Raw genomic sequence first — 72,089 nt, 5'->3', positions numbered from 1 at the left:
GACAGTTGTAGAGCGTAATTTTAGCTACACGTGCATATAAAGAACGTCAAAAACGGAGCTCGTATGTGAAAGTTATCGATTTTAGAAGTTCGGGACCCGAAAACCGAAGAAATTCACATGAATAGTATTCGGACACGTCACTCGCACGAAGCATCAGCGTCACCGAGACGTGGCCCAATCCGGAGACCGACGCGTGTTCCTTTTCGATTCGTCGAGGCCGAGGTTCAGCAGGAGCGACACACGTCTCGCCTACCAGCCTCGTATCCGAACCTCTCTGACCAAACCTCGCATGCGCGCCAGCTGGTCCGACCCTCGCATCCGAGACTCCCTTTCTCGTCACCTGCCCCTCGCTGCTGCTGCCACCAAGCCCTTCGCTGCTTTGCCGACTCCAAACCTCGGCCCTATATAAAGGGGGCTACGAGACCTTCCGACTATGGAAATTTGCCACTTTTAACCCCTCTTTCCATATTTTCTTCATTTTGACTTTCCCCGAAGCCCCGATATCAATTTTAGCACCCAAAACACGTCCCAAGACCCGCCGAGAAGTCCAGGAATTTTTTCTTTTCGGTTTTGAAGCCCTACCTTCGCAGAGCCCGCTTTTCAATTAAGCTCCCAATTTTCAACATAGAAGGACATATTTAAAGCCGAAGCGTTGTCCAAATTACTATTTTAACCCCCCGGTTAACTTAAGGTGAGTTCAATATATAGGAACAATTGTATGTTATGTGTTATATGTGCTATGTGCTTTTCAGTATTATTATTCTGAGTTATTTCTCGTGTTATTGGCTATGTTTATAGCAATTGTAATACCTTTGACCATGTGATCAGTGAAAGGACTTAGATTGACATTGGTACTGGTACGTAGCCTCTGGCCATGTAGAGCATGTCTCCGTAAGAAAATGACTTCTATTCTATGGCATTGGCAAATGGTTAGACAGGACTATAAGCCTGAAATCTAACAAGATGTTAATCAGAAATGGCATGTCATCTATGCCATTTGGGCCAAAGCTTTATTGATGTATATCAAGAATTGAAAATAATATCTTTGAATAATGTCTTTGATTTATATGAACGCTTGTCACATGATCTCACATACATCTTGTTGTTCCTCTTTGCTTTTGCCACATTGAAGTATATATATATATATATATATATATATATATATATATATATATATATATATATATATATATGGCATAACATTATATTGTATCTATTTTTGAACTCACTAAGCGTCACCGCTTACCCTATCAATGTTTAACAATAGCAGGTGATAAGTAACTAGTATATTTACATACTATTGAAAGATGTAGAATAGTTTGTAATAATAATTTTGTACTACATTTTATGTTTGTATAAATTACAATATCCTAGGTAGTTATGTAATATATTTAACACTTTGTAATAGAAGGTTTGTATCCAACAGTTTATAATTCCCTTTATCAATGTAGAATATTGCTTTTATGAATACGCAAATAGCATGTTTTGGAGTAATGATAATGTGAAATATGAAAGTTTGGGTCTTTCAAAAATACGAAAGTTGGGATCTTTCAACCATGGTATCAGAGAAGTAGTTTAAGCGAACTAAATTCCACGGATTGGTATTTAGACTTAAACTATAGGAAGTTCAATATATGAACTTCATCATTGTAAGTATAGGGATACAAACGATAGGAAATATATAAGTAAAAGTATTAGGTAATAATAAACCCTAATATTCTAAAATACTATCTTACTCCGTATTTTAGATTGATGGCTGAACAAGTAAGTAGCCATACCCCTGATGTTGGTGGAGATTCTCAACGCAAGGAAGTGAATACTCCAATATCTCCTCGTGAGGAGCGACTTTTAGGTAAACTTATCGGTGTTATTCGACAAACTCTCGAAGAACACAAAAAGAATGATGATAAAGGAAAAGAGAAAGTCACTGGAGAATCTTCAAGCGAAAAGTTGAAGCGTCCCTCGTTCAAAGATTTCAAGAGTAGTGGGGCTATGGAGTTTTCTAGTGTCCTTAATCCTATAATTGTTCTAACTTGGATTCAGAACACCGAGAAAGTATTTCGTGTTTCTCATGTGGATGATGAAGACAAGGCTATCTATGCTTCTGGAATGCTCATTGGAGAAGCTTTAGTCTGGTGGGAAGCAACATATGAAGCTCTCGATGGATGTGACCAGGAGAAGTTATCCTGGGAGTTATTCAAGACTCGTGTGCTAGAGAAGTATTGTCCTCTAGATATGAGGAGAAGATTGGAGAAGGAATTCCTCGAGCTTAAACAAGGAGGAATGACTGTGAATGAGTATGGAACTCAATTTAATCAAAGAGCAAGGTTTTCTACTAAGTATATTCCAAATGAAGACGAGAAAATTCAGTTATTCATGGAGGGACTACGACACAAAATCCATGATTTCGTTGTCAATCGGGATGTTATGTCATTCGATAAATCCGTTGAGTATGCTTAAAGGCGTGAGCATGACTTAGAAATACGTGGTGCCACTCTTACTATTCCAAAGCATCCACGTACTGAAAGAACTACTCCTGCTTCCACTATTCCACCAGCTCAATCTATTCGAACTTATCCAAGCAAGCAAGCACAATCTCAGAGTGCTTTTCATGGCTGTGGTAAGTCACAACCTTTTTCTATTCAATCGCTGTCATGTCGCGTTTGTGGAAGGAATCATCCGGGCCAATGCAAAATAGACAAGGAATCCATTGTTTGTTATGGGTGTGGAGAAATAGGTCATATCAAGCTAGCTTGCCCAAGGAAGGATGTGACTTGTTATGCATGTGGTATTACTAGCCACAAGAAGCGTTTTTGCCTTACTCTTACCAGCCAAGTGACGGGAAGTCAAGCTTCTATTCAACAACCAGCGAGAAGTCAAGTCCCTGTCCAACAACCGAAGAATACTCCAGCTAAAAAGGAGGAGGTGCCAAAAGCTAAGGGTCGTGCATTCCAGATTACCGTAGAGGAAGCACGTGAGGACCCTAATGTCGTGACGGGTACATATATTGTCAACTCTAGACCTGCTCACATCTTATTTGATTCTGGTGCCTCGGATTCTTTCGTATCTTATGAATTTGCGTATTCTTTCAAGCTGTTTGCTATGCACTCGCGCAACCATTTCACGTAGATACTGCAGGAAGTATATCATTACTTGCTGATAAAATCTATAGAGATTGTGTCATAGAAATTGAAGGCTATAATTTTCTTGCTAACCTAATCCCTATCTCCTTGCCCAATTTTGATATTAATCTCGGCATGGATTGGTTGTCAAAGAACCATGCATAACTCTTGTGTTACGAAAAGATGGTACGCATTCCTATTGAAGGGGAAGATCCTATTCATGTCTATAGTGAACAAAGGATCTTCAAAAATAATATCTTTCCTTAAAGCTCGTAAATTCATATCGAAAGGTTGTCCTATCTATCTGGCCTATACAGTTGACATCTCAAGAAAGGAGAATAAAAGTGTAAATGATATTCCCATTGTTAACGAATGTCCCGATGTTTTCCCCGATCATCTGCTTGGACTTCCTCTGGACAGACAAGTAGAATTCCGAATTGACCTTGTGCCCAGTGCTGCTCCGATTGCAAAGACTCTTTATCGTCTTGCGCCAACCGAGATGAAAGAAATGATGATCCAACTACAGGAATTACTTGACAAAGGCTTTATTCGACCGAGTACCTCTCCCTAGGGTGCTCCAGTATTTTTTGACAAGAAGAAGGATGGATCGATGCGAATCTACATTGATTATCGTGAGCTGAATAAGGTGACTATCAAGAACAAGTACCCACTACCTCGCATCAATGATTTATTCAATGAACTTCAGGGTGTTAGCTATTTCTCAAAGATTGATTTGAGATCTGGCTATCATCAGTTGAAAGTACAAGAGCAAGATGTACCGAAGACTGCTTTCCGTACTCGTTATGGGCATTTTGAATCCTTGTCATGCCATTCGGTTTGACAAATGCTCATGCTGTATTCATGGATATGATGAATCGAGTGTGCAGCCCAATACTCGATAAGTCTGTCATCGTATTCATTGACGATATTCTAATCTATTCCAAGTCTGAAGCCGATCATGCCGTTCATATTCGTGAAATCTTAGAACTTCTTCGAAAGGAGAAACTTTATGCTAAATTCTCGAAATGTGAATTTTGGCTTCGTCAAGTTCACTTTCTCGGCCATATTATTTCTAGTAACGGTGTATTTGTAGATCCCATCAAAATTGAAGCCATTCAAAATTGGGATGTGCCCCGTAATGCTTCCAAAATTCGAAGTTTCTTAGGTCTTGCGGGATATTACCGGAGATTCATTAAAGACTTTTCTCGTATAGCCGTACCTCTCACAAGTCTTACTTGGAAGGAAGTGAAGTTCGAATGGGGTGAAGCTTAAGAAAAAGCTTTCTTAACTCTAAAAGATCTTTTGACTCATGCTCCCATCTTATCACTCCCAGAAGGTGGTGATGATTTCTCCGTATATAGCGATGCTTCAAGATTGGGACTCGGTTGTGTGTTTATGTAGCGTGGTAGAGTGATAGCCTATGCTTCAAGACAACTGAAAGATTATGAAAAGAATTATCCCACCCATGATCTTGAACTCGCTGCAGTAGTATTTGCCCTAAAACTTTGGAGACATTACCTTTTTGGTACGAAATGCCAATTATTTACCGACCACAAAAGTCTCAAGTATATATTCAGTCAGCAAACTCTAAATATGAGACAACGACGAGCCATGGAGCTAATCAAAGACTATGATTGAGAAATCCTGTACCATCCTAGAAAGGCTAATGTGGTTGCAGATGCACTTAGCAGGAAAGTTTATCGTAATAGTATGTGTTATACGATTACTCACACTACGGTGAAGTTCACCATTCTTGATGAACTAGAGAAGTGGCAAGTTGAAGCCTTAAAGCCAGAAAATGTAAAGAAGGAAGGAATGGTACATTATGCCGATGTTTTACTTGATGATCCACGAGGATTAAAAGTATTTAAGAATCGGCTATGGATTCCAAAGATTGGTGGATTAAGACAGAAGATTTTAGATGAAGCTCATAAGTCTAAGCTCTCAATACATCCTGGTACAAGTAAAATGTACTATGATGTAAGAGATGATTATTGGTGTCCTGGATTAAAGAGAGACATTGGAAGATATGTACAGGAATGCTTAGTATGCTTACAAGTCAAAACAGAACACCAAAAGCCTTATGGAACTCCAGAAAGCCTTAGTGTTCCTGTATGGAAGTGGGAAGACTTGTCCATGGATTTTATTACCAAATTGCCAAGGACTGCTAGACAACATGATAGCATTTGCGTAATCGTCGACCCTCTGACTAAGAGTGCACATTTTCTCGCCATGCGTGAAACGGCTCCAATGGAGAAATACGCACAAGTATACTTGGATGAAATTGTTGCAATACATGGTGTGCCACTAAAGATCATTTCCGATCGCGATACTCACTTCACTTCTCACTTTTGGGCTAGTATGCAACGCGAATTGGGATCTCGAGTTGCTCTCAGCACCATTTATCATCCCCAAACAGATGGTCAGACGGAGAGAACAATCCAGACAGTAGAAGATATGCTTCGTGCATGTGTTTTGGAGTTCGGTGGTAACTGGGATAAATACTTACCGCTTGTCGAATTTTCGTATAATAACAGTTACCAAACTTCAATCAAAATTCCACCATATGCAGCATTATATGGTCGCAAATGTTGTACGCCATTATGTTGGTGTGATGTAGGACAGAAGATCTTGGGAGGCCCTGAAATGATTCAAGACACCACCGACAAGATTCAAATCGTACGAGAAAAAATGAAAGCGGCCCAGGATCGATAGAAGTCCTATATGGAAAAGAGAAGATGACCTATAGAATTCCAAGTGGGTGATTTCGTGATGCTGAAGGTATCCCCATGGAAAGCCCTTATGCGATTTGGGAAGAAATGAAAGTTGAGTCCTAGATTTGTTGGTCCTTTCAAACTCATCCAGAGAATTGGAAAGAAAGCATACCGCTTATAATTGCCAGAAGATTTGGCAGGTATTCATGATGTGTTTCATGTAAGTTATCTACGCAAATGCTTGAGCATCTACGATGAGACAGTTCCATTATCCGAAGTGAAATTGGATAATAAGTTAAGATATGTAGAAGAGCCTGAAGAAATTGTGAATGAAAGAACAACTAAGCTACGCAATAAAGAATTAGAATTGGTGCTTGTCAAGTGGAAACACCATCGTGGCCCAAACTATAATTAGGAGAATAAGAATGAGATAAAAGCGAAATATCCCCATTTATTTTAATCGATGTAATTTCAAGGACGAAATCCTCAAAAGGAGGAGGTATTTGTAACATACACGTTTTGAAATCGTGTTTTGTAATGAATAAAATTGTGAAATATTATGTAAAATTGATTGTTGAGTTCTAACAGATGGTTTTTACTAGAAATAAAGTAAAACTATGTTTAGAATCACTCAGAAAATAATGGAAGTCTTATGAGATTCCAATTAAAAGCCAAATAGTGAAATTTAGCAAAAATATAAAATTTTAAATAAGTAAGATTTTATTATTTGATGTTGTAGAGAATCTCGTTAGAAACTTGTAGGCGAAAACCTCGTCAAAATCTGAGTTATAACGAAGAGGTTATAACCAACCGAAGATGCGCGACAAAACCGGCACGACGCCGAATGATGTAAAAAGTGTGTTTTTGATAAACTACTTTTTAGCCTTATTAATCTAAATGAAAGTTTTAGTATTCATTAAACCAAGAAATTCGATAAAAGGAACGCCAAAATCTGACTTCGTATGAGGAAGTTATGATTTTTCGAAGTTTCAACTTAACAGTAGACAGCTAAAAGCTCGAATTTTAGATCGAGCGATATTTTACCGATACATTCTAAAAGACAATCGAAGGTCTCTTCATATGTAGTACAACGGTAAAAAGTCTGATGAAAACGGATGTCGGATGAAGAAGTTATGAATTTTTAACGGATTTTCCTGTCCCGGTCTATTAAAAATAGTAATATTAAAAATAAACTCAAAATTAGCCGACGAAGTCTAAAAGAAAGTTGTAGAGCGTAATTTTAGCTATGCGTGCATCTAAAGAACATCAAAAAAGGAGTTCGTATGCAAAAGTTATGGATTTTAGAAGTTTAGGGCCCGAAAACCTGTAACAACCCGTTCTTAAAGTGCTCAATTATGAATCCCTGAGATTTAAGAGGAAGGGTATTTCAGGTCCTTTTACGGGAAATGGGTTTCATCCGAGAAGGTTTCGGGCGGGTGTATGTTGTTAGAAGCATTGGGCTTCTCGTCACCCTCGCATGAATGTAAAGTTATTTGGGAGCGGGTTTAAAGTAGAGGAGTTGCGGCGTTTGGAAGATGATTATTGTTTATAGCTCTTTGTGGAATAAGTGGAAAAAGGGTCCCATTCATGCATGGCATGCATGTATTTTGATGTTTGGCTAGGTACGTCCAGCGTAAGCTGGACGTACGCCCACGTAAAAGAGAGAAAAGTGCGGGGTGGCCGGGTGAGTACGCCCAACGTACTAGAGGTACGCCCAGCGTACTCTCAGAAACCCCAAACCCTAATTTAAGAGCCACCACTATATAAGGAACATGTTGGTTCATACCCTAGCCTCCATAAGCTCATCCATAACCTCAGAAACCCTAGAAACCTATATTCCCTCCATTATTGGGTGTGTTTGACCTTGGAAAGCTCATTTTGGCAAAAGAAAGGCTAGAAGGAGAAAGGAGAAAGGAGAAGTTGTCAAAGAAAAAGAGGACGATTGGAGCTTGCAGATCTGAAGAGATACCATCCTTTGGAGCTTGTTTGAGGTATAAAGCTTCTTACTTGCCAATTATTTTGCATAGATCTAAGTGTTGTGAAGTTTTTAGCATCTTTCTTGTCCCAAAGATCTCATCTTGATTCATGCTTTGTGTTGGCCGAGATTATCTTTCCTTTCAGACCTTTGGAGAGGTCTTGAGTGAGAAAAATGAGGTCCCAAGGGTTGTAGTTGTTCCATATTTGAGATATATAGGTCTTAGTGGACCAGGCCGACTGAAGGCCCGATGCGGGCGGACAAGTCATACTGTAGACTCAGAGAGTGGACCAGGTGGGTTGAAGGCCCGGTGCGGGCGGACCAAACCACACTGCAGACTCGAAGGACATGACTAGACTCGGAGGACGGACCCGGTGGACTGAAGGCCCAATACAGCGGACCAGTCACATAGTAGACCAGATATACATGGTTGTTCTATGTTCTGTTATGTTATGTGTACTATGTTATGGGCCGGAAGGCATTATGATTTGGATCGGAAGGTCGTAGCCTGGAAGGGCGTATATGTGGTTAGTATTTTGGGGGTATCTCACTAAGCTTTCGGGCTTACAGTTGTGGTTTAATGTTTTTCAGGTTCTTCAGGAGACCGTGGCAAGGCGAAGGCGTGATCGTACCGCTCCTCATGTTTATGTTTTATGTTATGGTTCTGGGAATACTCTGATAATAAATGTATTGAAAACCATTTTGTAATAACATTATTAAAATGGGTTGTTTTTGAAAAGTTTAAATTTTGTTGAAATTTTTGGTCGTTAAAAGTTGGTATCAGAGCATTGGTTTGAGTGAATTGGAGGAACATTCGTGTGAATCCAGTCTCAAATCAAGGAGAGTTTTTAAAAGAGAATTTCAAATGGTTTTCAAATTAAGTAAAAAGAGGACGTGGAGGTACGATCAGCCGGAGCCAGTAAGTAACCCCAAAATACCATACATGATATTTGTTTTCGAGCTTTGATAGAACATCATGCTAGTACTAGGCTAGGGGTCTTCAGGATTTCATGATAATGTTGCCTGTTTTATGATGCCTGCTAGCCTAGGGTTTCCCTCTGTATGAGATTTCCAGTGTTCCTCTAGGAGTGAGGATTGAGCGCTTGCTATGTATATTTGTCACTAGAGTGTTGTGGTAGTACTTCATACAAATATGGGTAGGTGTGGAAGGTAGTATGGGCTCGTACTACTAAAAGCACAGGACCCATACGCGTATCAGGGAAACCATGACCTCTAGGGTTGGGTTGAGAGTTGGTTCCCGGGATAGTGGGAAGTGTCTGAGATTTTTTGGTTTATTTTCAGTATGGAGATTTCGAGGCATGCTGGGAGTGGATCCGGGTCAGGATCGGGAGCAGGAGAGGGAGTTCCGGGCGGGTCAGTACTGCTCGAGGTTATCGGTCAGATGAGCACGTGCGCGTTGGATGCGAGGATTCGTGAGATCCTCCATGATGAGGTTGTTGCGTTGTTCCGGGCCGAGCTGCCGGAACTGTTTGGGTCGATCAAGACCGCCATGGTGGAGTATTTTGATGAGCGCATGCGGCTCTCACTGAGATGGCTGCCGCGATGACTACAATGGTTGTAGCAGCGGCAGGGGAGGAGATGGTAGAGGTTTTCAGTATCGGCACTTCGATAATACGAAGCCTCCCACCTTTGATGGAGTTCAGGACCCGATCGTTGCTATGAGATGGTTATTGGACGTGGAGGGGTGTTTCTTCACGTGTTCATGCCCTGTTGATCAGAGAGTGAGGTTTGCTCTAAACCTGTTAAGGCTCGGGGCAAAGGATTGGTGGAGATTGACCACGGGGTCATACTCGGATGCGCAAAGGGCTGCGGTTTCATGGGATCAGTTCAGAGAGATGTTCAGCACTCGTTATGTTCCACAGGTCGAGAGGGAGAGGTTGGCTCAGGAGTTCCTTGAGCTGAAGCACGATTCAGAGTCGGTGACGGAGATCACCAGGATGTTTACTGAGAGGAAGATGTTTTGCCCTGAGTTCACTTCAGAGCAGGCTCAGATGTCCTGATATCTGAGTATGCTGAAGAGAGATATCAGACAGTTTGTGTCCGCACAGAGGTGCGAGACTTTGTTGGAGTTGCAGGAGGCTGCCAGGCGGCATGAGTTAGAGATTGAGTTGCAGTTGCGTGAGCTGAGGCAAGCTCCGGTATAGTCGCAGCCGGAGATAAAACGTTCTAAGACCGTTGATTCTAGGGTGGGAGATCAAGGAAGCCACGTTTGTGGGAAGTGTGGGAAGGGTCACATCGGAGTTTGTCGGTCCGGTGGTGCATGCTGCAAGTGCGGAAAGGAGGGGCACTATGCGAGGGATTGTCGACAGTCAGCGTCAGTTTGGGATTTGAGGATTTGTTATCATTGTCATCAAGTTGGGCACTTGAGGGTCAACTGTCCATAGCTTGCTGCAGGACCGGTGCAGGCTCCAGCACCGGCCACTTTGAGGATCATAGGTGGAGGTCAGGTGGAGCGGAGCCCCTAAGGGCACAGGGTCGTGCTTTTTAGCTTTCAGCAGAGGAGGTCAAAGCAGTGCCGGATGCAACTGCGGGTATGTTCCTTTCTTGATATCTTGTTATCTTGTGATTATTGTGGAGTATTATTATCTGCTAGTCTCATTGTGTGGTTTTTCGTTATGGTATCCGTTGTTCCTTGAGGGTTTGGTATGGTTATGGGTTAGAGTATGGGTTTTCGTTAGTTATCATTCGTGAGGGTTATTAGTGGAAATATGGCATTGGTCTGAATGTCGGGTAGCATTCGCAGTCTGAGGAGTGGTTAGCGGAAGATTGAGTTTCTTTCGAGCGGGATGATCAGTGTGGAAATCTGATTTTCTGAAGGTTGCTAGTCCTAGTGGATATCAGTCTGCGTGTAAGGGTTGGGTTTTGTGCAAGGTTGTTTTTGGAGGTCAGTGATAGCGACCGGGGGTTGATAATCAGTGCCCTAAGTGGTGGAGAATTGGAAATTCTCCGGATGGTCGATAGGCTTAACAGATTGTTTAGCTGCTTGGGATTCCACAGTGTTTCTGTCAGCCGATAGCAGGCTGGTATGAGTGAGAGCAGGTGTGCGGGGCGGAATACAGACCTATGGCATTTGATTGCGGAGGGCCTGGGATCAGGCCGGGATCGAGTATGTATGATGGAGATAGAGTTCGGAACCCTTTGAGGGCTAGAACAGTATGCATGGGAGGATTTCCCCGGAGAGATGACTCGGAGTGATAAATTCTAGTTGAGCGGTCCGGATAGACTGAAGGCCGGTAGGCGTACCAATCAGGCCGAAGGCTCGGAGGATGGTCCAGCCAGATTGAAGGCCCTGGAGGGTGGTCTAGATTGGCTGAAGGTTTTGAGAGTGGCCCAAATTGGCTGAAGGCCTGGTAAGGTGGACCAATCATGTTGAAGACTCTGTAGGTATAATTGGATCGGTTCGAGGAAATGGTTTGAGTATGTTGTGATGTGTTAGCGTTAGAAGGTCTAGCCCAGGGTATTGATCTTGATTGGTGGAGGTAGTGCATGGACCCGAGAGTCCTTGCGCGCAGATTCAGGACATGTGTGTTGCGTGGATAGCGGTTATGCTATAAGGGAGTGTAAATTCACAAAAGTGGAGGTAGCAGCAGAGGGTTATGATGGGAGTGGTCCAATTATGGTCATTGAGCAGCGAGATTGTGGCAGTGGTATGGGATCACATCCGGCTTGGATGGTTGCTGAGGCTCGGCAGGAACGCATGGATGGAATCTCGGATTTCTAGATAGATTTTGTTTTATGTGGAGAAAATTCATCTGGAAGGATGTTTGGAAGTGTCATCAGTGTATCGGGTTTTTCCTAACCAAGGACACTAGAGCCAGTTCAGTGTGATTATGAGATTGCGGTGGAGAACTCGTGGGAGTTGCTTTGAGGCTGAAGCATGTGTCATCCTGTCAGCAAGAAAGGTAAAGTTGGGTTTCAGATTTCGATGGTCGAGTCTTGAGGAACCTGGTCTGGCGAATGCCAGGCGGTACATTACGGGGGTAGTTCTGGAGTAGAGTTGTCGCAGGCTTCGGGGACGAAGCCTAATTTAAGTGGGGGAGAATTGTAACACCCCGTTCTTAAAGTGCTTAATTATGAGTCCCTGAGATTTAAGAGGAAGGGTATTTCTGGTCCTTTTACGGGAAATGGGTTTCATCCGAGAAGGTTTCGGGTTGGTGTATGCTGTTAGAAGCATTGGGCTTCTCGTCACCCTCGCATGAATGTAAAGTTATTTGGGAGCGGGTTTAGAGTAGAGGAGTTGCGGCATTTGGAAGATGATTATTGTTTATAGCTCTTTGTGGAATAAGTGGAAAAAGGGTCCCATGCATGCATGACATGCATACATTTTGAAGTTTGGCTGGGTACGCCCAGCGTAAGCTGGACGTACGCCCAGCGTAAAAGAGAGAAAAGTGCAGGGTGGACGGGTGAGTACGCCAAGCGTACTAGAGGTACGCCCAGCGTACTCTCAGAAACCCCAAACCCTAATTTAAGAGCCACCACTATATAAGGAACATGTTGGTTCATACCCTAGCCTCCACAAGCTCATCCTTCACCTCAGAAACCCTAGAAACCCGTATTCCCTCCATTATTGGGTGTGTTTGACCTTGGAAAGCTCATTTTGGCAAAAGAAAGGCTAGAAGGAGAAAGGAGAAGTTGTCAAAGAAGAAGAGGAACGATTGGAGCTTGTAGATCTAAAGAGATACCATCCTTTGGAGCTTGTTTGAGGTATAAAGCTTCTTGCTTGCCAATTATTTTGCATAGATCTAAGTGTTGTGAAGTTTTTAGCATCTTTCTTGTCCCAAAGTTCTCATCTTGATTCATGCTTTGTGTTGGCCGAGATTATCTTTCCTTCAGACCTTTGGAGAGGTCTTGAGTGAGAAAAATGAGGTCCCAAGGGTTGTAGTTGTTCTATGTGTGAGATATATAGGTCGTAATGGATTAAGACCTTGGATTAAGAGCTTATGGACGTCCCAAGTGATAAAGTTTGAGACTTTATGAATTATAATCATATTTGGCCTAAGGATCTGAAGTTTGGGCTTAATAGCTTAAGCCATTAAGAAGTTACAATGATTTTATGTGTAGTGCAGTTACGTCCCGCGTAGTGGGCATGAGCCCCGATCCCCAGTCGCAAATAAGAGTGTACGCCCCGCGTACCAAGGAGGGTATGCCCAGCGTACTCCCCCTGAATGGACCCTAATATTGGGCTTTTGAGTTTGGGCCGTTTGTGGGTAGTTGGTTTTTGGGCCAAGTCTGGAAATTATGGATAGAGTATTTTTGGGCCCAATTATTGTTATGGATATTGGATCTAGGCCCATTTGGTGAGGTGGACCCAATTTGGTAAATTGGGCCAATATTGGACTTTGTATGAGATTTGGACCTTGGTCTCGGCCCGATAAGTGGATGTATGATTGGCCTAATGTTTATTTTGTTATGATGGTTAGTTCGGGATTTTCGGTGAGTTGGTGATTCGAGAGTCTGCTTCTTCAGTTCAGAGCATCGGCATTCGCGAGGTGAGTTATCCTCACCATATCGACAGGGTCTAAGGCACCAAGGTCGGCCCTTTATCGGATTGAGATTCGAGTATTTGTTGTTATGTTATTGTTTTGATATGTCTGCATCCTGGTAGCTAGGATGGTATATGTTAGAGACCTGGTTAAGGTCGATTTCTTGATATGTAGGGTGATGCTATGCTAGTGATGGTTAGGTCGGTATCCTGGTTAGGATGATGATATGTTATGTGATCTGCTTGATCGGCTTGCTGACTATGAACTGTTATATGATTGTATGTTATGTGCACATGGTTGTTTGGACTGGAGTTGGGTTGAGGCGGGTCCTGCTTTGTACTGTAGGCCAAGATACACAGGGCGGACCTGTTATTCCGAAGGCCCAGCGAGCAGTCCGGATAGGCTGTAGGCCCCACGAGGGCACACCATACGTGCCGAGACTCGGAGAGTGGACCAGGCCGACTGAAGGCCCGATGCGGGCGGACAAGTCATACTGTAGACTCAGAGAGTGGACCAGGTGGGTTGAAGGCCCGGTGCGGGCGGACCAAACCACACTGCAGACTCGAAGGACATGACTAGACTCGGAGGACGGACCCGGTGGACTGAAGGCCCAATACAGCGGACCAGTCACACAGTAGACCAAATATACATGGTTGTTCTATGTTCTGTTATGTTATGTGTACTATGTTATGGGCCGGAAGGCATTATGATTTGGACCGGAAGGTCGTAGCCTGGAAGGGCGTATATGTGGTTAGTATTTTGGGGGTATCTCACTAAGCTATCGGGCTTACAATTGTGGTTTAACGTTTTTCAGGTTCTTCAGGAGAAAGTGGCAAGGCGAAGGCGTGATCGTACCGCTCCTCGTGTTTATGTTTTATGTTATGGTTTTAGGAATACTCTGATAATAAATGTATTGAAAACCTTTTTGTAATAACATTATTAAAATGGGTTGTTTTTGAAATGTTTATATTTTGTTGAAATTTTTGGTCGTTACAAAACCGAAGAAATTCGCATGAATAGTATTTGGACACGCCACTCGCACGAAGCATCAGCGTCACCGAGATGTGGCCCAATCCGGAGACTGACATGTGTTCCTTTACGATTCGCCGAGGCCGAGGTCCAGCAGGAGCGAGACACGTCTCGCCTACCAGCCTCGTATTCGAACCTCTCTGACCAAACCTCACATGCGAGCCAGCTGGTCCGACCCTCGTATCCGAGCCTCCCCTTCTCGCCACCTGCCCCTCACTGTTGCTGCCACCGAGCCCTTCGCTGCTTATCCGACTCCGAACCTCGGCCCTATATAAGGGGGGTTGCGAGACCTTCTGACTAACTTTGGAAATTTGCCACTTTTAACCCCTCTTTCCATATTTTCTTCATTTTGACTTTCCCCGAAGCCCCGATATCAATTTTAGCACCCAAAACACATCCCAAGACCCGTCGAGAAGTCCAGGAATTTTATCTTTTCGGTTTTGAAGCCCTACCTTCGCAGAGCCCGGTTTTCAATTAAGCTCCCAATTTTCAACATAGAAGGACATATTTAAAGCCGAAGTGCTGTCCAAATTACTATTTTAACCCCCCGGTTATCTTAAGGTGAGTTCAATATATAGGAACAATTGTATGTTATGTGTTATATGTGCTATGTGCTTTTCAGTATTATTATTCTGAGTTATTTTCTCATGTTATTCCCTATGTTTATAGCAATTGTAATACCTTTGACCATGTGATCAGTGAAAGGACTTAGATTCACATTGGTACTGGTACGTAGCCTCCGACCATGTAGAGCATGTCTCTGTAAGAGAATGACTTCTATTCTATGGCATTGGCAAATGGTTAGACATGACTATAAACCTGAAATCTAACAAGATGTTAATCAGAAACTGCATGTCATCTATGTCATTTGGGCCAAAGCTTTATTGATGTATATCAAGAATTGAAAAGAATATATTTGAATAATGTTTTTGATTGATATGAACGCTTGTCACATGATCTTACATACATCTTGTTGTTCCTCTTTGCTTTTGCCACATTGAAGTATATATGTGGCATAACATTATATTGTATCTATTTTTGAACTCACTAAGCGTCACCGCTTACCCTATCAATGTTTAACAATTGAAGGTGATAAGTAACTAGTATGTTTACATACTATTGAAAGATGTAGAATAGTTTGTAATAGTAGTTTTGTACTACATTTTATGTTTGTATAAATTACAATATCCTAGGTAGTTATGTAATATATTTAACACTTTGTAATAGAAGGTTTGTATCCAATAGTTTGTAATTCCCTTTATCAATGTAAAATACTGCTTTTATGAATATGCAAATAGCATGTTTTGGAGTAATGATAATGTGAAATATGAAAGTTTGGGTCTTTCAAAAATACAAAAGTTGGGGTCTTTCATCATGCTTCACGTGAAACACTTTGATGTCATAATATGATTCAGAATCAAGAAAGGATACATCACAATATTATCAGCCTTTTGAAGCATCGGTTTTTTATTTGAAATATTCCATTACCTGAATTTATTTCAAATAAAATGGTTTCTTAAAGGTAATATGAAAATGTGACAAATGGCTTATATCCTTTTACTTGTTAGAAAAGGAATATGATGTGTATTTGGTGGGTTGTTGGAATGCATCAGAAAAGAAATATGTATGGTCAATTCCTTATGTTGATTTCTCTCACATTAGAATATAAAGACAAAAACTTTTTTGAAGAGCATAATCTGTTTGTTGACTACAACAACTCTCATAAAACGTGTTCATCAATAACAATGGAAGAGTGTACCAAATCGTTCTTTCATGCTTCTTTTCATAAGTACATTAAATATGTTGCAAAAAATGGACAAGCAAAGCTATCATTTTTATAGTCACCATGTATGGGAAAGGTGTGAGAAAGTGTTTATTTGCAACGTGTTTAAAAAGAAAGAAAGCGCGTTGGAAGTGGAGTATTCTCAGAAAATATGTTGTCAGATGTTGTTCACTAGAAAGCATGTTTCAGGATGTGTGTATCAGAGAATGTGGTATATTCATGTTTCAAACTATAAAACCAAATCAATCACTCTCGCAATTTTTGTTCCATTTTCTCAGGAAAAAGCACATTACGAAAGCTTCGAAAAATGAGGAGTTTTTTTTCTCGCTCCAGCACACTCTGAGGGCTCCGAACGTCTCATAAAACGAACGCCTCATAAAATGACTACTTTCGAAGTTTGGAACATTCATAATTTTAATATTTTTCCTTGAATCTAAAAAACCCTCAATACCTTTTTTTACTTTTGTTTTCTTATCTTTGTTTTGTCTGAACCACAAAAACCTGAAAATCACAAAAATATGTTTTTTTAAGCCTTAGAAAAATTGAAAATCTAAAAACGAGTCTTGTTTCCTTTTTGTTTTAGCCTCAGAAAACCCCCCAAAAAAATCCAAAAAGAATGTGTTTTGGTTAGTTTTATTACATGTTACTGTTGAATTGTGAAAGTGACTTCACATGACCCAAAGTTATTGTTTAATTGCGAAAATAACTAACCAAATGCGAAAGTTATTGTTCATATGAAAATATGGGTGGTAAATTTTGAAGCTTTGAAGGTTTATATTGTGATGGACTTTGAAGGTTCACAATGCTTCAAAATGGTTTCGACTTCGTATGAAGATGTTATGCTTTTTTGAAGTTCTGCGATTAACTTGGAACGGCTATACGCATTGTAAAAGGTAAACTTTAGATAGGTTGCTTATTATCCTATATAAGTAATCTAAATGTAAGTTGTAGTAATCATAAAACTGAGAGCATGCATATATAGAACATCAAAATCGGACTTCATGTGAGGAAGTAATGTTTTTTCAAAAATTTTAGCGAATTTGTGTTAGCACGGAAACCATTATTCAAATCGGTCATTTGTTAGGAACAACAATCTAAACGAGAGTCGAAGATCTCGTTGATATGATTTCATCAATATTATGATAGTTGATAATGGATGTCATACGAAAAAGTTATGACTTCTATACGGATATTAACAATCTATGCCTATTAAAAATATAACTTTAAAAATAGATTGAGAATTAGTAGACAGAGTCTAAATAAAAGTTGTAGTACTTGTTTGATAGCTACCCGTTGATATAAAGAACGTCGAAAATGGAGATCGTATGAATAATATATGATTTTTTGAAAAAACAAGAAAAATGCGCGCGCACGGGCACTAAGCACGGCGCGCAAGGGTTCTAGAAGTATCCATTACAGACGGATATAGACCTGACACGTAGCAACGAACTAGAGGAATGAAGTCATAGGTGTGCGCAGCGCACACAAATTTGAGACGCATCACACCTTAATTTTTTCGCTATATATAAGAGATGAATCACTTCATTCTCCACACAATCCACCCAAACCTCTCTAAATCTCTCTTATGTTTTATGCTCAGAAATTTCTTCAGATTCTAGAAATAGTTAGCTAGGCTATGGGGCACCAGAGAGCCTGGCAAATAAGAAGCTTTCGGGTCTAAGTTTTTCCCACGACTTTCCCGGTTTTCGCTAGAAATCTCTATAAATTAAGCTACACTTGTTACGCTTTAAAGAGAACTTACGTTTAGGTTCATTATCGTTATTATGAACCTATAAAAAAGATTTATAAGTGATTCCATGTAAAAATATTGATCGATCTACTTACAGGGGTGATGTTTAGGATGGATTTAGTTAGATGTTTAAAGTGTGATTTGAAAATAGTATACTTTATATACAAAACGGACCCTACATTCAATATGGTCTTACATGGCTGCTCCATGCTTGATAGATCATGATGTAGACATTGGGATTATTGAGGAATCTAGACTATCATTAGACAGGAGGAATATTAGACTAAGACTTAGTGATAAGTAAACATATGTCACATCAAAGGAAAATTCAAGGTGTTAGGTGAAGCACTGTCGAATTCATGAGTCATCCACTTTAACAAGTGAGTGCATGGTTACTTTGATCTTACACACAAATATGAAATATTTAGTTAATTAAACGCTATATGTTATTATTATCTATGACTGAGATATTATGTGTTAGATGAAATAATATAAGATGATGCTTCTATGATTTACCGTATATGTATTTTCATACCTATAATATATTAGGAAATGATGGGCGATGAGGGATGAATAAATAATGAAGGTGATGGATGATGAGAGATGAAAACGATGATAATATGCCTTGACTTACTAGTACTATTGTACTAAACGATGTAGCCATCTGATGTAGTATAGATGATGAGCAAGGACTCTTGTAGGCAGTCTAGTGGAACACATGCAAGTTCACATGCTGCAAGTGATGAACTATATGTTCATAGGATGTACTCTACTTCGTATTGACATGTATTGCAGAGAAAATCCATCAAAATAGTACTATCAACAATGATGATTATGATGATCCATAGGATATGTCCTTAGAGATGAATATATTAGAAAACCTACTTATATGTAATGTAGAGAAATCCCTGAAACAATACTTTCAACAACGATGATTATGATTATCCTTAGATAGGTCCTTAGAGATAAATATAGAAGAGAACAAGTATAGGAAACCGGGTTAATTATTTGATATGAAATAGATAATTAGATAAATTAATTATATTATTGTGGGTTAAAAACTCAATGTACTCAGTAGGTTTCCCAACATGAACTACTTAGTTTCTTTGTATCACATGAAGCAGTATAAATATAATGATGTTTGGATCCTTTGAGAGATTCAAGGAAATATAAGCCATGTTATAAAAGATTTTAAAGGCTTGTAATTATTACATTTATGCTTATGTTTCTTGTATCAGTTATGACATCCCTAGTTTTTAATAACCAATGAAAATATTTCTTCATAAACAATTTTTATGGGACTAATTCTGCAATATTACGAATACTATGTTTTAAAATAATCATAAATGAAAATGTATTTTCCGACAGTAAAAATGGAGATCTCACACAAAATATCTTCTAACTTGATGTATGTCACTTCATACTCCAAACTTCTCAAATCTATCATTTAATATCATTACAAGGTGTCCAAAGACAACAATACACTTCAATGGGTCACTTGACATTCTAAGCTCAAAATAAAACAAAAATGACCTAATGTGGATCAGCGGAGAAAAAGGGAAGAAAAGGATTAAACCATACACGAGACACAAACACAACACAAAGCTAAAAGTGGGACATGGTAGAAAGTGTCATGATCCCTCATAAGACGCACGATGAATCCTAGAGCAGAAAACATAATCTAGTTTCCGTTACTCATTTAGCCATCCTACTTTCAAAAAATCCTATAAAACACAACCAATGACTCCAATGATTTAAAACAAGGGTTAAAAATCTGAATTGATTAGAAGGAAGGATCCCCAAGTGGTTCATTGCCTTCGATTAAACTAAGGAATTCATATACATAATTCACAAAACCCTAGAACAAATTTGAAGGAAATAGGGAAGAAAACTACCTTTTTGATGATCCGATAGTGTTATATTAGTTTAGGAATATCAAAATTCCTTATACTGTTTCGAGTTTTATTTTTCCTTTTAGCATTAATAGATTGTGTTTTTATGTATTGCCATAAGTAGAATTTAATTGTTACATGTACATTTTGCAATTAGACATTTTCAATAGTTGTAGATGAAATACAAATGAACGAACATAAGTTGAAGAATGAGTGATTTTGCCACTAGTACCTTTTTTTAATTTAATATTTCTCTTTTTTATTTGATTTGGCATTTTTGCATTAGATTTTTTTTTTTTTTTTTTTTTTTTTTTTTTTTTTGCAATTATTCCCTTCATAAAAAATATTATTGTTTTGGTTAAATAGATTTGATATGGCTTTGAGGAATTAACATGGTCCCTTTACAACAAATCGTTGTAGTAAATTCTTATGCTGGTGCAATACAGATTCTTAAACTCGGGCTTACAATGTATATCATCATTATTAACCTAATTTATAGATTATGCAATGACACTTATGCTTGTCGTAGGATCCAAGGGTCTTTTCCCATGTATTCTTGATCACAACACTTATGGTAATGCATGTTCATTCGACTACCTATAAGTTTGTGCTCTCTTTTAAATTAAAATACTAAAATTCATATTACTCAGATATAAAAATTACAGGATTGTGTAGAGTGTTGGTGAAGGGGTGATTGAAGTTAAACCTGGGACTATGTCATACCTTGTTATTAGGCGGAATGTGGTTGGGAATGAGAGTTTTGGAGATATTGATCCCCAAGCATCTTTTTGGATGTGTGCTTTCTTTATTTTGAGTATTAGCATAATATGTAGACTTATTAAACTTTTTGTCGAAGACGTTTGTATTTTAAAATTAAGAATATTGTTGGTAGAAAAAGTTCGAATTAAAGTAATGATATTGTGTTATGCATTTATTACCTTAATTGTCTTATTATTATTATTATTATTATTATTATTATTATTATTATTATTATTATTATTATTATTATTATTATTCCATTTAAAATTTTAAAAATTGGGATCTAATTTATTAGTGTGTATATATATATATATATATATATATATATATATATATATATATATATATATATATATATATATATATATAGTGTTAAAAGTAAGACTAAATCCTTAAAATAAAAATTATTTTAGTAATTAAATAGTGATATAAAAATAGTGCTACTAAAACTTAGAAATTTTATAATGACATAATAGAAAAATATCATTAAAACATAAAACGATTGCAACAACACAATCAAAAAGTATAACTAAAGGTATTTTAATAACACTTTTTTGTGATGCTATTTCATGGGAGCCTTAAGTGTCACTTTTTTTTTTTAGTTTTTAGTAGCATTTTTCTATAGCGTACATGTGATTTTATTTGCAGTGCAAATGACAATTGGCAAGAAATGACAAGGTACTTCTATTGATTTGTCTATTATAGCATAATATTATTATTGTTTTTTTCTATTATAAAATTGTATTTTAAAAAAAATCTTCAAATTATAACATTTTCATAAGTTGAATGTTGTTGTTTATTCTTTTATAGCAAGTCTATTAATTCTTTTTTTAGTTGTCTAACCGTGTAGTTTTAACCTAGTTTTTAATAATTATAAAACTATAGGTGTGTGCCTTTGGTTATACGTGTGCATCATAAATATTGTTTATAAATTATATTTTTCTGTATTTTATGTTTTTGTAATATTATAAAATCTGTGGTAATTACATAAAAATAGGGATTTATGTAATTTATATATTTTTTTTAAAATAATATGTTTTATTATCCACGAGACCCGTCAGTAAAATCTGTGGAAAAATTGGCTGTGGGTAGTAAATCCGTGGGAAGTAACCTATGGATAATCCGTGGGAAATGGATCTGTGGCTGAGAAACCTGTGCTTAATACGTCAAAAGTAACACGATTTGTAAAGCCCATTACCCGCATTGTTTATTCCGCCACCCCTATGTTTCTTTATACTATTATATTTATTTATTATTATTATATTGTACCCCAGCTATACAATTATTGAGTCCAGTAGTTAAAATAATTATTTTTGAAAAAGGAAAAAATAGTACTTTTCAATATTCGAAATGAATAAAAAACAAATTATTTACAGTTGTCTTTTTCGGTGAAAAAGAGAACGATAAAAATGACTAAGGGTTGCTTCCATCCATTTTATTTCTACCATCAAGCTTTTCCTTGAAGTCGTCAAGCTATTCGATCCCTGAAGCTCTCAACTTTGTTTCCAGTTACATTTGTATCATCAAAATGATGCGTCTCATAAATAAGTTTCAACACCTGAAGATACAATTAGAAGCAATAAAATTAGCAACCAACAACTTTGCTGATGAAAATTGCATTGGTAGAGGTGGGTTTGGCAAAGTATACAAGGGAGATCTTGTTCATTCCAAAGGGCAAAGAGTTGTTGCTTTAAAGCGATTAGATCCAAAATTTGGACAAGGAAACCCCGAGTTTTGGAAGGAGATCATCATGCTTTCTCTATACAAGCATGAAAATATTGTTTCTCTTTTAGGATTTTGTGATGAGAGTGACGAGAAGATCCTTGTGTATGAATACGCATCTAGGAGAAGTCTTGACTCATATCTCAAAAACGATGATCTAACTTGGACTCGACGACTTGATATTTGCATCGGAGTGGCTCGTGGACTAGCATACCTTCATAATCCTGGTGTGACCCAACAAAGAGTGTTACATCGCGATATCAAGAGTTCTAACATCCTACTTGATGAGAACTGGAATGCTAAGATCTCAGATCTAGGACTCTCCAAATTTGGTCCTGCCAATCAACAGTACACGTTTCTTGTCTCCAATGCCGTAGGCACTATTGGGTATTGTGATCCACTATACATTGAAACAGAGTTATTAACAAAAGAATCAGACGTTTATTCTTTTGGGGTAGTGTTATTTGAAGTGTTGTGTGGGAGGTTGTGTATCACTAAAAAGAATGGCATTCAAGAGTCTTTAACAGGTTTGATGCGACAATACTACCCACAAAACAAAATAAGTGATCTTATATTTGATAATATAAAAGATGGAATGAATCCCAAATCATTGGATATGTTTGTCACAATAGCTTATCGGTGTTTGAAGAGAGACTTGGAAGATCGTCCACTGATATCCGACGTGGTGAGCATACTTGAAAGCGCGCTCAAATATCAAGTAAGTTATGATGTTCCTATATACTGGCGTGTGTTTAGATTGGGCTGGATTGCCATTAATCATCCTACGCTAAAAGTTTATATAATTTTCATATAATCCACTATGAAATTATTGGATAATGACTAAATTGTATGACAATCTTATTACTGAAATTCGGATAAAGTTTTAAGAATTTGGATGCCAAAACTATAACTTTTTATTTATTTGTAAATTCATTGGATGATTATTTTTGCACTTTATATTAGTCACTTTGAAATTATGATAATCCAGTTATTACGAGTTATGTTAATTAACATTGTTTCTATTAAAATATCAAAATTTCTTTTAATAGATATTTAATTAATAAAGTACCAAGATATAAAAAACTGACAAAACTATTTGGTCTTTGTGGTTTGCAAAAATCTTTGGATGGGATCCTTAAAGTTTCCAGCTTGCACCACAAGTCCAAAATCAAGGTTTTTCATTGCTTTTTGTCCCAAAAAACTTGAAAAGTCGATTTTACCATTTTTCATTTCTTTTTTCTTTATTTATTTTGATATTTAAATAATTAAAAATAGAAAATAAAATAAACCCCACAACCCCTCCTCTCTCTCTCTCTCTCACATAGACACACACAAATAGATATACAGACCGTCTTCATAAAAATGGCTGCCACCATCACTTCAGGAGTTTGAAGCTAGATCGACAATAGAAGCTCAAAGTTTTCGACCAAACAAAAATTGGTGTGAAGGGCTTCGTTGATGCTGGAATCCGCCAAATCCCTCCCATCTTCTGCCAATCACCATAAACATGGCACAAAATCAAGTGATGCAATTGTTGGAGGTTTAAGAGACATTAAAATCGAGTAATCAAATCAAGTGATAAAATAGGTGGTATACTTTTCCAATTGTTCTCAGAGGCCTTGGGATTGAACGCAAATCACCTTGGGGATCTCAATTGTAGCAAGGGGCTTTTGTTCTCCGACCATTAATACCCTGTTTGTTGACAGAAACCCTTAGGGGTTTTAGAAGCGATTGATCGGGTAAGAGACGGTTTATGGTTTGATATGGAGACCTATATCAGCACCACTTTCACAAACCCAATTTCTACACACATAATTAACTTATCATCTTCAGATCCATTTGGTATGGAGATTGATATTAGCACAACTTGCATAGCCATCACCGGGTGGCTTGAAGATTTTGAAGTGGACTACGTGAAATATATCAGAAACAATTGAGGGGGGAAACAACAACGAGATCGCAGGTAGGTCTAATTTTGTCGAATGTGCTACTGTCGGAGACGCTTCAATGGACGGAAGTGTTCTCCCGGCGGAGAGGATAAGGATGACAGAAGCTTAACGCCTTGTTCCCGAGTTTTTTTTGTAAATTCCTTAAAAGAAAGTGAAGGAAAATTATGATGGAAAGAAAGGGAGGTGAAGAAAAATATTCATTATTCCGTGTTCCCGAGTTCGAAGGAAACGAAAGGAAATGGAAGAAAAATTTTAAGTTTTTGTGTTCCTGAGTTATGAGGAAAAAGAAAATAAAACATAAAATTTTCCTTCCCTTCACTTTCTTCCCAAATCCGCCCAATTTGGGAGGAAAATTTGGAAGGAAAATTTGACTCCAAAATCCTTCCCCTCCCCACTTTCCTTCCATTAATGAAACTCGGGAACATGATTTTCCTTCGACACCCCTCACTTTCCCTCCGTATTCTCCCATTTCTCTCCTTAAGTAGAACTCGGGAACAAGGTGTAAGGGTACAAATCGGGAGCAAGGAGAAGAATGAAGCAGCAAAGGTTGCTGTAAGATTGGTGCTGCTGTGTGTGTATGTCTATGAAGAAAATCTGTATATCTATTTGTGTGTGTGTCTATGTGAGAGAGAGAGAGAGAGGAGGGAGGGGTTGTGGGGTTTATTTTATTTTCTATTTTTAATTATTTACATACCAAAATAAATAAAGAAAAAAGAAAAAAGAAACGAAAAAGGGTAAAATAGAGTTTTCAAGTTTTTTTGGACCAAAAACAATGAAAAACATAAATTTTGGATCTTCGGTGCAAGATGGAAACTTTTTGGACCCCATCCAAAGGTTTTCGCAAACCGCAAGGACCAAATTTGCAGTTTTGTCTAAAAAATTTATATTGTTGAAAGACACTATCAATTGCTAACGCTATACTATACTCCGCCGTTCAAAAAAAAATTGTTGATGCTAGCTATACAAGTAGGTAATTATGTGAAACTGAATTTCAACATAGTTTGCACATGTTAATATCTATTTATTTTTGTGAAAATTTTAAATTAGCATGGTGCTCCAGAATTTATCATCACTAAGCAACCATATAGCAATCCAAGCACTGCTGATACAGCTACATGGTTTAAACGAATACAAGCAAAGGTATATATATGTATATAATTTTCTGTATTACATTGTTTTAGTGCATTTAGGGGTGTTGTATGTATATCTTCAATGATTTCTTATATGTAGTTTTTTTTTTTTTTTGTGTCATACAGTTTGGACTGGATTCATCTGGTTCGACACAAAACCCAGACCAATCAAGTAGCCATGATGAAGGAAACGCAACCAAGGAGAAAAGCGGCCAAAGCAGAGGTCATAAATGGTACAAACGAAATAAGGAAAAGGTTTGTGCATTTTACTATTCACTAGTTTATAAATGTCTTAAGATGTCACCTGCTCAAAATTCAATTATTTACCATGGTGTAACTCATTTGGTTTGTTTGTGGTGCAGTCTGATGAGATGCAGTCAAACTCGGTTGCTAATACTGTAAACCCCTCTGATCCAGGTATATGTAATCACTGGTTGCCTTGCCAATAATAATAACACACTTATATTTATTCATCTATACCTACATTATGTATGAAGCACAGGTAATTTCTTTTGATAATAGTAGCAACACAATTATATTTACTTATCTCTAATAGTTCACTAGTAGTTCAAATGGTGTTGATCAATACACTGAAAGTTTGTCGTATCAACAAATTCAGATCAAAAGAATATTAAAGCCGAACTAATGCGTAGACCTTAGTATATACTTCCTTTTTTCTAAATATTGACTGCTTCTAATAAAATTAGCTTTGCTAATGCAAATGGAATTGGAGTTTATTCACAATGATTGCATATGGTTGTTTGTGCCACCTGCGGTGTACATTACAAGTAGTGACTTAGACTCATTACACTTACAATACTCACATCAAATACTTGCAACGCTTCTCATAAAATAACCTTTCCGCAATGTTTACTGAAAATAAAACCTTTTGCCATAAATGAATGAGAAAATCATTGCTTTTTTTTCCTCTGGGTGAAAGACATCATGAGTTTCTTGCACTATTCTGAACAAGAACACACGCACAAGTCTTATAAGGATAGACATTTATTTGTCATACTTACATATATTTACCTATAATAGATTTACAATAGTAATATATATATCTTACATATACAAAAACAATGCAGGTTATGACACCACTGAGGTCGTACCTAAGGACACACAGGTTGTTGCTATCCAGCCTATTTCTGTCCCATCTCTTCTGGTGGAAGAGTTGAAGGAAATCACTGACAACTTTGGATCGGTTTCATTGATTGGTGAGGGAGCTTATGGAAGAACATACTTTGGAGTTCTTAAAACTGGGTAGGTTGCAGCTATTAAAAAGTTTGACTACTATACAAAGCAACAAGACAAAGACTTTTTAGCTCAGATTTCTATGGTATCAAGGCTTAAACATGATAATGTCGTGGAGCTACTTGGATATTGTGTAGATGGTGACTGGAGAGTACTTGCTTATGAATTTGCTTCACTTGGATCTCTACGTGATATTCTTCATGGAAGGAAAGGTGTTAAAGGTGCACAACAAGGTCCAATTCTATCATGGTCCCAAAGAGTTAAAATTGCTGTTGGGGCTGCAAAAGGGCTTGAATACTTGCATCAGAAGACACAACCTTCAATTATTCATGCTGATATGAAGTCCAGTAATGTTATACTTTTTGAAGACCATGTGGCTAAGATTAGAGATATTGATTTAACACAACAAACCCTAGGCATGGCAGCACGTCTTCATTCTACCCGTGTTCTTGGTACCTTTGGTTATCATGCACCTGAATATGCCTTGACAGGAGTGATAAATTTAAAGAGTGACGTTTACAGCTTTGGAGTTGTTCTCCTGGAACTCTTGACTGGACGAAAACCTGTTGACCATACTTTGCCACGTGGCCAACAGAGTCTGGTTAGCTGGGCAACACCAAGACTCGGTGAAGATAAGGTGAAAGAGTGTGTTGATGCTAGACTTAATGGAGAATACCCACCAAAAGCTGTTGCCAAGCTGGCAGCAGTAGCAGCTTTGTGTGTCCAGTATGAAGCTGATTTTAGACCAAACATGAGCATTGTTGTTAAAGCACTGCAGTCATTGTTGAATGCAAATGCTGGACCCCTCAACTGAATTGCCACACTTGTGCTTAATTATGTGGTTGTGTACATTTATGCGTTGTATTAGAATCATTCTTTTGTTAATTAGAGTTGTGCCAAAATGGTTCAAATCTGCTTTTCAAAGGTAAGTATATCACCTATTTTCGATTAAATAAGTATGAATGTGTTATGCTGAGCCATAGTCTACGTTGGTGGTTAGATATAATACACATCACCAATGTTCAAATAATTCAGTTTTTCCTTTATTTTAAGTATGCACGTTTTTCATTGTTAATTAGAATAGGTCCATAATAAAGTCAGGGAGACGTGGGTCATATTTTCCTAGTCTTTGGCAAGTAGTTGATTAGTTCCATATTTTTCTGCTTTATTTGAGTTTAAATATTCAGGGCAAAGTGTATGTTAAGATCACTTCTTTCATTATAAGTTCATGAATAAAACAGTGCAACTTTCTGCCCCTGTCTCGTGTGTTTTGTTTTTATCCCATTTTATCTTTTACACTCTTTGATACACTAGTCAATCTTGTCCCCTGTTCAGCCTTCTTTCTTTTTAAGTGAATATAAGATACATCTTGGTTTCTTATTCCTCTGTTAATTTCTGTCCCCTGCTCTGTAACACTAGTTGATAACAAGTCTGAAACCAACATTTGGTATCAGAGCATTCCTGGTGTATGCCAAAGTATCAACCTCGTGTGATAGATATGTCTGGAAGCAATGAAGAAAAAGATGGTCAGGTCACACTACACTATCCAATGCTGTCAAGATCCAATTATGCTGCATAGGCAATCAAGATGAGGGTGTTTATGCAGGCCCAAGGTGTTTGGGAAGATGTTGAACCTAGAACAGCCAATAAAGTGGTGGAAGTGCAGAAGGTTAAATTGGCCTTGGCAGCCATTTTTCAAGGAATACCTGAGGATCTATTGCTGTCATTGGTTGACAAGAAAACAGCCAAAGAAGCATGGGATGCCTTGAAGACCATGTTCATGGGAGTGGACAGAGTGAAGATTGCAAGGATTCAAACATTGAAGTCTGAGTTTGATTCATTGAACCTAAAGGAAATAGATAAGTTTGTTGTGAAGGTGACCAACATAGTCGGTACAATGCGTACCTTGGGGGATACTATGGATGAATCCTATGTAGTGAAGAAATTGCTTAGGGTAGTGCCAGCCAAGTTCCTACAAATAGCATCAACACTCGAAGAGTTCGCTGACTTGGATCAAATGACAGTAGAAGAAGTGATTGGGAGGCATAAAGCCCATGAAAAGAGAATGAAGGGGCATGGTGACACAGATGAAAGAAAGCTTCTCTTAACCCACCAAAAGTGGACTGAGAGAAATAAGATGAAAGGAGAAGGTAGCTCTAAGTAAGTCCCAAAAGGCAATCGTAGTGGGTTATCATGAGGAAGAGGAAGAGGCCGGGGCAGGGTGGTCCAAATGGTGGTCGAGGTGGTAGTGGCAGAGGTGGCTCTCAGCAGCAGAAAGAAAGAAGTTACAATGGAGGCCATAATCAAGATAAGAGTGAAATATAGTGCTACAACTGCCAAGAGTTCGGGCACTATGCAGCCGAGTGCAAGAACCCGAAGAAAGAAAGAAACCATGAGAGCAACTTGATCCAGGAAGACAATGAACCAACTTTGTTGATATCATCCTTTGAGACCAAATAAGAGACAGGAGAGGTATTCTTGAATGAAGAGAAGGTCAACCCAAAGCTAAGATCAAATGGTGATACTGTGAGTGACTCAAACATGTGGTATCTGGACACAGGGGCAGCAACCAGCAACCACATGACTGGAGAAAGAAGTAAGTTCCAGGAGCTAGACACAACTATCCAAGGCTCGGTGAAATTTGGTAACAACTCAAAAGTTAGAATTGAAGGAAGAGGTATGATTATTTTCCAATGAAAAAATGGTGAGCAAAGGAAATTGAAAGAAGTATACTATATACCTGAGTTGTGTAGCAAGATTATAAGCCTTGGCCAACTTTTAGAAGGGGAAGATGAAACTAGAATCAAGCAGAACTTTCTGAGAATTTTTTACTCCAGGATGAGACTACTCATGAAGGTACAGAGGTCACCAAACAGGCTCTACAAAATTGAACTCAAAGAGGTCACTCCAAGATGTTTTGTTGCTGAAATCAGTGACCCAACCTGGTTGTGGCACACAAGGTTAGGTCACGTAAATTTCACTGCCTTGAAATTGATGTCAGACAAGGGCATGATAGAAGGAATTCCAAATATGGTCATACCATCTAAGTCGTGTGAAGGCTGCCTGACTAAAAAACAAACAACAAGATCATCTCCATCTTGTACAAGCTTCAGGCCAAGAAGAAGCTTGAATTGATTCACAGAGACTTGTGTGGTCCAGTTTCACCCCCCATACTAGCGGGAAACAGGTACTTCATGCTCCTGGTTGATGATTATAGCAGGGTAATGTGGGTTTACCTGCTAAAAACAAAAAATGAGGCTCTTCAATCGTTCAAGAATTTTAGAGCTAAAATGGAGAATGAAACTGGAGAAAAGATTAAAGTTCTAAGAACCGATAGAGGCGGTCAATTTCTATCAAATCAATTCACCACCTATTGCTATGAAATCGGACTCGATCAACATTTCACCTCACCATATTCCCCACAACAGAATGGGGTGGTGGAAAAGCGTAATCAGATGGTGATTGAAATGGTGAGGAGCAAATCTATTGACAATGCAAGTTCCACACACGTTATGGGAGAATCAATGAGTCACACCATATCCGTGCTGAATAGGATAAGTACGAAAGCATTGAATGAATCCACACCCTACGAGATGTGGACTGGTCGCAAGCCTCACGTGGGTCACTTGAGGATGTTCAGATACCTTGCTCACATGATGATTCCCAAGAACCAATTAAAGAAGTTGGACCTGAGAAGCAAGCGAGTGGTACATCTAGGGAATGAAAAGGGGAAGAAGGCTTACAGGCTTCTTGATCTCGTCACTGGGTTAATTCACGTTAGTAGAAACGTTGTATTCGAAGAAGATAAGATGTGGATGTAGGAGAAGGAGACGAAGGTCAATGGTGCTCCTGGATTAAGCTTCACCATTGAAGGATTTGACTTCAACAATGAAGACTTCGCTAATCTTGAAGGCGGCGTTGTAGGGAATGGATCTGTACATGGGTCTACCCCATCTACACCCGAAGCCCACTCATCTCCAGTTAATGTGGACTGGACTAACAGTCAAACCCAACCCAATTACCATTCGGACCCACAAATAAGCCCACAAGAAAGTCAATCAAATGCTCCATTAAACTCACCGTCAACACCCTTTACGCCCAATTCATCCAGCACCGCCTCGAGCTCTACTGGTGGCGGGGCTGCAAAACGTTACCGCCTGCTCACCTAATTATATGAGAATATCGACGAAGTATAATTGCTAATTGAAGAACTATTGTTAATGTGCAGCGATAATGAACCTAGAAGCTATGGAAGCTACAGTGAAGCAAGTCGAAAAAGGGAATGGGTATAGGCTATGAACGATGAGATAGCCACAATTGAGAAGAATAATACTTGGAGCCTTGTCGAACTCCCAAAAGGAAGGAAGCCAATCGGGTTAAAGTGGGTCTATAAGGTGAAGCATGATCCAACTGGAAGGATTGTCAAGTACAAAGCCAGAATCGTGGCAAAGGGCTACGTCCAAAAAGAAGGCATCGATTATGAAGAGGTCTTTGTGCTAGTAGCGAGAATTGAAATAGTTCGAGTTATATTGTGCCTTGTAGGATCGAATGGGTGGTGTGTGCACCACTTGGATGTGAAAACGGCATTTGAATGGCGTCTTAACCAAAGAGGTATATGTCTTTCAACCTCAAGGTTTCGAGAAAAAGAATGAACCAGGTAAGGTGTACAAACTTACTAAAGCCCTGTATGGATTGAAACAAGCTCCCAGAGCTTAGAATTCGTGTTTAGACAAGTATTTGAAGAAGTTGGGTTTTAAGAGATGTGCTCAAGAATATTCAGTGTATACAAGAACAAAGAATGGTGGCACTCTGATAGTTGGGGTATATGTGGATGACTTGCTTGTAAGTGGAAGCAATCCTAAAGATGTGAAAGAATTCAAGAAGGAGATGAATGTTAGATTTGAAATGAGTGACTTGGGTCTGTTGACATACTACTTGGGGATTGAAGTAGACCAACAAGAGAATACGATTACACTGAAGCAGGAAGTCTGTGCAAAGAACATTTTGGTCAAAAAACACATGATTGATAGCAACCCTACCAAGTGTCTAATGGAGCATAAACTCACTTTGACCTAATATGGAGATGATGAGTTGGTGAACCCAACTGAGTACATAAGCATTGTTGGCTGCCTAAGGTATCTCACTCATACTAGACCCGATATAACATTTGTTGTTGGTGTTATAAGTCGTTTTATGGAGAAACCCACCATAAAACATCTCCAAGAGGTAAATGCGATCCTTAGATATATAAAAGGAACCTTGAATCATGGTCTAGTCTACACGAAAGGGGAAGAAAAGGTCACAATTTCAGGTTACACTGATAGTGACTTGGCTAAGGATGTAAATGATAGGAGAAAAACAGGGGGAATGGCACCATTCTATGTAAATGGAAACTTGGTCACATGGGCATCTCCAAAGCAAAGGGTAGTGGCACTTTCATCATCTGAGGCAGAATTTATTGCTGCCACCATGGCAGCTTGTCGAGGCATATGGTTAAGGAGGCTTCTCAAAGAAATCACAGGTCAAAAAGTACCACCATGGCAGCTTGTCTCGTGTGTTTTGTTTTTATCCCATTTTATCTTTTACACTCTCTGATACACAAGTCAATCTTGACCCCTGTTCAGCCTTCATTCTTTTTAAGTGAATATAAGATACATCTTGGTTTCTTTTTCCTTTATTAATTTCTTTCCCGCGCTCTGTAACACTGTTTTATAACTAGTCTGAAACCACCAACCAAAGCTAAATCACTACATAAGTATAGAATGTATGTTCTTATACCAAATAGAAAAGCAATTGATGATGAGTGAATCACCTCTATAGTTCTTCTGGAGAAGATTTATAAACAAGAATATGAGAACACTGAAAAGTTGCATATGAATAAGAAAAAAAAACAAATTTTGGGATAAATACAATGAAAATAGTTACATATAAACTGCAAAAGTAGAGAACCTCATTGGTGTACAAAGACCTTCATTTAACTCTTAACTCTCATAAAAAAAAATTTAAAAACTCACAACAATATGCTCTCTTGAACACGAAAACATCATCCATATTTAGGTTGGAAATTAAATGGAAGGCATAAAGTAATCAAATTTCATATGATTAGTCTTAACACCATATCCTAACCTATTTATGTGACTATTTTTTTTGCCGACTTCATTAATTCGTGTTACAGCATTAAAGCATTCCCATATGGGAGCAACGAGCACATTTCGGGGTTCATGTGGCAATGTGGTGAGAATGTTAACATCATCCCATATTATTGTGGTGGATTGTGTTGTGGCGTGGTCACCATCCCAACTAATGACATCCAATGTTATTCTCTCTGTACATTTAATTAAGAGTAAATTACATGATCCTTCCTTCTTGTAGGTGACAAATGACATTTTTAGTCCTATTTTCATAAATTAACTCGGATCGTCCCTTATTTCGTTAAAATGTGTACGTTTCGTCTCTACAAACATGAAATGATTGTATTTCCCTTTTTTATTTTTTTCATTTAATTTCCCAGTTTATTCTTGTTTCATTTTTCTTTTATTGAAATAAATGTAACCAACAACCCTTTCTCTCATCTATTTCTCTTCAAGAACTTTCCACCCTTGGCTTCGCACCACCACCACCATCACCACCGACACCAGAAACCATTTTCCATCATCGCTTACTACCACTAGAAACCACCACTCCCCCCCTTCTCTATCCCTCTCTTTCTAACAACTTTTTCTCAGGTTGAACTTAATGATGGAAATAAATGGAAGTGAGAAGAAAATAAAATAAATTGGTGTTCATAAGTTTCACTGAATGAAAGAATGATGGGTTTTTCTATGCATCTATATATGGAAATTATCAGTACAAGGATCGAGCCCCATGCAGACGACAAGTAAGGACTCTATATTGATCACTTGTTGTCAGTAAAGCTTATAGCAACGACATGTCGTCTATAAAAATTCATCGGTATAGCTCCATCGGTAAAAGTCAAAAATGTTGTCGGGACAGGATTCGTCCGTATAGAATAACCAATCGCGATGGCATGTCGTCAGAAAAGGATCGTCGGGATTGATTATCGAGGAAATAATAAAAAGTTTAATTTGGACCCTATACCGACGAATTGTGGTCTGGATGTAACGCCCGCGTTTCTAGGCTAGGCATTATCATTGATGTAATAGTCTAGGTTAACCCCTGTAACTCTTTTTAGAGTATTAATAATGAAATGTTTGAGTATTATGTGAATTATGTGAATTATATGTTTATTTTCTTAATTATTACAATTTAATGAATTCAGAATAAAATAAGCGTCAAATTTGAAGTGTGGGATAAGCCCGATATCATTACATAAATATGTAGTGGTCGAAACAAGGATTCTGAAGATATAAACAATGCCGAAATCCGAGTTATAACGAAGAAGTTATGACCTGTCGAAGTTTCGCGACAGAACCGACAATGCTGAATGACGTAAAAAGTGAAATTTACATTAGAGAGATATTTAGCCTGAGTGATATAAACAAAAGTCATAGATTTCGTTAAACCGAGAGCGTGCATAAAAAGAACGCCCAAATCTGACTTCGTATGAGGAAGTTATGATTTTTCGAAGTTTCAACTTAGTAGTATGCAACCCGAATACTCGATTTGAGACCGAGCGGTTTTTAGCCAAAACAATCTAAATGAGAATCGAATATCTCATCGATAGTAGTGAAACGATAAAAAGATAGGCGAAAACGGACATCGGATGATGAAGTTATGAAATTATAATGAAGTTTTCCTGTTTCGGCCAACTAAAAATAGATAATAAAAATAAATTAAAAATTAGCCAACGGAGTCTAAATGAAAGTTTTAGAGCGTAGCCTCACCTACGTGGGGATATAAAGAACGTCGAACACGGAGTTCGTATGAGGAAGATATGAATTTTTGAAGTTTATTAAATATTTTCGGTATTTAATATAAATAAATATTATCCGATATTATCCAGGGGGGGAGTCAGCGACCCTATCCTCATTACGCCCAGTGTAATTTCATATTACGCCCAGCGTAAATCGAAGTTCCAGCCCCCTATAAAAGGATGTCGAGGGCAGCCGATTCTTTTGCTCATTTCTTCCCTTTCTCTCGTGTTTTTGCATCGATTTTCGTGCAAGAATTATCCCGAAGCCCCGGTATCATTCCCAAGCCCCGAAGCACGTCCCGAATCCCCGAAGATCCCAAGAAGTGCAATTCCCGAGCCGAAGCTCTGCCCGCGAGGAGTTTGGTTTTTGTGAAGATCTTCCGGATCTACCGAAAAATACTACTTCTACAAGCCGTAGTGCTGTCCGATCATCTTCTAATCAAGTGAGTGTGTGGTTACTTTCTTCTAACGCATAATTATGAAGTATTTTATACGAAATATGTGTTATGTGTATATTTTGTTTTTATATGCGTGAATGTATATTCACTTTCTTCTATCTCATAGATATGATTTATTCTCTATGAAATACGTGGTATGTGTATGTGTCTCATCCGTTGTTTGGAATATGTATTGAATGAGAATGCTATACAGGTTTTAAACTATATATATATATATATATATATATATATATATATATATATATATATATATATATATATATATACTAATATGTCGGGTAGAACATGGGTAGATAGTTGTGTGATAAACAGATGAGAGGCCTCGATGTTGTTTTTGATTCAGTCATCTAGCGGAGTTTAGATGACGACCACATACTTTTCTAGACAGTCCTGTGGAATGCTAGCAGGTTCGCCACCTGTAGGTGTTAATGAACATGAGTGTTCATTCGCTGTAATCCATCCCCTTCATGGTTGCCTTATTTGACACATATTGCCAGGAAACCCCCGAATGCATGTGCTGTCACCCCGATGAAATATTCTAAGACTAGGTCCCTTGTGTTAGTTGTTTTAGGGATGTAAAGTGAGAATAACTGGAATGGGTAGTTGGGTTATTGTTGGTTGGTGGAATTAAATATAATTATTTATTGTGGGTTGAAAACCCTATATGCTCACTAGGCTCCCAAGCCTGACCCACTCAGTTTTATTTGTATTATAGGAAGTAGTGCAATGGCATAAGATGGATGAATCATCAAGTTGTTTTGTTTACAAGTTTGTATATGTATATATTTGTTGAATGACTTGTAATGTTATCGTTTATGCTTTATGGTTTGTATCAGAACATGACATCCCGAGTTTTGATTATATAATGAAAATACATTTCTTTAATGAAATGCTTTGGTAAATATTATTTTATCATGTTTTGTTTTTGGAACAAATTCTGCAACTCTTTAAAATCAAAAGGATTTACTCTGAAATTATTTTAAAAGCATAAATGAAAATCGGTCTTTTCTGGCCGAGATTTTGGGGATGTCAAAGTTGGTATCAGAGCATTAGTTTAAGCGAACTAGGAATTTGTTGTATTTCTAGACATAAACTTAGAATGCTAAGTGAAATTGTGAGATGTGTGTCTGTTATGTTTTAGACACGAGCACTAGTTTATTTTAGGAAAATTTCCTAAAATGCTTTTATGTGCTAAATGTTATATGTTGCCATATATGATATTATTTGTTCGGATCTATGGTCTGTTGCCGACCGGATCTAGAAACCTTATGTACGTAGGATTCTAAGCATACGTCTATGATATTAGAACTAGCATGTAAACGTTTCGGAGTGATAAGGATGATTTGAATATCTATCGTGAATGAGAATCTAATTTCACCTTATTTGGTGTGTAGATCAAAAATGGTGAGAACGAGGAGTGGAGTTGGAAATGCTGATGAAAACAGGAATCAACCACTAGTGATTGAGAAATACCTGTCGTAGCAGCAGCACCTGAGCCGATAACAATGGCTGGTGTACAATTGATGATTCAGATGATGTTGGATCGTCAGATGGATGAAACGAGACGTCTGCTTCAATAGAATCGTGAAGAACTGTCAAATCAAGTGGAAGATCCCGAATTAAATGAAGGGCACTCGGAAGGTGGAAACTTTAGTGGATCTATTGGTCAAGAAAACTCACCGATAGTTAGGAAAAACAACCAGGATGGAAGGAATGATGGAATGGGATGCAAGTACAAGGACTTTCTGACTTGCAAACCATCGACCTTCACTGGAAAGGAGGACCCGATCGGAGTGATGGATTGGATCTCCGAAATGGAGTTAGCCTTCATGACTTGTGGCTGTAGAGGCAAGTTGCAGACTACCTTTGCGGTGCGTCAGTTCCGAGGTGGAGTTGTTCATTGGTGGAACACTATAGGGAAGACTTTAAGCCCTAATGAGCCACTGCAGTTGTCATGGGCAGAGTTCTTGGTGCATTTCAAGCGCAAGTTCTGCTCGGCTCAAAATCTGTTGGAGTTGGAGAACAAGTTTCTTACATTAACAAAGGGCAGCATGTCAGTTGATGAATACACAAATTCTTTCACCGACAAAATGGAGTTTGCCTTGCGCATTGTTCCAGATGAGCTGACAAAGGTTGACCGGTATGCAAAAGGACTCTCATGGGACTACGCTGTGCCAGTTCGTCAGACACCTACTCTAGAGGCAGCTATTTGGGCTTCCAAGTCTGTTGAGGACATGATCAAGGGAAGATCTGCCAGCAAGGTTGAAGTTGGCGAGAAAAGAAAGTTTGAAGGAACTTCAGCTTCCAATAAGAAAAGCAAACTTTCGAAGTCTGATTCGAAAAAGTTTGGAGGAAAAGGAGGCAAAGCGAAATAGTGTGAGAAGTGCAAGAAAAAGCACTTTGGGAAATGTAGTGAGGATGTAACCTGCTACAAGTTTGGAAAAATTGGGCATTTTGCCAATGAGTGTCCGTCCAACAAAAGGATGTGTTTTGGTTGTAATGAAGAGGGACACATTTTGAAAGACTATCCGAAGAAGAAGGAGGCAGCTAAGCCCAACATTACACCAAAGCCGAACGCGAGAGCCTTCCAGATGACACTTGAGGCTGCGGAAGATGAAGCTGATATCGCTTCAGGTACCTTTCTTGTAAACGAATTACCTGCTCAAATTTTGTTTGATTCTGGAGCTAACTACTCCTTTATTTCGCATGAGTTTGGTAGAGAACTAGCTTTGCCTGTTGATAGACTAAATAATGCCTTATTAGTCGAAGTTGCTAGTGGCAAGTTTGTACCTGTTAGCCAACGTATGAAAAACATCTTAATCGACCTTAATGGGAATAAGTTTCACGAGGAATTATTACCTATCGAACTAAATGGTTTCGACATCGTGTTGGGATTGGATTGGCTTAGCACCAATGATGACGAAATATTTTTTGGATTAGTGTCTAAGTCCATAACTATTTTGGTATGTACTTGACCCGATGGTGCATGGTCCTTTTGGGTTGCCTTCACCAAAGCAACTTGATAGGATGAATTATGGAGAGAGAGGATTAATTATGATTTATTAATATATTATGAGAATAATATATTAAAGAAAAAATCATATTGTTTAATTAATATTAGTCAAGAATTAATTGATAATTAATTTTGTTACTAAAAGAGATTAATTAAACTTAAGGGACTGGAACTGTGATTATAAGATTATTGCATTTTGGGCTATGGATTACTTAATAAGATATAAGTTGGACGAATTCTATGGGGAAGCCCATTAGAAATCGTCCAAGGGATATACCAAAGGAATCCATGGGCTGCTTATTGCTTAAGCAGTCAGATTAGGGTTACCTAGTTTAAAACCCTAATAGCCTACATGTATAAATAGCACCCTTAAGCCCCCAAAACGTGATGATGAGATCCTCTAGGGTTTTGGATGATTTTGGGCAGCCTCCACTCTCTTTGTTCTTCATCCTCTTGCTCTTGGTGTTTGTGAACCATTAGAGGAGTGACATTTGTGACTCTAAGCTTTCTAAAGTCATTACAAGGAGGATTTGAGATTGTTATTGCTACATAACAATCAAGGTATCATCTAAACCCTAATTCATATGTTATATTGATTATCATATACTAGATCTATGGTTTATAGTCTTGGATGAATTGCATGTACAATAGAGAAACCTAGATCCAAGCATTAGGGTTTGTATGCGCACATAGGATATTCTTATGACCAAAACCCATCAGTGGTATCAGAGCCTTGATTGGTTTCTATTGTATTGATGCCTTGGATGTTTGTTCAAGTTGAAAAATCGATTTTTAGCCCATCTTCTTAATGAACTCGACAAGTACCACAATATACTCGGCGAGTACAGTGTGGTACTCGGCGAGTTCGAGCGTCAGATGGAGCTATTTTCGGGATTTCTTGCTGTTTTTCTCATGGATAATTGCCTTCTCTATTCTAAGTCATTAAAATCCGATTTTACTCATATTTGTGAGTATATCCTTGATTAAACAAAAGATAATTACCAATTTATTAGATAATAACTTCCTTATATGATAAAGTCTGATTATTTGTATTAATTGGGTAACTTATTTTGTAAGAAATTGAAATTAGGTCAAATATAGATAATGATGAAATTAATTGTTTAATTTATATTATTTGTTATTTGATCCTTGTGTTATGAAAAGTTTCAATTTTTCCCTTTTAGGTTTTATAGTTTAAATTTGAACTCAAAAGTTTTGTTTTGAAATTTAAATAGTTGAAACCCTAATGTTTTGAAAAGGTTTCAAAACTTGCCCTCAAGTTTTGGAATTTAAATTTTGATTAAAAAGTTTGATTTTGAAATATTTAAATTCTAAACCATAATGTTTTGAAATGTTTCAAAACTTGCCCTCAAGTTTTTGAAAAGTAATTTAGAAATGTTAAATTCTTAAACCCTAGTATTGTTTTGAAAAGTTCAAATGATACCCTTATTGTAACGACCCAATTTTCATGTCCAAAAATTTTCATTTTAAAGTATTACTTTTAGAAAACATTAATAAATAAAAGCATTGTTTGATCACGCCATAAAACATCGCAAACCATGTTTTAATATTCAAACCATACAATCCATCAAATATCAGAGTACAATCCCAGTGAATCTCGTAATGCGGAAACCGAAGAGTGTGTGTGTGACATGCTGCTACCGTGCCGGCTCCTTTCCCCTAGCTGAGGAGGTACCTGAAAACCAAAACTGTAAACGTAAGCACAAAGCTTAGTGAGTTCCCCCAACGTACCACATACCATACAAACACATAACATATGTACTGCCAGGCCATTCTGGGGTGCCTGACTACCCGGTACGGCCATTCTGGGGTGCCGACCTACCGATACGGCCATTCTGGGGTGCCGTCATACCCGTGTCAAGCCATTCTGGGGTGCTGACTACCCATGTCAAGCCATTCTGGGGTGCTGACTACCCATCGGTCCTAACAACCGATCCTCGGGGACTGGTCCCCGCCCGCTACCACTATCGCATAGCATAACAGACCAACATACAAGCATACCATCACATACAGTCAGATAATTCTGGGGTGTCTGACGACCCAGCGGTCCTAACAACCGAACTCTACTACTACTGCATATAGCGTATCATGATAGCATGTAACATAACAGGTAATAGCAAACCTAGATGATATCACAAAGACAATCATCTATCATACATCTCCTACTGGTGGGCCGGCATTGTGGCCTTAGACCCACCACTACTGGAAGGTAACTCACCTCAAAGTAGCTGCTGAACTGATCGGGAACTAACTGCCTGCTGCTGCTCCGGGAGTCCTCCGGCTGCAATTCCCACAACATACTCAATCAAACACTGCTAACTGTCCTTTAGGTAAAATGACCATTTTACCCCCGGTCTAGCTCTAAGCCAATGCTAGAGTCAACTTTCAGTTGACCCGACTCGCCGAGTGGATCTCCACTCGCCGAGTCCCTAGCAAACCAATGTCCTGGGTTCCTGGTTCTACTCGTCGAGTCGGGCTATGACTCGACGAGTTCACCTTTTAACTGTCATTCAACTCCTTCATCCTACTCGCCGAGTTGTATGAACAATTCGTCGAGTTCATCTTTATCCGAAGAACACTTTATGCTAAGACTTGCCGAGTTGTATGAACAACTCGTCGAGTCTGTTCTTGATCTATGAAGATTGCCTTGGACTCGCCGAGTCAGGGCATTGACTCGCCGAGTCCTAACATGGGTGAGTTCAGCTCCCAACTCACCGAGTCACCCCCTGTGACTCATGGCTCACCTCGACACATGAAGAAGGGACCAAATCGGTGACTCGCGACCAGACTCGCCGAGTCACCTATACGACTCGCTGAGTCGTCGCCATGCATCCACCAATTACATCGATTTACTCGATTTCAGTTCATGAAACTCATAGATCTAGACTACTAGGACACAAATCACACGTAAAGTTTCCAACTTTACGTGTAGATATTCACCAATATGGATTTTAGGGTGCAAAATGCCTCAAAAGGGTAGATCTAGGATGAACAAGCCACATGGGGCCATAAAGCTCACAGATCTGAGCTCCTGGAGCTCAATATTGCTTAGATCTAAAGGTTAATCCACTTATTACGAAACATTAAGCACAAACAAGCTTGAAGGATTGCTCAAGAGTGCCCCAAATGAAAACCTAAGCATAGAAACAGGGGGAAAACGAGATATACCTCAAGGAAAATGTTGAAATGACACAAAGATGGCTGATCTCCTTCTCCTCTTCTTGATCTACTCCTCTTTCTCCTCAAAACCTTCAAGAACACACCAAGAACACTTCAATCTCTCAAGGAAACAAGGGAAAACGATGTTGGGGGAGTTCTGGGGGTGAATGGGGACGAGTTGGGGCGGAATGAGAGTTTAAATAGGGAGCAAACCCCTGAAACTTAGGGTTTCATCCAACAGTGGTGACTCGCCGAGTCCAGGATATGGACTCGCCGAGTCGCCAACTTAAACGTGTCCTGGGTCTCGTCCCTACTCGGCGAGTCGGACCCTATAACTCGCCGAGTCCAAGGCTAAATTAGGGCAATGCTCAAATAAAATTCACATACCGGAAACCAGGTGCTACAAATCTCCCCCACTTATTTTAGACTTCGTCCTCGAAGTCTGCTGCCAGGTCCTGAAACAGCTCGGGGTAATGCTCCATCATCTCGTCCATCGGTTCCCAAGTCCATTCCGAACCCTTGCGGTGCTGCCATTGCACCTTTACTAGTTCTACCCTCTTGTTTCTCAACGTCTTGGTCTTTCTGTCAAGTATTGTGACTGGGCGCTCAATGTAATTCAAGCTGTCATCAACCTGAATATCCTCCAACGGTACTACTGCTGAATTGTCCACCAGGCACTTCCGCAGCTGCGAAACATGGAAGGTGCTGTGGATCTGACTGAGCTCGGCTGGCAGATCCAGCCTATACGCCACCTTGCACACCCGGGCTACAACCCTAAACGGCCCGATGAATCTTGGGCCCAACTTGCCCCGCTTCCTGAATCGAATGACACCTTTCCAAGGCGACACTTTCAGGAGGACCATATCCCCGACTTGGAACTCCAAGTCGGATCGACGTCTATCGGCGTAGCTTTTCTGCCGACTCTGTGCAGTCTGAAGTCTGCCCCGAACCTGCTGGATCCTCTCGGTCATCTCTAGCACCACCTCGGTGCTTCCCATGACTCTCTGGCCAACCTCCCCCTAACATATCGGGGTTCTGCACTTCCGCCCATACAACATCTCGAACGGGGGTCGGTCAATACTCGTGTGATAGCTGTTGTTGTAGGAGAACTCAGCCAAAGGTAGATAGGTATCCCAGCTACCACCGAAATATAGCACACACGCCCGCAACATGTCCTCCAAAGTCTGGATGGTCCGCTCACTCTGACCATCTGTCTGCGGGTGAAAGGCGGTGCTGAAATGTAGACGAGTGCCCAACTCGTCATGAAATTTCTTCCAGAATCTGGAAGTAAAACGCACATCCCTGTCCGAGATCACCGATACTGGCACTCCATGCCGTGCCACAATCTCCCTGATATAGATGTCGGCCAATTTTTCGGCCGATATGCTCTCCTGAATCGGAATAAAGTGAGCACTCTTGGTCAATCTATCCACGATGACCCAAATCGAATCCACTCCCCGTGCGGTCCTGGGAAGCTTTGTGATAAAATCCATCGTGATATCTTCCCATTTCCACAGTGGAATGTCCAACGGCTGCATCTTGCCATGCGGCCTCTGATGTTCGGCCTTGACCTTCCTGCAGGTCAAACACCGCTCGACGTACCATGCCACATCCCGCTTCATGCAAGGCCACCAATAATCCGGACGAAGATCCCTATATATCTTCATCGCCCCGGGATGAATAGAAAATCGGGACTTGTGCGCCTCCTCCATCAAAGTCTGGCGCACGCCACCGTGATACGGCACCCACACCCTACGGTGCAATGTCAAAAGTCCTCTGCCATCATAATGAAAGGAGGAAACCTGACCCACCACACGCTCGCTCTTCCGATGCTCCTCCTTGATAGCCTCCTATTGAGCCTCCCGAATCTGCTCCAACAGGGGGGTCACCACATTCATCCTCAAACAGACGTCCCCGATCGGCACCGTCTTGCGGCTAAGCGCATCGGCCACCACATTGGCCTTCCCCGGGTGGTAAAGGATCTCGCAATCATAATCCTTCACCACGTCCAACCACCGCTGCTGCCTCATATTCAGATTCGGCTGGTCCATGAGGTACCTCAAACTCTTGTGGTCCGTGTAGATGGTACACCGAACCCCGTAGAGGTAATGCCGCCAAATCTTGAGGGCAAAGACCACCGCCCCCAACTCCAAATCGTGCGTCGGGTAATTTGCCTCGTGAGGCTTGAGCTGCCGCGAAGCGTAGGCAATGACATGCCCCCTCTGCATCAGAACTGCGCCCAACCCTGAAATGGACGCATCGCAGTAAACCACAAAATCCTCCACGCCCTCAGGCAGGGCTAAGATCGGTGCCTCACACAATTTCTGCCTCAGCATCTCAAACGCAGCCTGCTGCTCGGGTCCCCACCGAAAGACCACGGCTTTCTTCGTCAGTCGTGTCAGGGGTACGACTATCTTGGAGAAATCCTGGATAAATCTCCGATAGTAGCCCGCCAATCCCAGGAAGCTCCGAATCTCGGATGGAGACTTCGGGACCTCCCATCTCATCACGGCCTCGACCTTGGCCGGATCAACCAGAATCCCGTTCTGGTTGACGAGGTGTCCAAGAAATTGCACCTCGCGCAACCAAAACTCGCACTTGGAGAACTTGGCATACAAGCTCTCCCTCCTCAGGGTCTCCAATACCTCTCTCAGATGCTCCTCGTGTTCCTCCCGAGTCTTGGAATAGACCAAGATATCATCGATAAAGACTATCACAGACCGATCCAGCATCGGTCTACACACGCGGTTTATGAGGTCCATGAACGCGGCAGGAGCATTGGTGAGCCCAAACGGCATCACCACGAACTCGTAATGACCATAGCGCGTCCGAAACGCAGTCTTCTGCATATCCTCCTCCCTGACCCTCATCTGATGATACCCTGAACGCAAATCAATTTTGGAGAACCAAGATGCTCCCTGAAGCTGGTCAAATAGGTCGTCAATCCTCGGAAGCGGGTATCGGTTCTTCACCGTTACCTTGTTCAGCTCCCGATAATCTATACACATCCGGTGCGACCCGTCCTTCTTCCTCACAAACAGAATCGGGGCTCCCCAGGGTGAACTGCTCGGCCGAATAAATCCCTTGTCCAGCAGCTCCTGCAGCTGCGTAGACAACTCCTGCATCTCGGGAGGGGCCAACCGATATGGTGCTTTGGCTATCGGAGCCGCACTGGGAATGAGGTCAATCCTGAACTCCACCTGTCGCTCCGGAGGTATCCCAGGTAGTTCCTCCGGGAAAACATCAGCAAAATCTCGAACCACCGGGACCTCGTTCACGGTTGCCTTACCCGCCTCCCGGGTATCCATCACATATGCGACATAACCCGCGCATCCCTGCTGAAGGTAGCGCCTAGCCCTTGCTGCTGAACATACAGTGGGTCCACACTACGGCCGCTCTCCATGAATCACTAACTCTCCCCCGCTTGGGGTCCTGACTCGCACTAGCTGCTGTGCGCAATCTATCACTGCCCCATTAGGGCTCAACCAATCCATACCAATAATCACCTTGTTCCCACGCAATGGAATGGGAACCAAGTCTACCAGGTAACGCTCCTCAAACAGTCGCAGGACACAATCTCGAAACACCATCGATGCTCGCACCGATCGATCGTCAGCAATCTCTACCTCTAACGGGCAATCTAACTCGCCTGAAGTCTCATGAAACCTCTTGCTAAGTGCAAAAGAAACGAACGATCGGGATGCACCCGAGTCGAACAATACCTGAACCGGGATGCCGTTCACATGGAACGATCCTAATACACATGTATACATACGGAGCACATATCAATATCATAACCACGTAAAATAAAAGATAGAAGGAAGGAATCATACCCGTCACCACATCGGGCACGGCGCGTGCCTCCTCGGCAGTCAACTGAAATGCCCGACTCCTCACCACTGGAGCCTCTGCCTTGCCCTGCCGGCCATCCGTGATCCGCAGGGTCGCTGGAGCTGGCGCCTTCACTGGCGCTGAAACTGTCAACATAGGGCAATTGGCCTTCTTGTGGCCCCTCTGGTTGCAGTGGAAACACAGCAACTCCGATGTCTGAATAACTGGCGCAAGAGCAGTGCAATCCCTGCTGATATGCCCAAACTTGCTGCACTTGTAGCAGCCTGACGATCCCATCCTGCACGCCCCCTCGTGCGGCCTGCCGCACCTCCTGCAGCGGCTCGGTCCCGACTGGCCTTTCGGCCTCCCATCTGATCCCTTGGGCTTCTTCTCCGAAGCCCCTGCTGGCTGACCGTCCTCAAGTTTCCGTTTCCGGATGTGCTCCAAATCTATCTCTCTTTCCCTAGCCCTGGCAATCATGGAGTCCAGGGTAGGGCAAGCCGAAAAGCTAACATGCTCCCGAATGTCAGCTCGTAGCATATCATGGTAACGAGTCCTCCTCATATCCTCGTCACCTGCATACTGGGGCACCAATAAAGCCCTCTCCCGAAACTTGGCGGTGATTTCCGCCACGGTCTCTATCGTCTGCCTCATGTCTAGAAACTCCCTGGCCAGCTGCTGGAGCTCGACCGCTGGTGCAAACTCCGCCCTGAACCTAGCCACAAAGTCTGACCAGGTCATTGCCTCGATAGCCGAGGCTCCCAACGAGTCACCCACTGATTCCCACCAATCCCGGGCTCGGTCCCGTAAACACCCTGCTGCGTACCTCACCTTCGACCCCTCAAGGCAGAAGCTGGTCAGCTGGGCGGACTCAATATCCGCAATCCATCGCCTGGCGACAATGGGGTCCTTCACCCCATGGAAATCCGACGCACCACTGCCCCTGAAGTCCTTGAAGGACAGTGTGCGAGATCCCGACTGGCTAGAGGCCAAGTCGCTCCTGAATGCCCGTAGGCGATCCTCCATCAACTCCACGATCCCTTCCTTGATCGACCCAAAGATGATGGGGGTCGACTCAAGGATGCCCCTAGTGATCTCCGACGTGATAAACTCACGTAGCCTCTCATCAATCGGCTCGGTGCCAGATCCCGAACCTGACCCCTCTCCTGACCCGCCATCTGTCGGTCTCGGTCGAAGTACCACCATTCTGCAAAACATCATAATAATCATTAGTGGTACTGCTACTTTCTGTGGGATCTCAACTACTTACAGGTTCCTTGGTCTCGTCTTGGCCTTCCTCGGCTCGGGTACGGATCCTCTACTTTCAGTAGTACGGGCCCATACTACCTTCCACATCTATCCGTACCTTCTCCGAGGAATTCCTCGACTCCACCAGCTCCCCTTTACTACTACTACTCTCTGTTATTCTCATCCTAGGCTTGCCCTAGGGAAAACTCAAGTTCAACACGACTGGTCCTAAGCTGTTGTAGGTCTCCTCATAATGCTAGTTAGCCACCACCTAAACACCATCACATGTGATGAGGATTAGATAATCCTTCAAGTAAAAGATCCGTCCCTACAACGGTTGGACTCAAACAAGAGCTGCGCAGTAGGGCCAGTTCCAATACTTTAGGATTATTCAACCCTAATTACATGTGGTGTGACGTGTTTACCCAGTAGCTAACTCCCATTACTCAGAATCCCACCAAGCACGAAGCAAGCAGCATTCGGATAAGGGAAAACAGACTCAAGCCAAAACTATTCTTATAACAAGAAACGACACTTAACATAGGATGCTAAGCTCATACTTTCAGGCATAACCTAAACAGGCTATCCTACTGCTGTCTACTCACTTCTAGCATGCAATATTCATAAAACTGTAACACATAAGCAGGCACATAAGGCATCACCCCTAGATCCTTAGCCTATTCTAGCATGCAGTTCTACGTAAGCTGATAAACATAACATAAACTTGTATGGGTACTATGGGGAATACTTACTTGAGCTCGGCCGGTCGCGCACGTCACACACTTTGGTCTTTCTTACGACTCTTTTCCGGGTTTTAAAGAACAATTTCTTTTGGAAAATCTTTCAATCCCTTGATTTGAGTCCAAACACTCCCAAAGGCGTGTCCGAATCCCTCAAACCAGGGCTCTGATACCAACTTGTAACGACCCAATTTTCATGTCCAAAAATTTTCATTTTAAAGTATTACTTTTAGAAAACATTAATAAATAAAAGCATTGTTTGATCACGCCATAACACATCGCAAACCATGTTTTAATATTCAAACCATACTATCCATCAAATATTAGAGTACAATCCCAGTGAATCTCGTAATGCGGAAACCGAAGAGTGTGTGTGTGACATGCTGCTACCGTGCCGGCTCCTTTCCCCTAGCTGAGGAGGTACCTGAAAACCAAAACTGTAAACGTAAGCACAAAGCTTAGTGAGTTCCCCTAACGTACCACATACCATACAAACACATAACATATGTACTGCCAGGCCATTCTGGGGTGCCTGACTACCCGGTACGGCCATTCTGGGGTGCCGACCTACCGATACGGCCATTCTGGGGTGCCGTCATACCCGTGTTAAGCCATTCTGGGGTGCTGACTACCCATGTCAAGCCATTCTGGGGTGCTGACTACCCATCGGTCCTAACAACCGATCCTCGGGGACTGGTCCCCGCCCGCTACCACTATCGCATAGCATAACAGACCAACATACAAGCATACCATCACATACAGTCAGATAATTCTGGGGTGTCTGACGACCCAGCGGTCCTAACAACCGAACTCTACTACTACTGCATATAGCGTATCATGATAGCATGTAACATAACAGGTAATAGCAAACCTAGATGATATCACAAAGACAATCATCTATCATACATCTCCTACTGGTGGGCCGGCATTGTGGCCTTAGACCCACCACTACTGGAAGGTAACTCACCTCAAAGTAGCTGCTGAACTGATCGGGAACTAACTGCCTGCTGCTGCTCCGGGAGTCCTCCGGCTGCAATTCCCACAACATACTCAATCAAACACTGCTAACTGCCCTTTAGGTAAAATGACCATTTTACCCCCGGTCTAGCTCTAAGCCAATGCTAGAGTCAACTTTCAGTTGACCCGACTCGCCGAGTGGATCTCCACTCGCCGAGTCCCTAGCAAACCAATGTCCTGGGTTCCTGGTTCTACTCGTCGAGTCGGGCTATGACTCGACGAGTTCACCTTCTAACTGTCATTCAACTCCTTCATCCTACTCGCCGAGTTGTATGAACAATTCGTCGAGTTCATCTTTATCCGAAGAACACTTTATGCTAAGACTCGCCGAGTTGTATGAACAACTCATCGAGTCTGTTCTTGATCTATGAAGATTGCCTTGGACTCGCCGAGTCAGGGCATTGACTCGCCGAGTCCTAACATGGGTGAGTTCAGCTCCCAACTCACCGAGTCACCCCCTGTGACTCATGGCTCACCTCGACACATGAAGAAGGGACCAAATCGGTGACTCGCGACCAGACTCGCCGAGTCACCTATACGACTCGCCGAGTCGTCGCCATGCATCCACCAATTACATCGATTTACTCGATTTCAGTTCATGAAACTCATAGATCTAGACTACTAGGACACAAATCACACGTAAAGTTTCCAACTTTACGTGTAGATATTCACCAATATGGATTTTAGGGTGCAAAATGCCTCAAAAGGGTAGATCTAGGATGAACAAGCCACATGGGGCCATAAAGCTCACAGATTTGAGCTCCTGGAGCTCAATATTGCTTAGATCTAAAGGTTAATCCACTTATTACGAAACATTAAGCACAAACAAGCTTGAAGAATTGCTCAAGAGTGCCCCAAATGAAAACCTAAGCATAGAAACAGGGGGAAAACGAGATATACCTCAAGGAAAATGTTGAAATGACACAAAGATGGCTGATCTCCTTCTCCTCTTCTTGATCTACTCCTCTTTCTCCTCAAAACCTTCAAGAACACACCAAGAACACTTCAATCTCTCAAGGAAACAAGGGAAAACGATGTTGGGGGAGTTCTGGGGGTGAATGGGGACGAGTTGGGGCGGAATGAGAGTTTAAATAGGGAGCAAACCCCTGAAACTTAGGGTTTCATCCAACAGCGGTGACTCGCCGAGTCCAGGATATGGACTCGCCGAGTCGCCAACTTAAACGTGTCCTGGGTCTCGTCCCTACTCGGCGAGTCGGACCCTATGACTCGCCGAGTCCAAGGCTAAATTAGGGTAATGCTCAAATAAAATTCACATACCAGAAACCAGGTGCTACACTTATGGTTTTATTAATTAATTAAGGTGTATAATTAAAAGAGGTTTAATAAATCCATAAAGTTTTTGTTTACAATTTAATTGAATTAAAAGTATAATTGTTAAATTTGACCACCTAGTATTTTAAAAGTGTAAAATACATCCTATACTATGTATAACATTAAAAGTCTAACATTATATATATGTATGAGTAAAAGTTAGTCTTACCGTTAGTAGGCCTCATTCACGAAGCTGGTCTATAAGGGATGTTTAAGGAAATTGCCTATAAAATCGCAATTGAATGGGTATCCACTCTTAACCACCGCATTCTTGACTAGTGGAGGGTCGTTAGCCGAACGGGTAGGATAGGACAAAAACCTTCCATTATAAGTATAATGAAGTACAAAAGTAACTAAATGTTTTTACAAATTCCCAATCTTAGTTACTTTAGGCAAAAGTGAATTGATGCAATTCCATGAAATTACACTTTGTGCCCTTGCGAAGACGTTAGTGGAGCGTGTGTGGTTTACCGGCACACTAAATGGTTGTAAGCAAAGGTAGCAAAGGGTGACTCAATGTTTGTCGTAGTTCGGTGGAGCGTGTGTGGTTTACCGACACATCGAATAGGTGACCGTAACATGTGAGGGCACCATGTAAGTTTGCATGGTTATTCACACCCGCTTTGTAATCCTCGGCATCCCAGTCACAAACTAGAGTGGCATATCGAGATTTAAATATGCCATTGAAATGTTCAATGAATATCAAAGGATCTGGGAGTTTTCATAAATTTAAAACTTAAATTTCTTTTTCGTTTTTAATGGTGGAAATTAGTGAATCGTCATTCACTTACCTTCAAATATTTTGCAACTAGATTACGGCATCCCTTTTCTAGGTTATAGCGTATTGTGTTGGGTCCTAGCCTGAATATCTCATTTGGGTGATTTATTAAGGACTCAATCAATCAACTAACCTGAATTTAGTTTCTCCTCTTTTGTAGATGTCAAAGCACGACAACTATGGTATTCCCATATCCCTTGGAACATGATTTCCACATGAAGATGATATTCAATGATTCGATCGAGGAACAAGAGATGATGCTTCACTTCCTCCTCCTCCCTTTGTTCTCCCTAACCCACAAGATCGAAGAATTGAAAGGTTCAATGTCACTAAAGCCCTATTGGAAATGAAACATGAAGATGGTAAACTCGTGTGTGCCCACGTTCTAGGAATGAAATCACACATTGATAGGTTGAAAATGTTGGGTGCATCATTCCCTGATAAGTTAGCTATAGGCTGGGTTCTACAATCACTTCCTGAATCATATAGTGAGTTCGTAAGAGAGTACTATATGATGGATCATGATGTAACCCTCTTTGATTTGACCTATTTGCTAACAACTATTGAATCAGAAATGATTTGGCGAGTTGGTCGAGCAAATTTGTCTGGTAAATCAAACTCCCAAACTTCAATGGAATCCATTTGCTTTTATTGCCAAGAGAAGGGGCATTGGAGATGAAGCTGCCCTATTTACCTAAGAGATCTAAGAGATGGGAGGAGTCAAAACGTATGACTCTAATTTAGGAAAAATCCATTAACTAACTCTTTTCAGTTCCCATTCAAGATTCTTAATACATGATGTGATAAGATTACATTTGATGTTTTGTAGAATCGAAGAAAAGAGAGGAAGCTTACGGGAAGAAGTGAGCGGAATCTAATCGTGAAGAAATGGATTTCGATCGCATTACTTAAAGATTGGATTCTTGAGCTACTACTTAGAGTTACAATAAGAGTGCTAAGAAGTATGTATTTGCATAGTTTTTCAATGAATTGCATTGTAAGGACAAATTTTTCTGCAATAAAATAAAATTTTGATTTTATATTATTTATTTATCCTTGCAATGGTGTGTATGAAAAAATTGATGCAATAATGAATTTAATTCTTAATTATGTTGTTTGTGGAAATGTCCAGAACTTACCGAATAGGGAGAGTTTCTCATCGCCTAAATTTCAATTGGACAGAAACTTGGAATCATGCAACTTGGTTGCACAATGAATGAGAAATCTCATATTTGGAAATTCGACTAATTCATTGACAAAGTGTCAAGTGAAGGACTAAGAGATCGAATACACAAAGTTGTGTGTTGATTAAGTCCACCACAAGAACAACGAAGATGTTCGTCATGATTCACTAAAAATTTAGTATACATGATTATACTTATAAGATTAAGTGTAATTCTGAATTGATTGAAAAGGTTTAAATCAATAGCAGAACTAATAAGAAGAATCAAGTAGGCAGAATGATAAAAGTTTCTCTATTCTAAGAAGATGGGAGAGTACCTTTTATTATGTTTTATGATAAGTCTTAATGATTAAGAACCATATCTCAATTGATCCTCTAAGTAAATCTTAGTACAATTGTATGTCTAAGAAGAGGAATTAAAAATTGAAGAAATGGTTAAATCAAGAAGTCAATCATACTTCATTCCAAAAACAAGTCTTAGAGTTAAGATTGTGACATTGAGTGACAAATCTTAAGAAGGTTTATAACATTCATCAAGTGTAGAATTTGGAAAAAGGATTTTCTTATTTTCGTACATTTGAAATTGGAAAGTTGTGATGTACTGGATAAGACAAAGACCAACTAGGACAAATTTTATATGGTCTTTTGTCTTGATAAAAGCTACACTAACTCTTGAATATTTGTTTGTCAAAAAATGTTTATTGACAAGAGAATCTTATATGTCAAGGAGTCAATGAGAGTCTTAATGGTCTTGAAAAGATTCAAGAACTAATCAAGAATAACCTTATCGATCATCACTAGCACACGAGTAGAGGTTTACAACCTATCGTGTTCACATTATCTTGTTTCTGTGCCGTTCCAATCGAGTTAATTATGCATATGAGTCCTATGAGTTCTCATTGAATGCATAAAAGGCAAGCACCTTGGTCAATGAAAAGTACATTGATAGGAAAGGGTGAGCTGCTTAACCACTTGGAAGACATGGTGGGCAGCCGTGTTACCATAAAGCAAGAAGTCAAGATTAAGAAAGTTCGGTCCATATGAGTTTGAATTTGTCGTAAACTTTGTTTTTGAAAAATTCACATGGATAGGAACACATACACCATTAAAATCTAAGTGTCATAAGATTCCCTCCTTCATGAAAAATGACTGTGAGGAAATGCTTTCATTAATAGAGATTTTAAGAAGATAGTGATTGTGAAATTGTATTCTCGAATTCGATTATAGTTACGGTATCCCTTTCCATGATTTGAATTATGAGATTTAGCAATTAGTATTAATTGTTTAGACACATATATGATCTATCTAAAGGAAAGGTGTATAAGCTTAGATAAAGGATTATCAAAGCATTAAGTATTAGAAACATGAACTTAAGAAATTCAATAGGTATTGTTTTTCTGAAAGTTAAGCTGTTTCTGAATACATGTCAAAGCTAGTGGGAGCATAAGTGTTATGTTTATAATAATCATCATGATAGTGGGAGCATTAGTGTTATGATTGTATGATTATTAAGGCAAGTATTGCAAGTTAACAATATTAATTATAGAAAACAAGAGTCATACTTTGCAAAGTTGTAAGGGTTGAATAGTTTTTTGCTATAATTAAGGGAGAGAATATTATGCTTCATTTCAAATATAAAGGCTTAGGTTGTGGAATGTTAATAAATTTAGTCAAGGATACATAGTGTGTTCTTAAATTTCGATTATGATTACGACATTCCTCTTCATAATTCGAATTGTGAGAACATAGTACATAAAATATTATGGCAAAAGATTGATAAAGTACCAAATCTTTATGTAAGACATTATAAATCATGTCCTATACGCTTCGGGTATAGGATTGATTGCAAGTGCTATAACATTTGACCATTCTAAAATTTTCCAAGTGTCTAGCGCATTTAGAGGGAAAAGGATAAGAATCAGTTTTGACGAAGATAATTAAACAACTATCAAAGGATGATCCAAAGCTTGCTGAGGATTGGTCGCTTGTGAGTAGTTGGAAGTATGATATTGGATGGAGCATATCGACATTATTATGAATAGATAAGGTTCTATTAAGAATGAGTTGTGATATGGTAAGTATGGAAAGGTTTCCATATTGGGAGTTAGATATTGAGACTCTATGTCTATATTAGAAACTTTATGCAAAAGGATGTTCAAAAAAATGTACTTTAAATGAGAGACATCACATCTATGGAATTGTCTTGTAACAATCTCTGATAGAGGACTTTGTAATTTCATTGGCAATAGTCATTGTGACTTTAGTGCAGTGACATTACGAAAGGATCATTGCATAAAATTTTAGAATCTAACATATTCTATAAGTGGCAAGAATTTGATATTCTTACACTTGTGATAAGGACTGGGAGTTGTGGAATGAGTATGATTGGAAATGTGTTCATTTGATCTATTTCACAAAGTAAGAACCATAGGTAAACACTATGTACATGCTAAGAGCATGGGACAAGTGTTGCAAATCAAGTAAGAAGTTGATTACCCGAAACGACAAATAATGAGTAATCAATATGGTGATAAATAAAAGGTGTTTTATTTATACTCAAAGGTTGAGGCCATGTGGGATTAGTATTATTCTTGTGTTTCACTTTGCATGTTTTGACTTCCTGAATAATTTAATTGGTTTAGAACAGTCAAATTATTCGAACGGACCACAGTCGTTCATATGTTGGAAGTAGGTATGAATGAAGACTGTCGTGAATTGGTGTGTGGATTGTCTAAAGAGTATTAGACATAAGCAAATGTTTGTTGCAACGTTCATGAGTGCTTATGAATATGATTTGAGCATTGGATTTAACCCATGCTCACTTGGATCACTTCATGGATTTCATCACGAGTGATGGGTGAGACGATAACATCTTATATTCTTGAAACTGAGATGTGTGAGTTGTATCTTGCGAGTCGGCTGCACATTGATAATATGTAAACGCACTAGTAACTTGGTGTTATAAAACATATTGTTGTGTGTGATTCGGCAAGTGAGTGCAAGCAAGCATTGAGTCGAAGTTTATCCGTTCCTTTTATCCAAAGTAGGATAAAAGTGATATCTTTGGGCCCCTTGATGATTTAGTGATGAAAAACATAAATGCTTGGCTGGGCTAGGGCTAATTTGATTTGTTCAATTAGTCAGTCTTCATAAATCGGAAGTCGAGAAATAGTATAGAGAGAATGATTAGAATTCATGTCTTATATGTATACGATATCTAGAATGGAGGAATATATGATCCCTTATCTAAAGGACACGCATATCTGATAAGATCAGAGTTGACAACGGCTTTAGAAAGCTACGATTGCAGATCAGGATCTGAAGTCGTACGTAGAATAGTTATTAGACTTATCCAAGTGGGAGACTGTTGGATGAGTGTCTAAGTCCATAACTATTTTGGTATGTACTTGACCCGATGGTGCATGGTCCTTTTGGGTTGCCTTCACCAAAGCAACTTGATAGGATGAATTATGGAGAGAGGGGATTAATTATGATTTATTAATATATTATGAGAATAATATATTAAAGGAGAAATCATATTGTTTAATTAATATTAGTCAAGAATTAATTGATAATTAATTTTGTGACTAAAAGAGATTAATTAAACTTAAGGGACTGGAACTGTGATTATAAGATTATTGGATTTTGGGCTATGGATAACTTAATAAGATATAAGTTGGACGAATTCTATGGGGAAGCCCATTAGAAATCGTCCAAGGGATATACCAGAAGAATCCATGGGCTGCTTAGGGCTTAAGCAGTCAGGTTAGGGTTTCCTAGTTTAAAACCCTAATATTCTACATGTATAAATAGCTCCCTTAAGCCCCAAAAACGTGATGATGAGATCCTCTAGGGTTTTGGATGATTTTGGGCAACCTCCACTCTCCTTGTTCTTCCTCCTCTTGCTCTTGGTGTTTGTGAACCATTAGAGGAGTGACATTTGTGACTCTAAGCTTTCTAAAGTCATTACAAGGAGGATTTGAGATTGTTATTGCTACATAACAATCAAGGTATGATCTAGACCCTAATTCATATGTTATATTGATTATCATATACTAGATCTAGGATTTATAGTCTTGGATGAATTGCATGTACAATAGAGAAACCTAGATCCAAGCATTAGGGTTTGTATGAGCACATAGGATGTTCTTATGACCAAAACCCATCAATATTGTGCAAGAAGAAGATAGTAAAAGTAAACCCTCCAGGGAAAGAGTCATTTATGGTGTATGTGGATAAACGCAGAGTCAATTCTAGAATCATTTCCCTAATGAAAGCCAGAAAGTGTTTGACCAAGGGATGTACATCATATTTAGCATTTGTGATTGATGCTAAGAAGGAAAAGAAGGTGATGCAAAGTATTCTTGTGGTATGTGATTATCTAGAAGTATTTCCAGAAGATCCTCCTGGATTACCACCTGATAGACAAGTGGAGTTCTGAATAGACTTGTTACCAGGAACCATGCCAATAGCAAAAGAACCGTATCGATTAGCACCGAAGGAGATGAAGGAGCCGATGATGCAACTTCAGGAGTTATTGGACAAAGGTTTCATTAGACCTCGTTCATCACCCTGGGGAGCTCCGCTGTTATTCGTGAAGAAGAAAGATGGAAGTATGAGGATGTGCATCGATTACAAAGAGCTGAACAAGGAAACAATAAAGAATAGATACCCGTTGCCAAGGATTGATGACCTGTTTGATCAATTGCAAGGTTCGAGCTATTTCTCGAAGATCGATCTAAGGTTAGGATATCATCAGCTAAAAGTAAGAGAACAAGATATCGAGAAGATTGCATTCAGAACTAGATATGGACATTACGAGTTCCTTGTTATGTCGTTTGGACTAACCAATGCTCCAGCAGCATTCATGGATTTAATGAATAGGGTTTGTAATCCGTTCCTTGAAACATCTATGATAGTGTTCATAGATGACATTCTGATTTACTTGAAAAGCCAAGAGGAGCATGGCAGACACTTGCGAGAAGTGTTAGAAGTCTTGAAGAAGGAGAAGTTGTATGCAAAGTTCTCCAAATGTGAATTTTGGATTCGAGAAGTCCAATTCTTGGGTCACGTGGTCAACCAAGAAGGGATAATGGTTGATCCAGCAAAGATTGAAGCTGTAATGAAGTGGGAACAATAGAAAAGTCCCACAGAGATCCAAAGCTTTTTAGGATTAGCTAGATATTACCGAAGGTTTATCCAAGGCTTTTCTTCGATTGCTACTCCATTAACAGCTTTGACCCACAAAGGAGCTACTTATGCTTGGAATGATAAGCATAAAGAAGCATTCGAGAAGCTAAAGAAGAAGCTATGTGAGGCACCGATACTTTCTTTACCCGATGGGGTTGAAGACTTCGTTGTTTATAGCGATGCGTCTGGGGTTGGATTGGGTTATGTTTTGACCCAAAGAGAAAAGGTGATAGCATATGCGTCTCGACAACTAAAGGAGCATGAAAAGAATTACCCGACTCACGATTTGGAGTTGGCAGCGGTGGTTTTCGCTCTGAAAATATGGAGGCATTACCTCTATGGCACGAAGTGCAAACCTTTCACTGATCATAAGAGTCTCCAATATCTCTTTAATCAGAAAGAGTTAAATATGAGGCAACGACGCTGGCTAGAGTTACTCAAGGACTACGACTGTGAGATACTTTACCACCCCGGTAAAGCTAATGTTGTTGCTGATGCTCTTAGTCGGAAAGTCAATGTTGAAAGAAAGAGGCCAAGAGCGTTGAGAATGGAAGTTGTGTCGAAAATTGTGGAGAATGTAAAGGAAGCTCAAGAAGAAGATTTAGAGAATAATGATCAAAAGGAGGAACGTTTGGGAAAAACGTTAGTGTTCGGTATAAACAGTCACGGACTGAAGGTGTTCCAAAATCGGATTTGGGTACCTAAGTCAGGAGGAATAAGAGATCTTATGATGGAAGAAGCTCACAAGACCATATACTCAATTCATCCTAGTAGCACTAAAATGTATAGGGACCTGAAACCCTACTACTGGTGGCCAACGATGAATCTTGATGTTGCAAAGTATGTGGCCGAGTGTGTTACTTGTGCGAGAGTCAAGAAACAACATCAGAAACCATATGGGAGTTTAGAACCTTTACCTGTACCTATGGGTAAGTGGGAAGACATTACTATGGATTTTGTCACTAAACTACCCAAAACGAAAAGTGGTCACAACATGATTTGGGTGGTCGTTGATCGATTCACTAAGAGTGCGCATTTCATAGCAGCCAATGAGAAATGGTCTATGGATAAGCTTGCGAATTCTTATGTGAAGAAAATTGTGAGGCTTCACGGTATTCCGTTAACGATTGTATCAGATCGTGATAGCCGTTTCACCTCAAGGTTTTGGAAAAGTCTACAAGAGGAAATGGGTACTAAGTTGTGTTTAAGTACAGCTTACCATCCACAAACTAATGGTCAGAGTGAAAGAACAATACAAACACTTGAAGATATGCTGAGAGCATGTACCCTGGAATTCCTAGGTAACTAGGATCAACATTTACCTTTGGTAGAATTTTCCTACAATAATAGTTTCCACTCGAGCAAAAAGATGGCACCTTATCAGGCTTTGTACGGACAAAAGTGTCGTACGCCATCGTGTTGGCTTGAGGCTGGGGAAAAGCAGTTTATGGGTCCCGAGATGGTCCATCAGACTGCTGAGAAATTGAAAGTGATTAGGGAAAGAATGTTAGCAGCTCAAGATCATCAAAAGAGCTATGCTGACAAGAAGCGAAGACCGATGACTTTGGAAGTTGGGGATTCGGTTTTACTTAAAGTCTCACCGTGCAAGGGACTTATAAGATTTGGTAAAAGGGGAAAGTTGAGTCCAAGGTTTATTGGACCGTTTAAAGTTCTTCATAGAATTGGGAACCAAGCTTACAAGCTCGAATTACCCGAAGAATTAAATGGAATTCACAACACTTTTCGTGTGTGTTATTTGAGGAAGTTAGCGGGAGAAGTTCCCGATATAATTCCAATTTCTGAATTGAGAATTGATGAAAACAAGAGGTTAATTGAAGAACCAGAGGAAATTATTGACCGAAAGACTAAGAAGCTTCGACGCAAGATGGTTGAATTAGTGCTTGTCCATTGGAAACATTCGAATGGGTCAAATCTCACCTGGGAAACGGAAAGTGACATGTAGAGTCGATATCCACATTTGTTTGTTGATGTGTGATTTCGGGGATGGAATCATCCTAAGGGGGAGAGAATTGTAACGCCCGCGTTTCTAGTCTAGGCATTATCATTGATGTAATAGTCTAGGTTAACCCTTGTAACTCTTTTTGGAGTATTAATGATGAAATGTTTGAGTATTATGTGAATTATATGTTTATTTTCTTAATTATTATAATTTAATGAATTAAGAATAAGATAAGCGTCAAATTTGAAGTGTGGCATAAGCCCGATATCTTTGCATAAATATGTGGTGGTCGAAACAAGGATTCTGAAGATATAAAGAATGCCGAAATCCGAGTTATAACGAAGAAGTTATGACATGCAGAAGTTTCGCGATAGAACTGGCAACGCTGAATGACGTAAAAAGTGAAATTTAAGTTAGAGAGATATTTAGCCTTAGTGATCTAAATGAAAGTCGTAGAGTTCGTTAAACCGAGAGCGTGCATAAAAAGAACGCCCAAATCTGACTTCGTATGAAAACGTTATGATTTTTCGAAGTTTCAACTTAGTAGTATGCAACCCGAATACTCGATTTGAGACCGAGCGGTTTTTAGCCAAAACAATCTAAATGAGAATCGAATATCTCATCGATAGTAGTGAAATGATAAAAAGATAGGCGAAAACGGACATCGGATGATGAAGTTATGAAATTATAACGAAGTTTTCCTGTTTCGGCCAACTAAAAATAGATAATAAAAATAAATTAAAAATTAGCCGACGGAGTTCGTATGAGGAAGATATGGATTTTTGAAATTTATTAAATATTTTCGGTATTAAATTTAAATAAATATTATCCGATATTATCCATGGGGGAGTCAGCGACCTTATCCTCATTACACCCAGTGTAATTTCATATTACGACCAGCGTAAATCGATGTTCCAGCCCCGTATAAAAGGATGTCGAGGGCAGCCGATTCTTTTGCTCATTTCTTCCCTTTCTATCGCGTTTTTGCATCGTTTTTCATGCAAGAATTATCCCGAAGCCCCGAAGCAAGTCTCGAAGCCCCGAAGATCCCGAAAAGTGCAATTCCCGAGCCGAGGCGCTGCCCGCGAGGAGTCCGGTTTTGTGAAGATCTTCCAGATCTACCGAAGAATACTAGTTCTACAAGCCGTAGTGCTGTGCGATCATCTTCTGATCAAGTGAGTGTGTGGTTACTTTCTTCTAACGCATAATTATGAAGTATTTTATACGAAATACGTGTTATGTGTATATTTTGTTGTTATATGCGTGAATGTATATTTACTTTCTTCTATCTCATAGATATGATTTATTCTCTATGAAATACGTGTTATGTGTATGTGTCTCATCTGTTGTTTGGAATATGTATTGAATGAGAATGCTATACAGGTTTTAAACTATGTATAAATATATATATATATATACATATATATATATCTACTAATATGTCGGGTAGAACATGGGTAGATAGTTGTGTGATAAACAGATGAGAGGCCTCGATGTTGTTTTTGATTCAGTCATTTAGCGGAGTTTAGATGACGACCACAGACTTTTCTAGACAGTCCTGTGGAACGCTAGTAGGTTGGCCACCTGTAGGTGTTAATGAACTTGGGTGTTCATTCGCTGTACTTCATCCCCCTTATGGTTGCCTTATTTGACATATATTGTTGGGAAACCCCCTAATGCATGTGTTGTCACCCCGATGAAATATTCTATGACTAGGTCTCTTGTGTTAGTTGTTTTAGGGACGTAAAGTGGGAATAATGTGAATGGGTAATTGGGTTATTTTTGGTTGGTGGAATTAAATATCCCTATATGCTCACCAAGCTCCCAAGCCTGACCCACTCAGTTTTATTTGTATTATAGGAAGTGGCGCAAGGGCATAAGATGGATGAATCATAAAGTTGTTTTGTTTACAAGTTTGTATATGTATATATTTGTTGAATGACTTGTAATGTTATCGTTTATGCTTTATGGTCTGTATCGGAACATGACATCCCAAGTTTTGATTATATAATGAAAATACATTTCTTCTAAGAAATGCTTTTGTAAATATTATTTTATCACGTTTTGTTTTTTGGAACAAATTCCGCAACTCATTCAAATCAAAAGGATTTACTTTGAAATTATTTTAAAAGCATAAATGAAAATCGGTCTTTTCTGGCCGAGATTTTGGGGATCTCACACTGGACAAGGGTGACCTTATACCGATGACTTGTCGTCGGGAAAAGTATGAGCAATACCGACGACTTGTCATCTAGAATGGGAAAAACGGTTTTTACATTTATAAAGTTGTACCGACGACATGTCGTCGGTATAGTCATTTTTTTATATATTTTTCACAGGTTTTGTTATATATACCAAATCTATTTTTTAAAAGAAATACAAAAAGGATATTTGCAGAATAAACATAACATAACATACTATTAAAATCGAAAAACACATAATAAACATAACATACCATTCAAATTATACGACATAAGAAAATAACAAAAAAAGCAAGTTTTTAACAAACATTGTTGTCACTATCATTCTAGTTCTCCTCTTCCTCCTCCTCATCACTACCATCATCAACATCATCCTCGAGTTCACTGGATGTTTTGGGGTTATTTGGAGAAAACATATTCGGATTAAACTGGAATTGTGACATTGGATGTGGTTGGAAGTTTGGAATGACGTACGCGAAAGTGTTATTTAACATTTTGTTCATTTATAACATTTGTTGTTGCATGATTTGAATTTGTTGGGATAATACAGCAACTTGGGGATCATCTGAAGATTGGGATATGGAAGCTTTGGAACGTTTGGTGTGTTCATTTGGAAATAAATTATTGTTGATGCTTTGTTTCCTGCCAATTCCGCGAATATGCCCATGTCTCTCACCGAGGGCATGAGCGAGACATTGTTCTTCATTTAACTTTTCGTTCTCCCTGAGCTCTGATTGCATCAACATCTTCTCTCTTTGAATGTTTTCCTAAAATAAAGAAAACCATAAAACGCATTAATTAGAAAAAATAACTAAATTTATACACTAAAATCATAATACATACCTTAAACTAACTATAATAATAATAATAGCATATTTATCAAACAAATTATTAACTTTGTTTATTACTTACCCAAACTACTTCTATTTGCGATGTACACCAACCCCGACTTTCTTTAAATCGCATCTGTCTCCAACCATCGATCTGTTGCGGGTCTTCTCCTTTTTCTCTTTATAATAAGCCAAAAACAATTAATATATTTATATAATTGTTAATATTTTTTTATAAAATACAACTAAATTTAATTACCTCCTCACGTTGTCTGTCTGCATATGTTCTACTTCCATGAGAACTTGTAAATTGAAGTTTGAACCTGCTTTCTTTACCTTCTTTGCACTGCTTCCTTTAACTCTCATCCAAAAAAAGAAGATCAATCATATTATCCCAAGCTTCATCGTCCATATCATCCGGTGGACATCGTCTTGCACCTTCCACATCATCATATCCACCAACCCTATCAAAATAATTTTTCACTTCATGTTTGTGCTCTTTATAAGCTCTTTGATAGTTGTTCTCTACAGTCGCTTGAACAGTTTCCCACAGATCTGTACCCTGATATATATCAAGATTAAAATATGTCTGCAATAAAAAAACAAGTTTAATTAGTAAAGAAAAATTTAAAAAGTATAGATTTTTCACATATAAAGAGTATTTTGTACTTACATCAATCTCAGGATACATAACTTCAGAGTAATGGATAAGAACACCTCTCCAAATCCTATAATGGTGTAGTACATGATCTACCACAAAGTTTGAGATAAACCTTATCAATATTTTCCATTTGTATTTATGAATCTATAGGTTTCCCGACGCTATCAATTTCCACAGGTAAAGGTTGACTGTTGTGCTTGAACTTTTTTTTGCATATTTAAACATCTTCGTTCGCCACGTCGACGCATCGGGTTTGCTACATTGACACATAGAACTAAAAATTTAGAAATTTAAAAATTTAAAAATATATCCAATATATTTAATAATTTCCTGTTCGATATTAAACTACACTCAGATATTGTTATTCTTATTAGGATTATGTGAGTTAGTAAATGGTGTTGGTTAATGGAAGTTAGTGGTAGTTAGCATGCCTCTTCCAAATCAATATGAATGAAAAGTCACGATGGTTTATGTACTCCATGCATATAAGTGCATGTAAAATCAAATATGTTTGCTAATCGGTGATATATATTAGTAAAACCTCATGTTCAGAATTATCCCTTGTGTTATATCTTATTATTTAAATTTATGATATTATCTTTATCTCCAACATAGTGGTATCAAAGCCGACAAATTTTAATTGAAATCTCGCTTCACTCGTTATTAATGGCTACTGATAATCTTTTTTAAACCCAATTGCCAGAATTTAATGGTAAAAATTACCGTCATTGGAGTATACAAATGAGGGTTATGTATGGTTCATAGGATTTATTGAGCATGATAAAAGAAAGTATGTTTGAACCACCGAAGCCCACTACACAACAAGCAAATGAATTTGAAGATTTGACGAAAAAGGACAAGAAGTTGTTATTTCTTATTTACCAACTAATTGATGATCCTATTTTTGAGAGGATACCAAGATCAAAATCTTCCAATCATGACGGGGATGTATTATATAAGACGTGCAGAGGAGAAGATAGGGTCAAAGAAGTATGCATGCAAACCTTGTGTGAGCTTGATGGGTTGAAAAGGAAAGAATTAGAAACCATATAAGAATTTTATAATAGGACGATTGCCATTATGAATCAAATAAGACTGTATTGGGGAATATATTGAAGGGGAATATATTGAAGAGAAGAGTGTTGTTCATACGATATAAGGAGTCTAACACTTAAATTCGAATATTTGGTTGTAGTAGTGGATGAATCAAAGGATTTATTTGCTTTATCATTGGAAAATCTCTTGGGGATACTTTAATCCCATGTATTTGAATGAAAAAATTTGATGATATATCTTCAATGGATAAAGCCTTTCACTCTCGGGTTCAATTAAAGGAAAGTTACTATGATAATGGTAAAGGTCCTTCTAAAGGAAGAGCACAAACTGTAATTTTGTGAATCTTGATATTATTGATATGAGGAGCCCTCTATATATACAAAAAGTATAGGAGAGATTACACGGAAATACAAAGAGTTAATCTAGGAAATGGCTAATTGCTATCAATTTACAATGAATACAATAAATACAAATATATATGGAGATATATTATACTAATAGTCCCCGCACTCGAAACTGTAGCTGGTCGGATGGAGAGACTGGATCAGAAGCAAGTGAAAAGTTAACATCGTATGTACTTTTTATCGAACAAAGTGAATATCGATTTCAAAATGTTTCGTACGTTGGTGTTGTATGGGGTTTTGTGTGAGATAAATGGCTGAGATATTATCACAATAAATAATTTTGGTTTTGCGTATCGGAAGGTGTAGCTTGAGAAGCAAGTGGCGACGCCAAGCTGTTTCAGCTGTAGTGTTTGTGACCCCTTTGTATTCCTCCTTAGCACTAGAATGAGAGATTATGGGTTGACGTTTCGATAACCAGGAGACCAGGTTATCACTAAGGAAGACGCAGTATGCAGAAGTGGAGCATCGGGAATCCGGGAACCCCCTATCAGAATATGCGGTAAGTTTGCTAGATTTAGAAGGGGTGATGTGTAGACTGTGGTTGTTGGTTCCTTTGAGATACCTTAGAATGTGTTTGAGATAATTAAAGTGTCGTTCATGTGGATTATCCATGAAGTGACACACTTGCCGGACTACATATGTGATATCCGGTCAAGTGAAAGTGAGATATTGGAGAGCACCAGATAGGCTGCGGTAAAGGGAGGGGTCGAATATTGGTTGGCCAACGGTGAGGCTAAGCTTAGAGCCCTTATTGGTAGGGGTGGCACTTGTTTTGCAATTTTTAATGTTGGCATGTGTTAACATGTCATTGATGTATTAAGCTTGAGGAAGAAATATAACACTATTTTGATGTTAAACTTGGTTGCCGAGGAATTGATGAAGTTGGCCGAGGTCAGTCACAATGAATTCTTTAGACAATAGACCAATAAAGCGCTAAAGAAGGGATTTTCTTGAAGCTGTTAGGACGATGTCTTCTACATAAAGTAAAAGATATTCCAATTGGTGTCCATGCTTGTAGACAAAAAGTGAGTTGTCGCCGGTGGTGTTGTTAAATCCACATGTTTGGATGAATGTTGCCAATATTTGGTACTAGGCTCGTCGGACCTATGTTGGGTGTTTAGTATCGACAAACCAGGCAGCTGGAACATATATACTATTTCATTTAAGTCCCCATGTAGGAATGTATTCCTACATCCAACTGCTGAATAGGCCAAGATGGTGACACATCAAGGCTAAGAACGGTTCGTATGGTGGTGGGTGTTACCACAGGTCTATAGTATCATCACAATCTATGCCTACTTGTTGGCATTTTTCATTAATGACCAGGCGTGCTTTGTATCTTTCAAGAGTCCCATCGGCTTGATATTTGTGCAGAAATAACCACATACATTGTATAACATGAATATCGTTTGGTTGAGGCACTAGATCCAATGTGTGATTATCTATTAAAGTGTTGTATTCATTGGCCATAACTGAGTGCCATTTCGGATAAGAGATTGCCATTTTGTAGGATTTGGGTAGGGGCGAAATGGTTTAGTCGGTGGAAGTGGTGTGAAGGTTGAATGGTGTTTTAGGTTTTGTGATTCCACCTTTTGAGCCTATTGTCATGAGGTGGTTTGGGGTAGGGGAGGGGGTTTTATGGGTGATGTAGTGGCCGTATTGAATACCTGATGGGGGAAGGATGTGGTGTTTGTTATAATTGAATGTATGTGAGATATGGGATTCACGGGGTTTGTTGCAGGTGGAGGATTTTCGAGTGGAGGAGTGGTTGTTAGAGCATCAATTTTGGGTCTGGTGTTGGGGTTGTGTGAAGGCGGTTGGGTAGGTAGAGGTGGGATGGAGGATTTTGATATATGATGGGTGAAGGATCAGTTTCTAAGAAGGCATATTTGGGTTGTAGGTTTGGGGTAGAGAAATGAAATGATGTTTCATCAAATGTGACATGATGAGAAAGGAGGATCTTGTCGGTGGATAAGTCATGGCATCGGTAACCTCGATAGTTATTTGGAGGTATAAAGTTCTAAATTTGGTGAAATTTTATTTATATCTTGTGTTGGGTTGGTTTTTAGTTCCGTTTGGTCCAAAATGTGGTGAGTCATGAACATAGCATGTTCTTGACCCATTAAGTTGTCCTTTCATAGCTTAGGAGGGGTCTTAAGTCATAAAAATGGGATCTAAGTGGTTGGTTTTGCTCCATGCATCATTTAGAGGGTCCTAATGGATTAAGATGATGATTTAAGTTCTTAATAGACATTTAAATTCCTAAAGTTGGAAGCTTTATGACTCTAGAGGGTATTTTAGCCTTGAATCTGAAAGTTGGACGAAAGGACTTATGACATTAAGCAATTAATGACGTTTGGAAGATCTGGGCATACGCCCAGTGTAATCTAAGTACACAGCACGTCAGTGGTCAAGGCCCCCGATGGCGGTCAACAATGGAATACGCGCAACATACATCTGGAGTACGCCATGGGTACGTGCACTATGTCAACTCGGCTAAGTTCACTCGATTGGGTTGGTCTGGTTGGGTTGACTTAATTGACTTATGAATTTTTGTCCAGTTTGACCTTGGACATTGACTTTTATTGACTCCATTGATGTTTAACCAAGTTTGACTTTAGTTCTAACTTATGGGTTTGGATTGGTGATTAAGATTTTATATCGTTCTGATATTAGTGGATCTGTGGGAGCAAGTAGTGGAGCAGGGATCAAATCGCGGTATTCTCGACTTTCTTCATTTCAGGTGAAATTTTCCTCGTTGTACTGTGGGTCAAAGGCATCAATGTCAGCCCACTAGTTTCGGTTATCTATTAGTATTGGGATGTCTTAGGGACTGTATATAGTCACATAGGATATATTGAGGACTCTTGATCTAGGCCCTCTAACCTGTTCCTTGTTTGGTTGCGGTTCTACGATAGGATCATATATTCGGGTGACTATCTCACCTCTAGTTATAAACGGTCAAACATTTCTTAGATTTTTGCTACTTAGTATGTGGTTATGTTGTAGTGATCGGTTAGATCTGTATTCTAGTATTGAGTGTGTTGTTATGCTATACTGATCAGTTAGATCAATATTCTGGTATCGAGTGCACTGATAGGATGCGGTGATCGGTTAGATTTGTATCCTGGTATCGAGTATGTTGTTATGCTGTAGTGATCTTCTAGATCTGTATTCAGGTATTGACTATATTGTTATGTTATAATGATCTGTTAGATCGTATCCTCATATATAGGATGTTGCTATGCTATACTGCATTGTTTGATCTGTATGTTATCTGACTTACTGGTTATCATCTGGAGTAGTGCCCTTATGTAAGATATTCTGAGAACTCTTTGACTATGCTCTATTGCTTATTCCTTGTCTGCTTGTGGCTCTAGAGTAGGATCATCTGTTTGGGTGGAAATCTCACATCTGGATACTTATGAAGGGTTTTGAGCATTCTAATACTCCTAAGGTGTACATGTAACCCTAGAAACCTTGGATCTATGTTTTACTAAGATACATGCAAATTTGATTTTCCAAGGTTCTTCAACTATCTAGCATAGCATTGGAACTTGAATCATAAAGCTGGTAAGATGTCATAACTAGCATTTTTGCTAGGAAGTTCTACTCTTATGTAATCAATCACCTAATGTAATAACTTGTACTCTAAGTGAATACTATACTCTATTCTCGTTCAAATACATCTCATATGTTCAACTAAGGGTTGGAAACCCTAGATATCCCGGTTCAAGTTCACTATGGACTAGGATTCTCTTATTGGGCCTAATTGGTCAATAAACCTTCAATTTAACTATTTTGGGGCCTAGAAACACTAATTGTGTTCAAAATGGACCCACCTTCATGAAACATACCGTTTTGGGCCATAATTGGCCTAAAATAAATTCGTTTACACCTAATGGGCCTTATTGGGTCATAATTAATCAAATTAACCCTAATGGACCATGAACCCATCCATTTATGCCATTTTGGCCGTGAACACACTTAAGGGTCCAATGGGCCGAAAAATAACTATTGCGCCTCATAATTTCAAGACAAGACAAGAACTGGGCCAATTTTGGCCCATGTTTCTGTAAAAAAAAAAAAGAGAATAGATTAAGAGGGGGGGGGGGGAGTTGATTTTGGGAGGTGCCACCTCCATTTTGTACATCATATATCCATGCAAGGACCACCATGTATCCATGCTAGTCATTTCACCATCTCCTTTCCCACTCTCCTCTTCTACACTCGGCCGAAGAGAAACAAACACACACACACACACACTACACCAAACTCTCTCAAACATTCTCAAGAATCATCCTATTCCTTCCATCAAAAATCTCAAAATTGATTGTGTTTCAAGAAGGTTTTCCCAAGACAATCATCACTTCTTGAACATCTTAAGTTTGAAATCTACTCAAGAAAGCTTGCTAGGACCAAAATCATCTTCATTTCTTCTTCAAAACCTGAAGCATCAAAGCAAAGGTGAGTTCATACCCCTTATTTTCGATTTTTACTTGGTTTTGAGGGAGAATACAAGTTTCTCTATGTAGATCTATGTGTATATGCATGAATATGTGTGTTCTTCATGACATATTTGTTGCTTATGTGCTATTTACTTGATAAATCTAAAAATATGTTAAGAATATTAAGTTTATCACTTGGATCTAGATGAAAACCTTGAGAAAAGTATGTTTTATCACATATAATACATATAAACTAGTAGATTTGGGATATATACACCTAAAATAGCAAAAATCAGTGTTGTGTTCAAAGATCTATAAACTAAACTCAAAATTCAGCCATTGACAGAAAAGCTTTGGTCCGATCTCAAACTGTTTTGACCTCCTTAATGATAATATTTTTCAAAACAGCTTTACATGCAAAAAGTTCAGGTTTATAACTTTAAAATGACTACTCTCACGTTTTCATATGATCTTTCTATAATTTTTGGCGAATTTTACAAAACCGCCTATCAGATTTGCAATAATTTTGGACCAGCCTGTGAAGATGAGCAATTTCACACTTGTTAAAGGCCATTAAAAATTATGAGAAAAATTGTGAACAAAGTAGACAAAATTTCCAACCTTCCAAAATTTAAGGCAAATTTCGACTTACGATGGTTTTTCTACAAATTTTTCAATAACTAGGTCAGGAATAGCTAAAAACCAGAAAAATGTGTGTTTTCACAAAAATCAAGGCAAAAATGATATTTTAGACAAAAATGGGTTTAAAATGTTATTTTTACCACAAATTAGTCATAAACAGAAGTTTTGAACAAAATGGGGACTAAAGTGTTATTTTTACAAAATTAGGCCTAAATTGTAAATTTTGACTTATTGGGCCAAGAACGTCATTTTTACAAAAAGTGGGTCTTTTATACTATTTTAGTGAATACTTGAACCAAAACCAACAATAAACTAACAAATGGATTAATTTTGATCATTTCTAGGTTATTGGGCTTTAGTGGCTCATTTATATGTTTGATAGGTTTTGTATACTATTTGCATGCTATTTGGGCTGATAAATACCTTACATGTGAAATGGGCCTTATTTTTCCTTTTACATATATTTTGGGCCCATGTTATATAATCTCATTCATATTACGTTTTGAAATGACTCAAATGTTTAGCAATGCCCTAGTGGCTCACTTACATGGTTCGTTGGGCCTGAAATTAGTTTTATACGTTTATCTTCGCGTAAATTCGATTAAGGACCTAGTGATTTTTTTGTCGGTTGACACCTATCAAATGTTTGATCGTAGCCTGTAGTTATAATCAGAGTCTCTTGGAAGGAGAGTGAGGTTTTCTGTATAGATCTATACGGGGATGACACCCCACACCTGAGCTATTCGCTATAGTTAGACTACATCGTTCTAGGGTGACTATAACCTTGTTCTATTTTTCAGTTGGCGTTCACTAATGCCAAGACAGGCGAAATTGTCATTATTTAGTATGTTTATGATGGCTCGCTTAGAGGAATTAACGTTATGAAGTTTGCGGAAGACTATTTTCTTTTATGTTAGACTACTCGGAAACTACTCACACTCGTACCCCACCTCGGTGTTGGTACGACAACATTATCTATTTTCTTTTGTGTTGGATTACTCGGAAACTTACTCACAATGATACCCCCACCTCGGTGTTGGTACAACACCATTATCTATTTTCTTTTATGATTTGATTACTCGAAAACTTACTCACACTGGTACTTAGCCTCGGTGTTGCTACGACAACGTTAACTAATCTTCTTTTACGGGAAACATCGGGTTGTCCGGGGACTTTCTATTTTCATTCTCTTCAATCACTTTTGACTTTCTATTAAACAATAACACACATGCACTAATACAAGATCGGACATAAACATACCAAACTATTTTAAGAAAATATAGGATTTTCTTGTGATTACAAAGTTATACAAATCATTTTCCCAAATATACTTGTGAACTCACAAACATTATATATGTTGACGTTTTCAAAATAACTTGTATTCTCAGGGACTTGTTAAGCAGAAGAATCAACAAGAATATGGAACTTTGTTTTGTGTACTGTTCAACATCATACCTTGAATGTTTCGGTTATGTTATTTAAAGGATTGTAGCTGATGTAAACAATGTCAGTTGTATTGTATTATGCATGGTAATGATTAGGGGTGTCAATCTATGACACGACATGACAAAAATACACGACACGAAACTAAATCAGGACGAAATCAAAATTCGAATTCGTTTACATGTCGTGTTCGTGTCAAGTTTAAAAAACATGACGTCGTGTCGTGTCGTGTTTGTGTTTAAAAATCCACACGAAATTGACACGATTGAGCATGTATTTTTCGTGTTTGTCATTTTTATCGTATTATATATGATGAAATATGAATTAAATAAAATAATAGTTATGTAATATTCTCTTTGTAGTGTCGTGTCGTGTTGTCGTTTTTTAATTGGTTCGTTTTCATGTTAGTGAAAAAAAAAAACACGACATCATGTCGTGTCGTGTTCGTGTTACAAAAAACATTGCCGTGTCGTGTCGTATCGTGTCAAACAAAATCATGACACGACGGCCCAATTTGATAGGCCTAGTAATGATGATGTTATGTTTCATTTATATTCAATGTAATGATATTTCAAGATGAAGTCATGCACATGCCCCCAAACGTTTCCGCCATCTAGATCGGGGGTCTGACAGATTGGTATCAGAGAATTGTTTATAGTGAACTGGCATATCTAACCATACAATTGCAACTATAAATACAACGGGACTAAACTACTCTGAACATAATGATTAAAATACAAACCTATGTGTACATTTTAGAGTAATAACACAATAAGAGCAGTAAAACTCTTTGGAGGATTTGAACATCGCTATTAAACCCAGGCAGTTAACTAGACATATTGGGGTGAATGTAGCTTGATCAACTACATTCATTCAAAATACGACAAACATGTGTTCGGGAGTAATTGTGATGGACAATGAATCAAAAACTTACCATTTAATTATCCAAAGAGCATATAGAACAAAACCTAAAAAAATTAAAATATTATAGGAGTATTTGGTGTGCTATTTGTTTCAAGTATTTATACCCCTTCATACAATACACTATAGATGGGTATCATTAGCCAGGAAACCTCTATCTCCCTAGTTAGGGAAATACAGGGTGGCTCAACCTAGAGGAAGACCTAGAAGGAGACTCAGAAGAAGAACCAGAGGAGGAACATGAAGTAGAACTTGCAGATGGATCCACCGAGTTAGTAGTGGACCTCGAAGAGGAAGAGCCCAAGGGAAATGATGATGATGCCTCAGATGCAAAATATGATGTCATCAAACCTCCATGCATGGCTAGACTACCGACTTATCGTGTGGGCCCCGGTGGCCCCACGCCTCATAAACACTCAATATTGGAGATAGATTCACCAGTTGGGGATACGATCGCCTTACGGTATGAATCGAGATCTTTTCGATCTTAGTCATCGAGGACCAGCTAACCGGGCCTCCCAGTTATGGTGTGGCACACCCGAGATGTTGGCAACCAAGCTTAGGACACCCCAAATCAAACGAATCAAATGCGGTTGCCGTTGAGGGAGATGAGAGACAAACACAGGAAGTGAACGGAGACTCGCAAGAAAGAGAGTTAGTTTGGGAGGTACGACTAAAAGATACAGAGCGAAAAGTAGCTCGTCTCCGAGGTGCACCTACTTCATCAACACCACCCCCAGACAATTTCCACCACAATTAGAATAACCCTTTTCTTTCCCCCCTACAATCTGATATAACTCTCTTTCAGGTAATAGGAAGGTACTTACCAATGAAACAATTGTGGGCTATATTTATTTCATGTTATTGCATAAATGCAATTATATGCACAACAGGACCCTCGAAACCGCTAGATACTTAAGGATCTCTAAACCAAAACAACCTATATACTCTAAGGATAGACGTAATGATCATGCCAAATCTGCGATTACCTACTACCGTAAATACATCATAGGGATGTAGATGGAAACAATGAGAATCATAAGACAAGACGTGAAATTTATAGAGTACAACCAGGAATGATGAATCGCTACTTACGA

General features: G+C 39.2%; 3 protein-coding genes across 3 annotated transcripts; all 3 read left to right on the top strand.

Annotated features, from left to right (window-relative positions):
* The first annotated feature begins 21,924 nt into the window (after nucleotides 1–21,924).
* LOC145047430 (putative serine/threonine-protein kinase PBL23) lies at nucleotides 21,925–26,596 on the top strand. The gene is made up of 5 exons (XM_078995695.1): nucleotides 21,925–22,968; nucleotides 25,247–25,339; nucleotides 25,456–25,584; nucleotides 25,692–25,746; nucleotides 26,418–26,596. The coding sequence occupies exons 1-5, from the start codon at nucleotides 22,057–22,059 to the stop codon at nucleotides 26,594–26,596; spliced, it is 1,368 nt and encodes a 455-aa protein (XP_078851821.1). The 5' UTR covers nucleotides 21,925–22,056.
* Nucleotides 26,597–26,665: 69 nt separating this feature from the next.
* LOC145047429 (protein CYTOSOLIC ABA RECEPTOR KINASE 3-like) lies at nucleotides 26,666–32,260 on the top strand. The gene has a single exon (XM_078995694.1). It carries the CDS (start codon nucleotides 26,666–26,668, stop codon nucleotides 27,395–27,397), a length of 732 nt encoding a protein of 243 aa, XP_078851820.1. The 3' UTR covers nucleotides 27,398–32,260.
* Nucleotides 31,777–32,178, top strand: LOC145045677 (secreted RxLR effector protein 161-like). Its single transcript, XM_078993997.1, has one exon. The coding sequence runs from the start codon at nucleotides 31,777–31,779 to the stop codon at nucleotides 32,176–32,178; it is 402 nt and encodes a 133-aa protein (XP_078850123.1).
* Nucleotides 32,261–72,089: the final 39,829 nt, after the last annotated feature.

Source organism: Lactuca saligna, chromosome 5 (genome assembly GCF_052625555.1).
Source record: "Lactuca saligna cultivar CGN05327 chromosome 5, ASM5262555v1, whole genome shotgun sequence".
In the NCBI taxonomy this organism is placed as follows: domain Eukaryota; kingdom Viridiplantae; phylum Streptophyta; class Magnoliopsida; order Asterales; family Asteraceae; genus Lactuca; species Lactuca saligna.
Note: the sequence above shows the minus strand (reverse complement) of the source record. Positions and strands in the feature narration are given on the sequence as shown.

Bases quoted from the DNA above. Each gene is read 5' to 3' on its own strand.
- LOC145047429 (XM_078995694.1), top strand. From the start codon at position 26,666: ATGGTATCAAGGCTTAAACATGATAATGTCGTGGAGCTACTTGGATAT.
- LOC145045677 (XM_078993997.1), top strand. From the start codon at position 31,777: ATGGAGAAACCCACCATAAAACATCTCCAAGAGGTAAATGCGATCCTT.
- LOC145047430 (XM_078995695.1), top strand. From the start codon at position 22,057: ATGATGCGTCTCATAAATAAGTTTCAACACCTGAAGATACAATTAGAA. The intron at 22,969-25,246 runs GTAAGTTATGAT...ATTTTAAATTAG, and splicing joins AAAGCGCGCTCAAATATCAA to CATGGTGCTCCAGAATTTAT. The intron at 25,585-25,691 runs GTTTGTGCATTT...TTTGTGGTGCAG, and splicing joins ACAAACGAAATAAGGAAAAG to TCTGATGAGATGCAGTCAAA.